Source organism: Hippopotamus amphibius, chromosome 2, assembly GCF_030028045.1.
Source record: "Hippopotamus amphibius kiboko isolate mHipAmp2 chromosome 2, mHipAmp2.hap2, whole genome shotgun sequence".
In the NCBI taxonomy this organism is placed as follows: domain Eukaryota; kingdom Metazoa; phylum Chordata; class Mammalia; order Artiodactyla; family Hippopotamidae; genus Hippopotamus; species Hippopotamus amphibius.
Genome location: NC_080187.1, coordinates 176,521,999 through 176,594,087, shown reverse-complemented (window position 1 = coordinate 176,594,087; position 72,089 = coordinate 176,521,999). Strand labels below are relative to the sequence as shown.

At 36.5% G+C, this 72,089-nt stretch overlaps 5 protein-coding genes across 5 annotated transcripts in view; all 5 read left to right on the top strand.

Moving 5' to 3' along the window:
• Positions 1–6,064: 6,064 nt before the first annotated feature.
• Positions 6,065–7,003, top strand: LOC130845805 (olfactory receptor 4F15-like). The gene has a single exon (XM_057723557.1). The coding sequence runs from the start codon at positions 6,065–6,067 to the stop codon at positions 7,001–7,003; it is 939 nt and encodes a 312-aa protein (XP_057579540.1).
• A 20,596-nt stretch (positions 7,004–27,599) lies between these two features.
• LOC130845831 (olfactory receptor 4F3/4F16/4F29-like) lies at positions 27,600–28,547 on the top strand. Its single transcript, XM_057723609.1, has one exon. It carries the CDS (start codon positions 27,612–27,614, stop codon positions 28,545–28,547), a length of 936 nt encoding a protein of 311 aa, XP_057579592.1. The 5' UTR covers positions 27,600–27,611.
• Positions 28,548–34,395: 5,848 nt separating this feature from the next.
• LOC130846543 (ATP synthase subunit ATP5MJ, mitochondrial-like) lies at positions 34,396–34,637 on the top strand. The gene has a single exon (XM_057724838.1). It carries the CDS (start codon positions 34,403–34,405, stop codon positions 34,583–34,585), a length of 183 nt encoding a protein of 60 aa, XP_057580821.1. The 5' UTR covers positions 34,396–34,402; the 3' UTR covers positions 34,586–34,637.
• Positions 34,638–52,160: 17,523 nt separating this feature from the next.
• On the top strand, positions 52,161–53,099 carry LOC130845856 (olfactory receptor 4F3/4F16/4F29-like). Its single transcript, XM_057723645.1, has one exon. It carries the CDS (start codon positions 52,161–52,163, stop codon positions 53,097–53,099), a length of 939 nt encoding a protein of 312 aa, XP_057579628.1.
• Positions 53,100–71,865: 18,766 nt separating this feature from the next.
• The window catches only part of LOC130845870 (olfactory receptor 4F3/4F16/4F29-like), a 945-nt gene continuing 721 nt past the window's right edge, over positions 71,866–72,089 (top strand). Inside the window, exon 1 of the mRNA XM_057723676.1 lies at positions 71,866–72,089. This exon is cut by the window's right edge and continues 721 nt beyond it. Coding sequence (XP_057579659.1) covers positions 71,875–72,089 — 215 coding nt within the window. The 5' untranslated portion in view covers positions 71,866–71,874.

The window sequence follows — 72,089 nt, the reverse complement described above, 5'->3', positions numbered from 1 at the left end:
ATGGCGGTGGCACAAGCAGAAGCTCAGTTACCAAGGTACCCTAGTTCTCTGAAGATGCTGTGGTTTGGGAACAGGTAGGTAGAAAAATGGAAAGTCCAGAAAACAAAAGGAAAAAATTGAAATTGATTTATCAAATTCAGTTTCATAAAAATAGTCTTAGTGGCAGAATCTTTATTTGCAGATATCATATTTATGAACTTTTGGTTGTGGTTAGATGGGTTATAATGTAGGAAAGAAGGAACAGATCTCGTTAGGGAATATATAAGGGGCTATAGATTGTGGAGAAAGGTGAATAACTGACTTTGACTTTTATCTGGTGCTTAGAAAGGTGTCTTAGGCTTACAGAGTGAAACTAAACCCATGAAGGACAGTCAGGATCAGCGCAACGCAATGTCATTAGCATTTGCAACACACTTGGGGTTCAAGTGATGAGTTAGAAAAGATTTTATTTATTTTTTATCCCATTAACCTTTTTGATAGGTGTGAAGGAAATTAATAACCACAGAAGTCATAAGTCAAGAGTATTTATTCTGTTCTGTTTTTGTATTTCAGAAAAGTTAAAAAAGGAAGCAATCCTCTAGAGACTAGTGCTCCATGGTATTTCTTGGGACTAAAACCAAATGATGCACACAGAATCGGGAGAAGGAGAGACTGGTAAATAGTCTTTCTGAGAACAAAACTGACCCTATCTGCATGTCTCATTACTAACATATTATCATTTCAACTGTGATGTAGAAAAACTGCTATAATGATATTTAAGGAGAATTAATCCTTCTGCTATGATCTATGCTTGTTGGGCCTTTAATTGTTATTTTTTTCCCTTTCTAATTTTGGCCACCACAATGTCAAATATATAAGGTTAAGAAAAAATAACACATTTAGGAATCCAGGGGTATGGACATTGATTTTTAGCAGAAAGGTGAAAGGAAGGGACAATTTAATTTTGTTGTTTAATTCAAGGACAGTAAGGATTTATTTAAAAGGGTTCTTGACAACATCTGTATCTTATTTTCATAGAGCAACAGATAAGTGGACATAGACTTAAAGAACTAGAAAGTTCATTTGAAAGCAGAGAAGTTTTGGACTGTCAAATTTATAAAGCATAGGGACAGTCTAATTAGACAGTGAATTCTCAAATTGTGTCTTTGATGATTTAAATATGCCACTGATGTATTATTTGTGCTGGACCAGAAATTTACTTTATATACTTACTGGTTTATCTCTATGGATTTAATAGTAGGATACTTGTTCTCTCTAGTTTCTTTAACTATAAACTTGAATGGATGAGAATCTCTTCTAGGAGATCAAATCCATGTAAATCTTCAAAACAAATGATGGTGTTTAGAGAGCATATGTTAAAGGGTTTTTGTAACTTTAATGACCTTTAATTGAGAAGAGCATAGCGGTAGATGAAGATCCTGCAGAACAAAAGATTCAAAGTGTTTTTTTACAACAAGCTCAATTTAACTCAGAGCAAAAAAAAATGGCTCAGTATCGCTCTTTCAGGGGCAGTTGGATGCCTTCTTCTAGGTTTGTGTATTCAACCATGAGCAACTCTTGTCTTTGAAACAAGAGTTTCAAAGATACAAGCCATATCCATGTTAATGTCTTCTGGTGTTTGGTTCTTTGCTTCCTTTCCTTTTTAGAACATCAGACCTATTTCCAGACTCCCCATATTTCCTCTTTACTTATCCAATTCTTCCTTCTGATATATCTCATTTAGACTCATTATATAGACAGTACCTGATGTTCTAAATTTATTTGGCTTTTTATACTATCAAAACTCCGAATTGTTTAAATACCTAAAGAGTTAGCTGCTGCTCCCAAAAAGTGATCAGAGAAATAATTTACAAGACAATGTGAAAGACTTGTCATTTCTTATTATCTAACCCTTGGAGACATAAGTATATTATTCCCCAGATTTATTGCTTGAGTACCTAGGAAACTTCTATTAAAGTAGGGATTATATTAGGAATATGGCCAAGTTTTTTCTGTAGAGATCATGAGTTCTACAAAATTTACATTTTTATGGAGTGTGGTCCATTGTTGGCTCCTAATCTTTATGAAAACAACTTGTTAGCTATTGTTTAGAGATCCTTTTTCATTTGCTTCTGTTCCACAGTCTGTCTGTCCATTTATTCATCATCCTTCCCTCTCTACATCCACCTGTCCATCCATCCATCCACCCATATACCCATCCATTTACTCATTCATACCTCCAACAGACACTAATTAGAGTCACACCATGTGATGGTAATGGCGCTAGGGAACTAGGGGAATAGAATAATGTAAAAGACAGACCTTTCCCTTAAAAATGTGTCATTTATGCAGGGTGTCTCAACCTTGGCGCATTTGGGGCTGGGTAATTCTTTGTTGTGGGGGCTATACTGTTAACCTGTGCATTGTAGCATGTTTACCAGTGCCCTTGGCTTCTACCCACCAGATACCAGTAACAACCTTGCTCTCTCTCCCCACCTCAACCTGCTCCAGTTGTGACAACCAAAAATGTTTTCAGGCGTTGCTAAATGTCCCGTTGGGAAGTTTTTAATCATCCTTGGTGAGCGCATTGTTTTAAGGAGAGAGATTTAAGAGGGCATAATTTTCCTGCCTTTGACAAGTCCTACAATAAAGGCTCACACATTGCAGATGTATTTTGGATATATTCTGTCTTTGCTCCTACCTATGATGATTACTGATATTCTTCTGCAGCGTAGTTCTTACTTCAACCCCAAAAGGAGATCTTATGTTTCAGGAAACTATTCACCATAACTCATGGTTGACTTCTTTTGCTCTACAGTGACTTTTGTCATTTCATATGACAGATCTTCAGCCATGAATTATTCAGCCATACAGATAATTAGACTCTACTGTTGTTTTTTTGATCATGCATTTTCTGTTGAAATGATTGCAGAGATATTTAACAGAAATGCCCTTGAAAAAAGTAGTTATTAAATGTTAAACTATTAAAAATGAGCTAGTGTATATGTCAGGATGGGAAGAACTGGAATTTGTAATCATTCAGCAAAATAGATTTTTGAGGGGCCTATGTTTCTTTTTTTAAACAAAAAATTTTGATTCCTTTTAATTGAGGTTATTATTACTTCTATATTAGTAATTTTTCAGGGACAGACTTTCAGTGGTTTATGTCGCAAACAAAGGCTGGCAATAGTTAAAATAATGATAAATCTAATTGGGTATGAGACGTTTGTACTGATTTGCTCATGTAGCAGATAATACAGGTCCCTTATTGTTATATTTCCTCTGCTTACATCATTTTATTTATTGACACTCCAGTGCTGCTTTCTCTTATATTTTACACTGAAGCATATCTTCCTTCAGCTTTTGTAGAGTTATGATGAAATCTCATGGTTCTTTATATATTTTTATTTCTAACATTCAAGGAATCATTTGAATACTGCTTCAACTACTTCGCCCTCCTCACTTGATCTTATAAAACTGCGTATGTATAGGAATTCTTTGACCATTGGCCATAGGCGGAAATGAGAATTTGCAATTTTAGTTTTCTTGAGATTTCTGATAATTAGCAGTGTTCAATAACAGCAGAGTTGTTCTAGTATAGTGTTAACAATTATTAGTTCTTCACTTTCAGAGCTAAGTATTTCTCACTGTTTAATTCACCCTGGCTATGTACCTACAAAGAGAGGCTAGGGAGAAGGATCATCTCTGCTTAACCTCTTAGAGATGCAGAGTAAATGTAAATAGAGGTACAACTGACACTTGACTGTAATAGTCCAATGTTCACCTCTGGGGTCTTCAGTTAAGTACACAAACTTCTACCACAGCTCTGGATGTCTTGGCAGGATAAATGCACATAACACAGAAAGAGAATGACTTTCTTGTATCATTTGCCACTTATTGTAGTATAAGTGGCTAATATATTCTTTATGATATATACATACACAATGTAAAAATTCCTACTGGTTTACGACAACATTCTCAGCCTGTATCACTATTGGGACTATTGAGTTCCATAGTTTTCTACTTGTTGTGTAAAAGATCATTTTATTTCCCTCAGACTCTGTTCTTAAAGCTTCAAATGTCTCTTTATTGTAGAGTCCTTTTTAAACTTGGTGACTAAATGTAAACTTACTTTATCAGCAACTTTCATAATTTTGTAGATTTGGGTCTTTTTTATTTTCACATGAAAACTCTGCAATGAGGTACACTGTTTCCAGTCTCCAAATGGTCAGCGTTATTTACAGTGCTGGACATTTCACTATACATCATCTCAATACATCCAGACTGTAACCAGCTCTCACTACCCCTACCTTTATCACCCTGATCTAAGTCACCATCATTTCTTGCTTGGATTGTTGCAATAGCTTCTAATAATCTTCCTGATTTTATCTTTGGAACCCTGAAGTGTGTTCACAATGCAGCAGCTAGAGTGATCCTCTGACAATGTAAGCCAGATGCCAGATTTGTTGTTCCACTGTTCAAAACCCAGTTGCTTCTCTCACTCAGAATAACAACCGAGGTCCTTACAATGGTTTATAAGCTCCCTCACCTGCTCGCCCCCCCCCACCGCTCCCCCCGCCCCCACATACTCAGGTTCAGCCGCTCTGGCCTCCTTGTAGTTTTCTGAACATGCCCAACAAGCTCATACCTCAGTCTTCTTGCTGTTATCTCTGCCTGGAATATTCTTTTCTCAACTACTGTCATGGTGTGCTCATTCACCTTCTTTACTTTTCCGGTCAGTTAACTTATCAGCAAGACATTTCCTATCAATCCTATTTTACAATAGCACTCCTCCTACTTCCCTATTCCACTTTCTTGCTTTTTTTCCTTCACAGTGACGTCGTCATCTGACCCCCTATGTATTTTCTTTAGAACTTTTAATAAGATAAAATTAACATACAATAAATTGCATACATTTAAAGTGTACAATTTGATATAGATAATTTTCATATTAGTAATGTATATATGGCCATCCTAATCTCCCAATTCACCTCCCCCCCCCCCCCCACCACTTTCCTCACTTGGTGTCCATATGTTTGTTTTCTACATCTGTGTCTCTATTTCTGCCTTGCAAAACGGTTGATCTGTACCATTTTTCTATATTCTGCATATATGCGTTAATATGCAATATTTGTTTTTCTCTTTCTAACTTACTTCACTCTGTATGACAGTCTCTAGGCCCTACATAGTTTTGTGTATTTATTTTTAATTGTCTTTCTTTCTCTGCCAACATGTAAATCCATGAGGATAAGGACTTTTGTCTGTTTTGTTCTTGGCTGTATTCCTAGTGCTCAGACTACTTCCTGGCACATCGTAGGTGCTTGATAAATATTTGTTGAAGGGAATGAGTTAATAGGTAGGAAATAACTTAGTATAATCATTCATTCATTCCAAATTCTTTTTTTCACCACATATGTTTGCAGAATATTGTATGTGGATAAAAATATAAAGGCATGATGATTTATAACCTTGATCTGTTTACTAATCATATGGAGGAAATAGACATGTGACCAACTGTAACTAGAATAAGTAAATATGGATGTATAGGTGGGTCATGAAGAAGGTTAGACAGATGAGGGATCATTTGATTTGGGTATTAAAGAATTAAAAATATTTGGGTAAGTATAAAATAGGGAAGGATGATTTCTGGCTTGAGCAACGAAATTAGAGTCACAGAATCTTACAAATCTTTTTGTCATAGAGTAGTCTTCTTTGCCTACCTAGTATATGTGATTGGTTATTACACATAATAACCAGGGAGAGCACAGTTAACATTGATCACACTGATGAAGCAATTTAACATCAGAGGCCCTTTGTGGTTTCATCAGGCGCATCCCTGGGTACCTGTCCATAGATCACTCACCATTCCTTGTGTTAACAAGGCCACCTGGCACTCAGTTACTGTCATGTGCAACTACAGCAATAGTGGCTAAAAGGATGCTCTCTGATTTTTGTGAAATGATCAGATAATTTTTGACTTCCAAAACGTACACACTTTTCCATAGATGGCATTAATGGAGTATTAATTTTAATCATCTCATTTTCTTCCTTTAGGTAACAGGAGCATAAACAACTAAATGAACCAATGAATGGAGTCAACCACTCTGTGGTGTCTGAGTTTGTTTTGCTGGGACTTTCTGATTCCTGGGAGATCCAGCTTCTACTTTTTTGCTTTTCATGTATTTTCTATGTGTCTAGTATGATAGGAAACCTCCTCATAGTGCTCACTGTGACCTCTGACCCTTACTTACACTCGCCCATGTATTTTCTGTTAGCTAATCTCTCTGTCATTGACCTGATATTTTGCTCTATTGCAGCACCCAAGATGATATATGATCTTTTCAGAAAGAAAAAAGTCATCTCCTTTGGGGGCTGTATAGCTCAGATATTCTTTAGCCACGCTGTTGGGGGCACTGAGATGGCGCTGCTCATCGCCATGGCCTTTGACAGATACGTCGCCATATGCAAGCCTCTCCATTACCTGACCCTCATGAGCCCACGAATGTGCATTCTGATTTTAGTGGTTGCCTGGACCATTGGTCTCATTCACTCATTGGCCCAACTGGCTTTTGTGGTAAACTTATCCTTCTGTGGCCCTAATGTCTTAGACAGCTTTTACTGTGACCTCCCTCGGCTCATCAAACTTGCTTGCACAGACACCGATGAACTGGAGTTCATGGTCACTGCTAATAGTGGGCTCATTTCTTTGGGTGCTGTCTTCTTGCTCATCCTCTCTTACATCTTCATCCTGGCCACTCCTCAGAAACACTCCTCAGGTGCTTCATCCAAGGCTCTTTCCACTCTGTCAGCTCATATTATTGTGGTGGTTTTATTCTTTGGTGCACTGATTTTTTTCTATTTGTGGCCCTCTCCTTCAATACATCTGGATAAATTTCTAGCCATATTTCATGCAGTTTTAACTCCTTTTCTCAATCCAGTCATCTACACACTCAGGAACAGAGAGGTGAAGATGGCAATGAGGAGAGTGTTCTGTCAGCTTATGAATTTTAGAAAAAATTACTAAATGGCTTTATTGAAACACAAAATTAACAAGTGACTATTGATAGACTTTCTGTCCCTAATAGCCAGTTCTCATGAAGAAGGGACCACCTTTCTGAGGTTTTATCTTTTTCTTTCTTTTGGAAGATATTCCTCTATTTCTTCATTTATGCTACTCTCTGTTTTGGTTTCTAGGCATTAGATAAAACAGCTACCTCTCCCAGTCTTGACAGACTGGCCTTGTGTAAGTGATGAAGCTTATGGTTCAACCCTGCTGTAGCAGTTGGTTATCTCTCAAACATCTGTGAGTGTCCAAGCAGCCTGTTTTCTTTTTAACAGCCCCAGGAGGTGGGGATGTGCCAAGACCTGTCAGTGGCAGCTTTTAAAGGATGGAAACAGATACAGTCCTGAGGGGCCTTAGCATAAGCCCCCCCTGTCCACGAGAGCTGGGTGATCTAGAGGTGTCCCCTGGGTGGCACTGTCAAAAACTGGGGCTCCAGAGGCGAGGATAAGGTCCTGTCTGGGAGATACTGGTGAGCTGTATGGAGGCACAGGGAGAGCAGAAAGATGACCTGCACTGGCCCGTGTTCCCTGGAGGCAAGTCCATCACAGGCCCCTACCTGGGCCACACCTGAAGCCGCCCCTCAGGCTGAAGCTCCAGGACAAGAGAATCACCGAAAGACTGGGGTGTGTCAGTCTGTTGTCGGCCTGGTGCCCCGGGGCTGGTAGCCTGCCAAGAACTGTCTCTCCAATTGTTACAGTCCCAGGGGACCCAGGAACCCAAGGCTGCAGCCACCAGAGCCAGGCGATCAGGGGCATGCCCTGGACAGAGGCACAGACCAGGGCACCAGCCGCGTGTGAAAGATCCCGCGGGAGATCCCGGTGTTGGGGGCGCGACCAGAGCGTGAAGATGGTGGTGAAGATGGCGCCGCCAGGCTCTGTCCAGGAGGGCGCCCCACAGGCCTGCAGATGCCTGTCAGACCAGCTGCCTGCCCCTCAGGCCCCCGTCCAGGACAAGCAGGAAGCAAACGAGCTTCTCCCACACCTTCTGGGCGGCCCTGGATCTGCTGCTTCCGAGCTGGGCCCTGGGCAGGTGAGTCCGAGCACGAGCCCTTTAAGAGCCGATTCTCAGAGGTTCTGTGGCAATGAGCCCCGCTGGTTTGCAAAACTAGACGTTTTAGAAGCTGGTCATTCAGGTGCGCGTCTTAAAACCTGGTGGTGCCTGGTGTGGGGTTCAAACCCTTTGCTCCACAGGGAGAAGCTGCGGGTTTTGCGGTCCCTCCTGACTGTGCGTCGCTGCGCCCGGGGTGGGGGAGGGGCGTTGGGGCGGGCTTGCGTCCCCGCCTCTCCTACCTGCTGCCTTGTGGGCTCTCTCTCCTTGGCCTGACGTGTAGGGGTTGCTCAGTCAGTTTGTAGGCTTTTTTCAGAGGAAGTTGTTCCACATGTAGCTGTAGACTCGGTGTGTCCAGGGGAGGGAGGGGAGTCCAGGACCCGCAAGGTCGCCATCTTGAACCAGAACAGGGTCCGTCTTTCTTTTCCTTCTCTCTCTCTCTCTCTCTCTCTCTCTCATTTATTGGCTGTGTTGGGTCTTCGTTGCAGCACGCTGGCTTTCTCTATCTGCGGCAAGCTGGGGCTGCTCTGTGTGATGTGCCGGCTCTTCATTGCTGTGGCTTCTCTTGTTTCAGAGCATGGGCTCTAGGCAGTGGGCTTCAGTAATTGCGGCACATGGGCTCAATAGTTGTAGCTCACGGCCTCTAGACCGCAGGCTCAGTAGTTGTGGCACACGGGTTTAATTGCTTCACGGCATGTGGGATGTTCCTGGACCAGGGCTCGAACCCGTGTCCCCTGCACTGGCAGACGGATTCTTAACCGCTGTGCAACCAGTCCCCATTTTGATATTTAAATGCATTCTTTTCTTTAATGGTTAAAGCAGATGTACGATGCATGTTTAATAGGCTGGTTTGGTTCACCTGAAGTTCCAGTTAAATCACGCATAAGGCGGAATGACTTCCCATACCTCAATATGTGAAAATTTCTTCCATCACTACTATACATGACAAAGTGTTCACAGACCTTCTCACCCAGATGGTGGGTCTGTTTTGTTCTTACTGAAGAATGCGTTACATTCTTCTCTGAAAAGAGAAGGTGTAGAAATCAAAGGTGTAGAAATCAAAGTTTATATTAACCCTTACTTTTCAGTTCCCACATCATGATGCCAATAATACATTTTACACTTATTAAATAATGATGTAAATACGTTCTTCTTTTCCTCAGGATGAGCATATTACTGTTTTCAAGTAGTCTGCCCTATAATTGGTACTTTGTTAACATCAGGCTTCATTATCTGTTTGTATCCCTTATTTCCCTTTTCACTTGTTTATTTCAGTCTTTTGGTGATGGGTAAAAAGTAGAAAACAGCTTTCAGATCTGTAGTTACTTACACATTCTAATTCACAAATCGTGTTTTCATGCTTTGTTCCATATGTTGAAGAATGTCCTTGACTTTATGTTCAGCCCAGTAGATCAGGTGTTGGCAAACTTTTTCTGTAAAGATCCGGATTGTAAATAGTTTTGGATTTGTGTGCTATATGATCTCTGTTGCAACTGCTCAGTTCTGTTGTGGTAGCCTCCAAGTAGCCGTAGATAATACATAAATGAACAGGCATTGCTGAGTTCCAGTAAAACTGTATTTATAACAACAGGATGCAGGCCATTTTGGGGGTACCCACCGTATAGATTTCGCTGTTCCCCCAACTATCAGTCTTTGTCTTAAAACGAGTCTAAAATGAAAGGCAATATAGCATTGCACAAAATATTCAGTTAAAACTTAGAGATTCTGGTCCCAGCAGCACCAACCCACTTGCTGTATCTTTCCTAAGTCTCTTAACCACTTAACCTTTCTGAATTTCAGTTTCTTCAAAGGCTCCAACAGAACTTCTAGGTTTATGGTTGTGACTGAGTGAAATGATATTTGAAAGGGCTTTATCAATTAAAAATTAGCCTGGGTTCCTTTCCTGGACTGTAATCATTTGCTTGGAGTCTATCAGCTTAAAACAAAATTTGTTTTATCTTGTAATGCAAATTAAACTTATCTTCTCATTGTTCTTTCTCTGTCTCTCTCTCTCCTCTCTCTGTCTCTCTCTCTCTTTCTCTCTCTCTCTCTCTCATACACATGTACACACACACACACACACACATACACACATCTTGTGGTATATCTCCATTATCTTGTCTTTTCATAGTACTGTGGTATGTACTTTCATTGCTTCATATCACCTGCCAAAGTAAAGATTTAATAGTTTACCTCCTTCTTCAGTTCATCGGGAGAATAATAATGGGAAATATTTACAGAGTACATGCTATGTGTCAGGCACTGCTCTTAGCTTTACCTGTATTAACTCATTTAATCCTCATAGAAATCCTCAGGATAGATACTATTATCATCCCCATTTACAGAGTGGGAGATGAAGGCACAGAGAGATTAATAACTTGTATAATGTTGATAAATGGTAGATTTAAGTTTAAATGCAGACAATGTACTTCCAGAAGCTGGCTTTTAAGTCGTCGTTATTTTTCTTATAAAATTGGTTTAATATTGATCCCTGAAGAGTCCTAGTTTACCTTTCTTCATTTAGGGTCAATTTGTCTGTATTATTTTTCCTCTATATTTGTGCAGTTCCTTGTTTATGGTAAAATAATTCTAAAATAAATCATGTTCTGAACACAGTGGAATTATGTTATATACATACAGCTCAGCTATTATATAATGAATACTTAATAACATGGAAAATTGCTCAAGATAGATTAATAATTGAAAAACGTGGTAACAAAACAGGATTTAAAACTTGCTTGATTTTTAAAATATTGTATCTATATAAGCCAAAATGTTAGTAGTGATATTTCTTCCTGGGGGTGGGATTTAGATTGTTTTTATTATCCTCTTATCTGTAATTTGAACATTTTTTATAACAAAAATGTAATAATTAAAGAAGCTACTAAAATAGTCAAATATATTAAAAAAATCTCTTAAACTGTTATTTTTCACAGATCTTTGATGTTGAACCTTGACAAAGGTATTTTGCTAGCCTATGTAAATCATAATCAGTGGTAATTTATTTGTAACTGACCTCAAGAAGAATTCTAACAGTCATAATTTTTAGTCTCAAAAATTGCATTGCCTTTCTCCTAGTATGTCTTTGGTGAACCTGGAAATCATTATACATTTTATCATCTTTTCTGATAAGGAAGTATATCTAAGCGGTCCGCAGATCCTTCATTCATTGAATGAGCTTGAGTCGACCCCTGAGTTTGGTACTACTGGGGATAGTAGGATGCTTTCACATACAATTGCTGTACCCTATAAAAGTGGAGGTTACAATAGCAATCCCTAATTCTCTGCACAATTCTTGAGAAAATACACTTTGGACTGATTGACTACAGTTTTAACTTTGGGTATTTTTTGAAAATAAGAGAGAGACCAATTGGAGTTGCACCAAGAATGTCCTGCAGGAGAGCTTAGAGGCAAACACTGAAAGGCAGTCACGCAAAAGAAAGTTAAACTCAGTATTTTTAAAATGTAGTCAAATATGGTAATATTTACATGGGAAACTATGGCAGATTTAGTGTATTTGGTCTGTGTGCCTCCTAATGATAACTGATTGTCTACTGTATTCACAGTGTTCCAAGAGTTATGTATAGATGGTGTGTAAATGTTACAAACTGCCCTTCACTTTGGAAATTTACACTCCAAGGTCGAATTAGCTCTTTTCAGAAGGAAAGATAGCCTATATTCATTGCAAGTTAGTGGAAGGGAGATAAAGAATGAAATGAGAGAAAGTCTTCCTTCATGTGGATTTTGCATAGTTGAAGTAAAGAGTAAGTTGACCTTATGGTCTTTGATCAGTCTACATGTTGCTGATTGATTCGATTAACATGCTTCCAAAATAAGAGATATAGCTAAGGGGAAGAACACATTAATGAGGAGAATTCACAGAAGAAAGTTGTGAAAACCCCTAGGTCTGGATATAGCCTAGGCACCTATATTCTCATCTCTTAGTAGTCATTTAATTAAAATTACCATGTGCAACCTGGAAGTATGAGTTTCTGATTAGAGCATAATATTATTATGCCTTAAACTGGTACATTAGTTTCTGACATCAAAGAAAGAGTATTAGAATTGATATGGATGTAAATTTATGGATGTAAATTCCATGAAGATAATCTATCTGGCATTCCCAGGCTACCCATCCTATAGTCCCAAATGATCTCAAGTAGAATCTTGTTTTTAGTATGTGAGCTCATCCACAATCGTAAGGACAAATTTGCTACCATTCTAAATCAAAACTGCCAGGGAAATTTTAGAAAAATCACTTAGAATCCCGTAATACTTGCCGAAATAACCCTGGCAAAACTCTAGAGATTGGGTGCATGTGGAGCCACAGTCTCCTCAAATTGTGGGAGCCCATTTGAATACTACCAAATTGATGTCCTACTATTAATTCTTGCAGTGTGATACAAATATATATATAAATATATATTTATATATATAGTATATATATTTGGATACAAATATATATAAACACATAAAATATATATAAATATAAATATACAAATACTTATAAATATATATATTTTATATAAATATATAAATATAAATGTATATAAACAAAAATATATATATTTTATATGTTTGTTTTCAGATCTATGGCTCTGACACTGGCAAAAATTTCTTCAGTTTTATGTTTCCCACTTGGGGAATCACAGGGCTCTCATTAAAGAGTTCTGCAAGGCATTATCACTTACACAAAAACTCCACTATCCATACCATCTCTCATCTTCCGGCCCAGTAGAAAAGACAAATGAAATTCTCAAGTTAAAAGTAGTCAAACTTTACGAAATACTTGAACTTCCCTGGCCCATAGTCTCTCTCCTTGTGGGTTAGTAACAGGCCAATCTGTGCATCTAAGAATGTCATCAGATCATAGATTTCACTCTGTTGCAAGCAGGTCTGTCCAAATACTACAAGGAACTCATGTAATACCCTCAGTCTTGTCTTCAACAGGTATGAACATCTTTTCCTCATCTTCCCAAGGAAATCTGGCATGACCTAAAACTTGGAGTATTTCCCAGAGGAGTCACTGATTTCCTTTTTCTGGTACTATCCAAGCGGAGATTCCTAGAGGGGGATTATTAATTGGAAAATGTGGTCACAAATTTGTAATTAATATTAGCCAAAGTTACAAATGACAGCTCTCGAGGTGCATAGGCAAGTCTAAACATTTTAGCCTACGTGATAAGGGACAACTAAATAGCTTTAGACTTTCTATTAGCTAGTCAAGTAAATAATGCCTGTGCTACTGCCAACACTTCCTGTTGCACTAGGATAAGTGTATGAGCCAGATGGAACAATTAACTTCTAAACTGAAGAATATGGTTTACCAAGGTAGACAAAATATTTTCAGGGATATATCACTTTAGCCTAAGTTTGGTAATTTTAAATTATGTCTCTGAAGCACTCTGCGATGTTTAATCATTATTCTGCTCTTGAGTTTCTGTGCATTGCAACTGCAAGTAATTTCCATATGGCCACTGTCATATCACATGATCCAAGAACTCATCCTTTGATGAAAGGAGCATGGAGCTCAGTCCCTGTTTGGACTCCAGACTGTTGTTTTTGGTGACAATGATGCCATCTAGAGATCCTGACAATGATATAGATCAGGAGTGAGGCTACTTTTTTTTTTTTTAAATTTCCTGACGCTCTGTTTTGGCCAGAGCCATCGGTTTTGCAAGCCTGGGAACTGGAACAGCTATCTTCATCAATTGTGTAACTACAACCAGGGAATATCTTGTGATTCACACAACACTTCCTTCTTCACCCAAATCCTTGCCTTGCATGTATCAACTCTTGCCTTAAAGACATCAACTGATCCAAAGATTTGCCCTGTTTCTAACAGTCTGCTTAATAACTTATGAAGTCAACTCATAGGCCATAAAAACCATGCTCTCACTTCCCCTAACTAAGTATTGTTTTGGAATTGCTGCATAAGTCAATAAAATTATTTACTAATATCATAGATTTCTTTATTTGAGGAGATTACCATATAAAAATCCTTAAATTTAGTAATGAATACTTTAAATCATTTTATTTAGGAAATTCCTAAACTGAGACTACCAAAAATTATATCATGCTTTTTTGTCTTATAAACAAAAATACTTAGTAAAAAAGTCCCAAAATATGAAAACTTTTAACACTTGTAATGTGAATTTTTAAATCTGTCTTTACTTTAGATAATAGTAAGAGGGTGGGTATCTATTTATTTCATTCTCTCAGATCAGAAATTATAGTGCCAGCAGCCTTCAACCAAGATGCAAAGGAGACTAAACAGTCTCTCCTACTGTGTGTCTACACTTTAGTCTTTGTCTCTTATCTTTATTTGATCTCTAATCCTAAAGAATCAACTTGGGTCTATTTTTGAGATAAAAGTGTCCTTCTATCTTTATTGAAATTAGTTACCACTCAGTAAATTTTTAGGTTTCTTTTTTAATACAACAAACTTGAAACCTTCGTTAATTTATTTTAATGAATAACTCAATTTGTGATAACAGAATTCAGTTGGGTCTTAAGACCTTTAAAATCCAGTGTACTCAATTTCAGGTATTTATCCTAGAATGCAAAAGGCATCCAGCTTTCTTTAAAAAAAAAAAACAAATTAACAAACCTTCTCACCAATTCATAAAAACATTCTGTCTAGCTTCATTGCTTTCATATAATTATCTCTCAAAGTAAAGTTAATCTTTTTCTCTTAAGATGTGGTCCCCATCTAAAAAGGAAAAAATATAACCAAATAGCATTTTTCAGCTGCATTCTTACCACTTCTGATGCCGTAATAACGGCTACCCTGTGCACCGAGGCCAAATAGAAACACGGAGACAGAGATTGTGGAGGAAGAGAGAGATGGCGTTATTTTTCTGCCAGGTAGAAAGGAAGACACAGCAGGCTAGCACCTTAAGAACTGTGCCCCCCACTCCTTAGGAATCGGGGAAGATTTTATATGTGAGGCTTACAGTGCGGGTAAATGATAAGAGTCCAGGTGGTAAGGATCTTGCATTCTTTTCTTCTGAAAATTCATGACCAAAGCTGGCATCAGGCAGTGCAGCAACCGGGTCTGATGTCCCTGAAGTTATCCGCCCATGACCTTCTTTCTGAAATGAAGAGTGCTACAAAGGAGTGTGTGTGTGTGGCAGGGCGGGTTGGAAGGGAAGAACTGTCAGGTGCGAGGTGTAATTCCTATGGAGTCAGAGAGTAATCAGCTTTGTGAAGGACAAATCTAGCTACAAGTGTTTGCTAGTAGTAACAGCTAAAGAATAACCAAGATTGTTTAACTCTTTCAGGTCAGGTTATCTTTCTCCTCTAGCCTGTTTGAAGTTCTCTTTGTTTTCCTGCTCTCAAGAGGAAAAAGAACAATCACTTCTATTTGCATTGCAACACTTCCCATCAATAGCCTTGGCATTTATCCAATTTTCTTTGTCAGAAGAGGATTTTTGTTGATTTTAAAGCTAAAATGAGAAAGATTTTATCAGTTAGTTTATGTTGTCAGTCAGTCTTATTTGGTTGGAGGCCAAAGAACGATGTATTTGGTAATTTAGATTTACCCTTTTTGTTATCTCTCTTGTCAGTTATCACTTTCCATATTTTCATTATATTTAAATTCAGATCTATCTATATTATCTGGATTTTTAGCTTATTTCTGTGTTTTATCTTTATAAGTCCTATATAGTGGCTGCACCTCTACTGGGTCTTAATTTTCTATGGGTCACTAGTTATGAATAGGAAGAAATAACCCTCAAGTAAGATATTCATTACCTGTGATATGCCAGGCTCACGGGAAAGGAAAAGAGGAGAAAATTGTGTTTATAAACAATTATTCCTATAGCTGCATCAAGCTCCAAAGATGGGGAATTCAGTCATTTCTTCTAGCAAGAGAAAGAGTAAGAGAGGAAAAAATAAACTTTTCTCTTCCAACATTACATTTTTATAATTTGTTCTCCAGTTTTTTTGATAAATCCTTCTACTCTCTGTATATACACTATTTCTTTATGATTTTTAATGTGATTTTTTTTCTTGATAATATGGCAATTTTATGTAAATGCATTGTTTTATGGATAATTATATCCATGTCTGGAATAAGATAATTCTGCTTCTCAAGATCTTGTGCCTTTGCAAATTCTTTATAGGGCTGACTCTTCCTGGACCACCTCCCCCCTTCCCCAACTTCCCTTCAAAATCAAATTCTGCTTATACAGAGTGTTTGAGGTGAAGGCACTGTAAAACTCCTTGACAATGTTTCTGTTTATCTGTGTTATATCAGGATCAAGTAAAGAATCAGGTTCATGCTGGGTCAGCCTCAGGACTCAACTGAGTATTCATAACTTTATTTCATGAAGAACACACTAAACCAAATCTCCTTGGGATATCATTTTCCGTATTTTTGCAGACTTGTTTCTCCGCAGTGAGACAGTTAGATTTGGCCAGTGGCTGCCCCAGAGGAGAATTTTCCTCTCCTTTGAACATCATTTGATTGCATTGGAGGAAAGACTGGCTTTTTTTTTTTTTTTTTTTTTTGCCTCAGACTAGTCAGGTCTTGCTCTGGGTAACAGGGAAATACTTTCAGTTAGGAAAAATTGAGAATGACTTGGAAATGGGGGAAGAGATTATTGGGTACCCTTTCAATGGAATATGGGTATTGTCTAGTGGATTCTCTATAAGAATACGGGCCTTTGTCTTTGACTAGGGTATGTTATAATCCTGTAGAAATAGAATTTAACTTGTGGAAAACTGATGGTAATGCACGTGTCCTGTTTAAGCAATGGCAGTGATTTCTGTTCATGGCAATGCAAATGCATTTTTTTCTAGTAAAGAATATAAGTCCCTATAAGTCAAATTCCCATTTGAACTGGTTTTAATATCTTACTAGTTCCCTCATTAATTAATAACTTTATATGAGTGTCATTATTTTAGCCTTTTGAAAATTATCCTTTTACCTATGTATTCTGGGCAACTAGCTCTGCAGACACCTGTGCAGACCTAAATGAGTGACATGACCTAGACTCTGGCACCTTACCTGCAGTAGACCACTAAGAGTTAGCCCAAAGGGTTAGTGCTTACCTAACCCATCTCCCTGGATACTGCCAACCAGTCAGCAAGATTCGGAGACTGTTTGCCCAATATAGGACAGAGTCAGATCATGGACTTTCAACCTAACAGAATTACTTTTAAAAAATTTTTATTTTATATTGTAGTATAGTTGATTAACAATGATGTGTTTTAGTTACAGGTATATAACAAAGTGATTCACTTATACCCATACAAGTATCTCTTCTTTTTAAAATCTTTTCCTGTTTAGGTTTTTACAAAATATTGAGCAGAGTTCCCTGCTATACAGTAGGTCCTTGTTGGTAATATATTTTAAATATAGCAGTGTGTACATGTAACAGACTTACTTTTTTTTTTCTCCACTTTTCCTCAGAACTAATAGTCTTTGATTTTTCAGTCTGTTGCTGGATTGAATTTAATGCAATGTTTCCAATCAACTCTTTTTTTTTTTCCTCTCTCTTAATTTTTACTTTACCACACCAATGAAATGGACATTGAGGCTAGTTAGATGTGAAAGCAAGTGCTTTATTTAAGACTCCAACACTAATGACTCCCTCAACAAATTTTAGTTGGGTTTTATTTTATCGAGGCATGGCTTATACAACATTTGTTAATTTAGACTAGTATGATGGTACAGCTTGTGCATTTTCAACATTCCTGTGCTTTTTTTTTTTATGATTGGTCACTTATGGTTCAGGCTGGTCATTGCTTGTGATTTGGTTTTGCCCCTAGGAATTTATTACTTTTCATAATTTATTTCTCCTATTTTCTTTTCTCAATTCCTGAAACTGCTTTTAGATTCAGAGAGTCTCATAAAAGTTCATGAGTAGAAAGGTACTTTTCACAGCATTGTATGACCTTGGATCTTTACCCAGTAATTCCTTGAATTTCCTTTTCCTTATCTCATTAATGCTTCCAGCAAATTTATAGGAAAAAAACCCAGAACAAAACAAAACAAACTGGCTCTATCCCAAATTAGAGATTGGCTGCAGAGGCAGGCAGCTCTCACTGAAGCCATAGAAAGGGTTCTAGCTGCAAGTTTTTGGTGCACATGTGATTTAGTGCTTAAACTAATCTGCTCTGTTACTTTCTTTTGGAAATTGCAATATGAGTTGCAGACAGGCTTTTTGGTGTTTGAATTGACTTTGCTTTGTAGAACTGCAAAGAGAATAGTGGACTCAGGGGCTGAAGTTTTCTGGCTAGCGAGAAAATCTACAAAAATTAATGGTTATGGGTTTACTTATCAAAGGAGTAGTAAGTAGTTTTATAGTTTTAGTGAACACATTTTACTTCTAATTACAAACATATTTTATTATTACTTAAGTGAACACTTACAATTCTTTGTGACAAATTGTTTCCAAGTTTAACTGTTTAAATGATTACATTTATGTCTTGCTTCTTTTCAACAACCATCAGTAAAGACAGATAATCTTAAAATTAAGGAAATAGATTTTATATACATATTTTCAGCTTTATTGATATATTATTGATACATATGTAAATTTAATGTATACAATGTGATGATTGGTAATCACATAAATCAATAAATGTAATATACCACATTAATATTGACAGAATGAAAGATAAAAATATAATCAACTCAATAGATACAGAAAAAGCATTTGTCAAAGTTTAACATCCTTTCATGATAGAAACTCTCAACAAATTGGTTATAGAAAGAATATACCTAAAGATAATAAAGGCCAAAAATAATTAACATAAAGAACATATAATGATGAAAGGTTGAAAGCTTTTCCTCTAAGATCAGGAATAAGACAAGAGTGCCCATTCTTGCCGTTCCTGTTTAACATAACATTGGAAGTTCTAGGCACAGCAGCTGGACAAGAAAATGATATAAAAGACATCCATATCAGAAAGAAAGAAGTACATTTTCTCTGTTTGCAGATGATATCATCTTACATATAGGAAATCCCAAAGATTCCACCAAAAACTGTTAGAACTGATAAACAAATTCAGTAATGTTGCAGGATACAAAATCAACAAACAAAACATGTTTCTATACACTAACAATGAACTATCTGAAAAATAAAGAAAGAAAACAATCTCATTTACAATAGCATCGAAAAGAATAAAATACTTAGAAATAAATTTAACTAAGGAGATGAAAGATCTGTATACTGAAAATTACAAGATTTTGATGAAAGAAATTGAAGAAGAGACAAATAAATGGAAAGATATTCTCTGTTCATGGATTGGAAAAATGAATATTTTAAAATGTCCATCTATATATTGAATCTATCTATAGACTCAGTATAATCTCTATCAAAATTCTGATGGCATTTTGTTCACAAAAATAGAAAAAATAATCCTAAAAATTCATGTGGAAACAGAAGAGACCCTAAATAGTCAAAGCAATCCTGAGAAAGAAAACAAAACTGGTGACATCGCACTTTCTGATTTCAAATTTTATTACAAAACTATAGTAATCAAATTGTATGGTCCTGGCATAAAAACAGGCACAGAGACTGATGGAACAGAATCAAGAGCCCATGCATATATGGTTAACTAATATCTGACAGTTGAGCCAGGAATACTTCATGGAGAAAGATAGTATCTTTAATAAATGGTGTTGGGAAAACTGAATATTCACATGCAAAGAATGAAATTGGACTCCTATATTACACCATCATGAAAATTAAATCACAATTGATTAAAAAATTAAAGTCCCAAAACTATATCAGAAATATTGGTAAAAATCTTCTTAATATTGATCTTGACAACAATATTTTGATATGGCACCAAATCTACAACAACCAAAGCAAAAATAAACAAGTGGGACTACATCAAACTGAAAAAAACTTTTGCACAGCAAAAGAAAAAAATCAACAAAAGTGAAAAGACATAACTTAACAAAATGGGAGAAAATATTTGTAAAACATCTATCTGATAAAGGCTTAATATCCAAAATATATAAGGAACTCATACAACTCAATAGCAAAACAAACAACACAATCAAAAAGTGGACAATTAATTCAAATAGATATTTCTCCAGAGAAAACATACAAATGGCCAAGAAATACATGAAAAGATGCCAACATCATTAATCATCAGGGAAAAGCAAATCAAACCCACAATCAGACATAAGCTCACACCTGTTAGAATGGCTATTATCAAAAAGGCAGCAGATAACACGTGTTGACAAGGATGTGGGATAAAGGGAACCCTTGTGCACTGTTGGTGAAAATGTAAGTTGGTGCAGCCACAATGGAAAACAGTCTAGAAGTTCCTCAAAGAATTAAAAATAGAACTACCATATGATCCAACAGTCCCACTGTGGGCATATCCCTGAAGGAAATGAGATTATTATGTTGAAAAGATATCTCCACCCCTATGTTCACTGCAGCATTATTCCCAATAGCCAAGACATGGAAATAACTTTATGTCCATCAATGGATCAATGGATAAAGAAGTTGTGAGATTATCAATCAATCAATCTATCTATCTACCATCTATCATCTATTTAATGGAATATTATTTGGGCATAAAAAGAAGAAAATTCTGCCTTTTGCAACAATATGGATGGATCTTGAGGGCATTATGCTAAGTGAAATACGTCAGACAGAGAATAAGAAACACCATACGTTTTCCTTTATATATGGAATCTGGAAAAGCCAAACTCGCAAAGAAGGGGGAATAGTTGTTGCCAGGGTCTTGAGGAGTGGGAAAGTGGGGGGATATTGTTCAAAGGACACAAACATCTAGCTAGAAGATGAATAAATCCTGGGTATCTAATGTACAGCGTGGTAACATTAGCCACTAATACTGTATTATATACAGCAAATTGTTAACAAAGTAAATCTTAAGTGTTATCATCACATACTAAAAATGGTAATTATTGAAGTGATGAAGGTGTTTAACTCTATTGTGGTAATGATTTCACAATGTATATGTGTATCAAGTCATCACGTTGTATACTTTAACTTGCACAATATTGTTTGTCAATAATATTTCAGTAAAGCTGGGGAAAAAAGGTATGGTATTTGTAGGCACTTTTTCAAAGAAATTTTAGCATGGCTGCTATATTAGATATGAAACTGGTTAATGTTCAGCAGATCATCAGGATATTGGGTTATCTGTTACACTGGACAGAAATTGTGTGCATCTCTACTGAGCAAAAAGCTGTGAGTCAAAAAGAGACATTTACTGAGTCTATACCCTTTAATAAATACTTAATAGTGAGATGAATTAAGTACAGTCTCCTAGATAATCCTTGGGTGGCCTTTGCCCTCATACAATGTTGAAAGGATGTCCTTGCAACATTTATCCACAAGGTGTGTACTTTATATACATTTATTGACCTGTTTAATTTCTCTCTTTATAAATTGTCAATTCATTCTATTTTTTGCTTTCTACTGGTTCTACTATATTTTAATTACTAGAGCAGAAAAAGGCATATGTTTGTAATTATTTATACTGTATTATTTAAAATGTATTTTATTTTAATGTTTCTCATATTTAATATATTTTAAATCCAATAAAATTGTATTTGGGCCTTATTTTGAATTAAATAATCTTAATGCACTTAATTGTGTCCTTGTATTAACAGATTTTTGTGAATTATCCTGTATTTTTCAAATTTGCTGTACTCTAACAATTCTTTTTGTTGGTTTCCAATTGGTTTTCTAGAATGTAAGTGGTATATGCACACATCTCTCCGTCAACATCTCTGTTTCCACCCTGTCTCACTTCTACTCTGTTTCTACTCCCGGCATTCCCATCCTTTTCTATCACTCATGCTTGCTGCTCCTAATTGTTGTTGGACCTTTGAACACACACAGAGACTTAGTTGACAAAGTGTGCCAGGATCTCTAAGTTCTGCAACTGTTTTTGCAGGAAAGTATTAGACTTTTTTCCAGTTAAAAATTAGAAAATACATTTTTTTCCCTTTCATTTGAGAGTCTCCTGGGTCATATAATAAAATAAGGCTAAAAAACATGTAAAAATCAAAATGGTGAATCTTTATTTTTTATAAGAAAATTATATACTCCTTTCCTCCCTTCCTCGGAATCCTATGGGACAATGCCCTTGGCATGAAAACCTCAATCTGAGCATCCCAGAACTCTAATGCATCACTTGGTCACCACCTTCTACTAAAGCTAATTGGTCAATTCTCTCAAAAGAGCAGTGTGTTATATAGCTTCTGGTCCTGGGGAGGGGGGGTGGAAGGATGTGGGTAATGCTCATGCACAAGAGGAAGTTTACTCTGTGGAACGTCTCTGACTCCCTGACCATGCTGCCATCTGAGATCTTTTGGTAGATTAGGTAGGTGGGGTGGAGGGGTTGGTGGACTGTACTCCACACGAGAAGCATCTCCTTCTCAGGTTCCCAGGCTTCCGGAGAGGGAGGCCTCAGAATGAGCAGGAGCAGAAATTGGTAAAATTGTATAGAGAAAGACACGTGAAAGAAAATGAGGCTGATTTTTTTCTAATGTTATTGGAAAATAATTAACATACACCACTGTATAAGTTTAAGGTGTAAAACATGATGGTTTGATTTATATATATTGTGAAGTCATTACTGCAATAGGTTTATTTAACATCCACCATCTCATAAAGGTAAAATAAAAAGAGAAAAAAACCTCTCCTTGTGATGAGAACTCTTAGGATCTACTCTCTTAACAACTTCCCTATATATCCTACAGCAGTGTTAATGATACTTATCATGTTATAGTGAAGTTGATTTTTAATGAGAATTCAGATTTGAGAATCAAGATAGGGAAGAAAGAGAGTTACTATAAGCTTACAATTGCTACAACTCTGTCCCTGCTTTTACAATTTCTGATCTGTATTCTGTTTTCTCCATATGTCAGGTCATCTTTGGCTTCACTTGCTATTGCCCATAGTGTAGTTTGGTTAAACAATTTCAATGTGGCCTCTAACCCCCAAGGATCTCTGTCTCATTTGATACTCTATTCTGTTTATTATACCAAACAAATGTGCTGCTCGAAAATTCTAAGTATTAAGTCCCTGAGTATTTCTTAATGGTGCCTCAAAAATATTCCACCCAGCTTTTGTCCAAGTTCATGATTCCCATCTTCAACAAGATTCTCACAGTTGCTTGGAAGTTTTATTTATCTTTTAACTGTTTATAGATTTCTGCCTTCTACAAATTTTGTGCACATAGCATATTGCCTGATTTTCCACATTTACCTCCCAAAACCTTTTATTCTATATAATTAAAATTTTGTCATTTCTGATTTTCCTTTCTCTACTTGGTCACTATTGTTTTCTCCCTAAAATCTTGATTTTCTCTTTACTGTTTGATTTCACCTGATCACTTTAATGGCACCAAAGATATCTCAGCCATAAATCCATGCCTTTTTCTTAGTCTCTTTCTTTTCAATCTCTGTATAACATGTGAAAGTGACAGCCATTACTTACTTCTTTCACATTCCTTTCGCCCTTGCTTTTTGTTGCTGTGCACAGAAACAGGGCTTTTTAAAGGCAGATAATATATAACTATAGTAGTAATAGTAATATAATAATGATGGTGACAAATACAAGCTATTTGTTCTTTTAGGGCCATGTGTGATTTCTCTGTTAACTTTCTTTTATCTCTTCATATGTTATTCTTTAAAAAAATTTTTTTTCCTATAACTGCAAATATTAGAAGACTTCCAGATTCTTGCCTCCAGCTGGGATCTTCCTTGCCTATCAATTATTATGGCTATTTATGAATAAGTGGCCCCCTGACTTTGGTGAATCTTTTACTGAGCCCAAAACCTTGGTGTATTTTGGTTCTTTCCCATTGTAATCAGCAATCACCTTTCTCTCTTCCCCTTAACCTGTAGCAATAACGTGTGATTTTAAGTCCAGACTTTGCCACTGGTAGCTATGAGATTTTAGGTAAGTTAATTTATGTCTGTGTTAAATGTTTAACGTGTGTAGGATAGAAAATTCTTCTGAGCAAATTGGGATTCTTTTTTTTTTTTTTCCAGCTTTACTGAGATATAATTGACATATAACATTGTGTTAGTTTCAGATATACATTTTTTCCTGGATTCTTGTTTAAAATTCATAATAGGTGTAATTTTGTTTTAGATCACGAACAAATAACCATATTTGCATGATGTCAAAAAGCAGTGGATTTGGAATTAGAAGGCTTGATTGTTTTGTTTTTTCGATAAGTTTCTAATTTCCCTGAACTTGCAGTTCCTCATCTATAAATGAAAATAGTCCTACTATCAGAAATATCCACCAATAAGTCATTATAAGGATCAAATGTGTGACAGTACTTAGTAAGTATGTGCCATATAATTAATGTATGTATGTTTTTCCAACTGTAAAGTTCCATAATTAAATATTTCAGAAACTTTTAAATATGGTGAAAAAATCTATATATATATTTTTTTCTTCTGACTTTAAGAATGGCGTGGAAGGTGACTAATTATATCATGAAGCTTGGAAGATAGAAACTGTAAGTTTCTTGCTATGCTGGCTGCTGTGGGAACTATTGCTTCTCTCTCTGTCTCTCTCTCTTTCCTTTTACATGCTTGTTGTTTTCTAAAACTTCAGAAGTTAAACCATAGACAGCTTAAGATGAGGCTTCTCTATTAGCCAAAAGGAAATTTATAGAAAGAATATCAAATATTTTCTTGGGAGTGGTTGAGAAATGTGTTACTGCTCAGTTTTGATTTTGGAAACTTCCTTTATACCTGCTGGACTTAATGGGAAAAGATGGTATACTAGAAAAACAGGAACTGTGGAAAACTGTGGTTCTGAAAATATGGCTTCATTTCAGAGAAGTTTCATTGACTAAATAATCAAGAAATCTTTGCTACTTATTTCATTCTCTATTTTAGGAAACAAAAGAACCAGAAGAAATGGTCTTTATCCTCATCAAACTTACAATGCATTTGGGGAAAGAGAATCTATAAGCTAGAAACCATGGAAGAATTATGATGATTAGCAAAGGATTTGCTCCCTAAATAAGAGATCAGTTATTTCTTCTCCAAATGCCTTCTCTTCTCCTTTCAGCTTATTAAACTCCTAATTTTTTGAAACTCACATCAAGTCCTTTCTCCTTTGTAAACCTGTCTCTGAATTTCGCAGTGGCCTCTTGTGTGTCCTTCCTGGCCACCATAAAAACACCTGGAGTTTCTCCTATGATGCTATATATCATGGTTTATTTTTGTGTGGGGAATTATTGTTTTTCAATTAAAATTTAAGTTTCGTGACTTCTAGAAATAAGAGAGGGAAGAGATTAATATAAAATGGCATTACAAGGGAAATTTTCGTGGAGGAAATGGGATTTTGATTTACCTTTAAAGGATGAGTGGTGATGAGAAATATTCTGTATTGCACTAACCAATATATAATCTTAGGTATTCCTGAAATCTGGCTAGTGCAACTAAAGAAACAGATTTTTTTTTTTTTTTGGCCGCGCTGCATGGCATGCGGAACTTCCCCAACCAGGGATCAAAACCACGCCCCCTGCAGAAGCACAGAATCTTAACCACTGGACAATCAGGGAAGTTCAAGAGAGAGATATTTAATTTCATTTAATAATGAACTAGTAATTAGTGGCTACTGTTAGCTACATGTGACTAGTGGCTGCTGTTTTGAATTAAGTAGATCTAGGTTTGGCTTATCTTTTCTTTATTATTTTTCTGGTATGCAGAATCTAAAGACATATGGGGACTAGAAAACTTAGATTCCTAGACTAGATGGTCACTAATGAGGTTTGTGGAATAATAGCTTTATGACCTATTTCACTAATCATGCACAACTGAGGTGTGGGTATGTGTGCATATATAAACACATCTTAAAAGGCAGAGCTTTGGGATCCAGTTTTTTCTCTTGCTGGGTTGCTTTTGCTGAAAGTTCGAGGTCTGAGGCTTTCTGTGCATTCATGTACCTTTACTTTACCAGCTCTTTATGTTTATGCTGAAACCTCCCTTTCTCAACTCATTTCATCTTTTAGAAGCCTACCTGAATAGCAAGGAAGCAGAAGGGCTTGAGACACAGAAGTGTTTGACCCACAAGAAAGAGAATACATTTTCCATACCATAAATGCAAAACCGGATAAGAACTAGAGAGATTCATGTAATAGCCCATATTTGGGGTCAGGAAAGAGTCAGATTTGGCACCAGATCCCAGACTATTGGTAGGTTTGAAGCTGAGAGATGAGATAAGGAGGAAAAAAGGGCCTAAGGGAGGGGGAGGGACAGGAGAGGTCAGTGGTTCTAGGACAACCATGAGATAGGTGTGCATTTCTTCCTCTCCAACAAATTCTTAAAGCTTAGGGCTTCAACAGCTGTAAACAAGTTTCACAAACCTCAGAGATTGTGAAGAGTCTCGTCAGATAGATCAAATTGACTTCCTTACATTCCTTGACCTCTCATAACAACCTCCCCACCCCCCAACCTTGCACATCTTGGCCAAGTGCTGGCTGCTAATCACGCTACTAGTTATTTTCACTTATACATCTTCATGCCCATGCATATACCCTGTATCATGAATATTCATTCTGCCGTTTCCTCAGACCTGTCATACTCTAGAGCCATCTCTGTGCCCCATACCTGGTTCTTTTACGCTCACTTCTACTCTCTGGCCTTTGTGTGAATTGCAAATGTGATTGTAGTTAGTGGTATAAGATAGACTACAAAAGACATTTTGTGCCTGAGATGAGGTTAGGTTAAGAAATGAGACTACTTGGGGACTTCCTAGGTGGCACAGTAGGTAAGAATCCCCCTGCCAATGCAGGGGACACAGGTTTGAGCCCTGCCCCAGGAAGATACCACATGCCGCAGAGCAACTAAGCCCATGTGCCACAACTGTTGAGCCTGTGCTCTAGAGCCCGTGAGCCACAACTATTGAGCCCATATGCCGCAACTACTGAAGCCCACACGCCTAGAGCGCGTGCTCTGCAGTAAAGAAAGGCCACCGCAATGAGAAGCCTATGCATCATAACGAAGAGTAGCCCCCCTTGCCACAACTAGAGAAAGCCCGTATGCAGCAACGAAGACCCAACACAGCCAAATAAATAGATAAATTTATAAAAAGAAAAAAAAAAAGAAAGAAATGAGACTACTTGAGTGGCTGAAGAACTGTTCTATGAACAATTTAAAAATAGAACAAGTGTGTTCTGGCAAATGCCATTTCCACCTCTTCTTTTTTTTTCTCCTTGTGTTGCACTGTACCACCTTTCCCTGCCCCTCCAGTCCCTGCCATGCACATCTACTATGTTATCATTTTTGTTTCATTCTCTTGTTTATAGATGAATAGTCTTGGAGGCTTTGGTGAAAGGTATATTGCATGTGGAGACTCAGCTGGTTTAGATGACCACTAAAATGGTTATTTAGTGATGATATGACCCTGAGAACGAACTGAAGGGATGCATAATCTTTACAGCATAAAGGTCCTTATATAATCATTACAATATAGAACTTTATTAACATCTATTTTGGTTTCTTTTTCATTTTCTTTATCTGTAAAGCATTCCAGCTGATAAAGCAATGGATGGAGCGAATCACTCTATGGTGTCAGAGTTTGTGTTCCTGGGACTCACCAATTTCTGGGAGAGCCAACTTCTGTTTGTGTTCTCCTTCATTTTTTGTGTGGCAAGCATGATGGGAAACTCCCTCATTATGCTCACTGTGACTTCTGACCCTCAGTTACACTCCCCCATGTACTTTCTGTTGGCCAACCTCTCTTTCATTGACCTGGGAGTTTCTTCTGTCATTTCTCCCAAGATGATTCATGATCTTTTCAGAAAACATAAAGTCATCTCCTTTAGTGGCTGCATCACTCAGATCTTCTTCATCCACGTCATTGCTGGGGTGGAGATGGTGCTTCTCCTAGCCATGGCCTTTGACAGATACGTTGCCATATGTAAGCCTCTCCACTATTTGACTATTATGAGCCGAAAAATGTGTATTTTGCTCCTGGTGGCTGCATGGATAATTGGCTTAATTCACTCTGTGATTCAACTGGTTTTTGTTATAAAATTGCCATTCTGTGGTCCTAATGTATTAGACAGCTTTTACTGTGACTTTCCTTGGTTTCTCAAACTTGCCTGCACAGATACCTACAGGCTAGAATTCATGGTCACAGTCAACAATGGATTTGTATCTCTGGGATCATTCTTCATATTGACTGTCTCCTACATTTTTATCCTGATCACTGTTCGCAAACACTCTTCAGGTGTTTCATTCAAGGCCCTCTCCACTTTGTCAACTCATGTCATGGTGGTGATTTTGTTCTTCGGTCCTTGCATCTTTGTTTATATCTGGCCTCACCCCACATCACACCTAGACAAATTCCTTGCTGTTTTTGATGCAGTTCTCACTCCGTTTTTAAATTCAATCATCTATACATTCAGGAACAAAGAAATGAAAGTGGCAATGAGGAAAGTATGCAGTCAATTTATTATTTATAGAAGGATTTCTTAAATGGCAGAAGTATTATAAAGTTTCCTTACCAACTTGAAGTAATATTACATTTCTATTATTCTAATATCAGGAGTTTCCAAGTACCATATTCACATTTAGGTGTCCCAGGTTAAAATAACATGGTTCTTATAAAAATCTTAACTGAGAAATTGTGTCGCTGCCTATGGTTGCAGGAAGCATGTGGTGTGGTAAAAAGTACCTTCTGGAGAAGGCCAATTGCTGGTCTCACATGAGACATTATTTTGATAAATTTACTATGGTTTATACTTCAAAATTGAGTATCTTCAGTGTCAGAGTGGGTTATATAAGGGAGTGCTGTTTGACACTAGGTAAATTAATACTAGATGGAAATATGTGCATCAAGATGCCCATTTCTTAATTTGCTGTAAAAAAATGAGTCAAGTGGCCTGCACTTCCACATAAGTGTAACTTTTTCTTTCACTGTAGGGAAATTTCTGGGAAGTTAAGCAAAGATATTAATATTAATGATCAGCGTATCAGAGCAAGGAGAGTTAGCTGAATTATTCAAATAGTTAATCATATCAGATTTTGATACTTAATGCCTGTAGCTCCACTCTAGGATGTGCCTGCTATCACAATTGGAAAAATAGAATCCTTAAGCCAGGCCACCCCTCATCTAGACAGTGCCAGCTGCTCATTACAAGACTTACCTTTTGAATCTTGTTTATGCTATGTTCCAGGCTATCTAATCCCTATGCTCTTACAGATGCTTTCTGATTTTCATATGTAACTAGCCAGGTTCTTCTTTTCCCTCTGCTGGCATGATTATTCCTGTTGCATTTGAATGATTTGAGTCATTGCAAGTTAAACTTTAGTTTGGGATGTGTTTTATATGTGGCTGTATTCTATTTTATGAATAGAGGGATTTATATCAACAGATTTAGAAATTTCAGTTCATACTCATTTCAACAAAGAGGAACCAAGGTCCAGTCTCAAAGATGTAGTTTAAATGACTCTAAATCTTACACATCCATACCTCTTAACCAGTTTATCAGTATTCCTGTTGTATTATAAGGTCCTTATGTACCTCTTAAGTTATCTCACTTGATTATTTGTTTGCTTTTTCTTTTGATTTCCATTGCCCTTGTATCATTTATTCATTTTTGAGCCCTTCTTTGAACACTTAGTAACCAATACCCATATATCAGTTTACTAGCTAGCACTATACCTAGTCTCCCTATAATGTTTTGAATTGGTATTTTTGAAATGGAATTTTCACTCGGTTTTCTCTTCCATTGAGTAAATAACGTTCAGTAGATCAAGCAGGAATTCCCAGGTTCCTCACTGTTTCTGTGTGTTGATTTAGAGAAATGCCTGCTCCTCCTAGTCTTTTCTCTTTCTGCCTTTGTGTCAGGTCTATATCGATGAGAAGATAGATTTCCCAACTGCATAGTGAATGAAGAGTTTCTGTATTATCTAATGTAAAACTTTGTTAAGGTCATTCTTTTTTATTCTAAAGTAACAACTGTTTTTAGTAGACAGGTAACTCTGTTTGCCCAAATCAGCAACCTTCTTCTTCTGGTAAATGTATCTTTCTCTTGCAGTAACCATGTGGTATGATTAGAAGATGACATGTATTGTAGACCCTACCTCTCTGACCACTACTGTTTGGTCAAAGGTTGGGCTTCTGAACCGAGTTGAACGATGCAGATATGAGTCTCTGACCATGAAGGGCCAAATCTAAGCTTTTCCCCAGGACGTTAGACTTGAGGATAGAGAGAAAGCAAGCCTCAGTAGCTTTTGGAGCTGTGATGTGTAGAAACTGCTGGCAATCATATTTCCTGCTGTCAGAAATAGCATCTGGGGTAATTTTAAAAAGATATGGTAGAAAGATGTAGTATTACAGACAGAGCCTTGGTGGTATTCAGGTTCTTGGTTCCAGCCGTCTTGGGCATTCAGGTTCATTCTTGCCCTGCACTGAGGATTACTAGCTGAGCTAATAAATGAGCCAGTACACCCTTCCTCTTGTATAAATTTTTTTAAGTTGTGGTTGTGTCATTTGCAATCAAAAAGGTATTGATAAATACAGCTTTAATTCTAAGGATACTATATTTTCAATTACTTCTGATGTGAAATCCCTGTTTTCTTATTTCTTTAAGAAAATATTATTTTTTCTTCAATAAAAAGGAAATATGCTCAGTGTGTAAGATTTATATGGATATTAGAGATTAAAATAGAAATCACCCATAAAAACACCATCTGGATATAATTATGAGTAATATCTTGGTATATTTATTTCTAGTAATTTTCTATGCCTAAATAAATATATATTTACAAAAGTGGGATTTTTTGGTCTCTACATGGTTAATCTGCCTTTTTCAGAATATTCTGAGAATTCTCTCACATTATTAAATTTGTAGTACAAAATAATTTTAAATGCATACATAGTTTTGCATTATGTGACTATATCATAATTACATTTGTTATTCCTCTGTTGGTCAATTAAGATTATGTTAAATTTTTTGCTCTGCCTTGAAAATTCTTTCATATACCTCTGTCTGTATTTCATATTACTCCTTTTATAGATTGATATATTTGGAATTAATAGGGTATAATAATATTTACACTCTATTCATATTATATTTTCTCATAAAAGATTTGTACTGTATATCTATTACAGTACCCTTCCCAAGGCCCTAGATATGATCATTTATTAAAAATTTTTATAAATTTAAAAGAAAAAAGATAAAATATTATTTTAAATTTCTTTGATTTTTATACTTGTACCTTTTCACATGTTATTAATCTGAACTCTTTGAATTACATGTGTCAGAATCCAATGAAAACAAACTTAAAATTACTAAAACAAAAAAGAAATGTAGAGTTTCAGGTTTGCAAGAGGAAAAGATCTAGAGATCTGTTATACAACAATATGAATATACTTAACATACTGAACTGTATACATAAAAATGGTTAAAATGGTAAATTTTATGTTTTTTAAAACACAGTTAAAAATTTTTAAATATTTTAAAAAAGGAACTTATTGACTCAGGCTAGAGGGTTGTCCAGCAGTGGAGCCAGCCTCAAGGACTCCAGGGAGTCGCTTACTTTCACACTTTTGGATTTTGCTCTCTCATTCACTCCGATCTCTTTGCTCTTTTCTCTCTTTCTCTCATCCTTCTCTATTGACTGTTTATCTCTGTACATTGGTCTTATTTTCTTCTTCTGCACATGGGTCTATTTTATGCATGGTGTGGGGAGTGAGGAGAGGCTGCAAATAACTCAAAGTTCAAGTCATTCCATGAGAGCAACCTCATAGAAAAGGGAAAGGTTTTCTTTCCTAGCATCAGTATTAAAACACAACTAGAAGGACGAAGCGAGAGAGTAGCACAGACATATATATACTACCAACTGTAAAATAGTCAGTGGGAAGTTATTGTATAACAAAGGGAGTCCAACTCGAGGATGGAAGATGCCTTAGAGGACTGGGGCGGGGAGGGTAGGGGGGACTCGAGGCGGGGGAGTCAAGGAAGGGAGGGAATACGGGGATATGTGTATAAAAACAGATGATTGAAACTGGTGTACCCCCAAAAAATAAAAAATTAAAAAAAAATAAAAAAAAGAAAAAAAAAGAAAAAAACAAAACAAAACAAACAAAAAAAAACACAAACAAAACAAACAAAAAAAAAACACAACGAGAAGATCTTGTCATTGTTTTAGCTCCATACCAGGTCTCTCACAGGCCAAGTCAGGACACATGCCCACCCTCGTTGCAGGGGCCAAGGTTATCTGGTTTACAGCCTCCAGAGAACTACATGAATTTGAGGAGGAGCATTTCCCAAATGGGAGAGGTAGGATACAGCCATCAGTGGAAGGAGAAAAGTGATTCAGGGCTGGCAAAAATTTGTCACATATGTTTTTTCTTATTTGAAATACAAATTAATAACCATTGCTGTGGTGTTCTTCCTCCCCATCATCATAGGTAGAATATTAGTTCTGTCATATTGATGTACCAGTCCCACATATATGTTAAAGACATTAACTCTGTCTTTATCATATTTGTGTTCAATATGCTTCCCCCAATTTGTTTTCTGTTTAATTTTACTTATTATATTCTGAAACATTAAAATTGTACTTTTTGTGATTCCAACTCTATGGAGGTTTAAATTGTGACTTCATGGTTTTATTCTCAGGAAGTCCTTTTCCATTCCAATACCTAATGAATATTCACAAACATGTATTTCTGAAATACTTTATCCATCTGAAGTTTTTTTCTGATGCAAATAATAGGAGAGGATCTAATTTTTTGAAATTTTCTTATTAATTTTCTTAGCACCATTTAGTGAATAATCATTTCCCTTCTTCTTTGTAACAATTTATACTACATTATTATGTAAATAGTGCTTGTCTCTTCTGAGATTCAGACCCATATTTAATGTCTTTGGACATTTCCTCTTAGATGCTTCATATGTCCTTTGAATAGATTCAAAACAGTACTCATTATCATAACTGAAAACTGTGTCCTCCTCCACTATCATCTGTTCTGTCATGAAAATGAGAAACCCAAGAGTGATTCTTTCTCTCTCTCCCTCTTTCTCTCCCCCTTCCATTCTCTCTCAATTTGTCACTCATGCAGCAAATATCTAGTGCCTACTAAGTGCCAGGCATTATTGTAGGCTATGGGGATGAATCAGTAAATAAGATAAAATAACAATTTGTTCCATTATGAAGCTTGTATTCTAGTGGAGCTATTCAGATAACAAGTAATAAGCAAAACAAACAAGCAAGTTTTATAGTAAGTTAAAAAAATAAAGAAATAAAGTGCAATAGTCTTAATACTGTTAATACTTAGTACTAATAATACTCATATTATCATAGAGTAGGTTAAGGTGGATCTGAAACACCAGACTTAGAGGAGGGTGTTGCATTTCTTAGAAGGGTAGATAGGGTAGGTATCATCGGGAAGTGTCATTGAGCAAAGGCTTGATATAGATGAGTGAGTTAGCAATGCAGATATCAGGGGGGAAGGGGCCTCCCAGTCAGAGTATAGCCAGTACAAAGGCTGGTGTTTTTAAGAAAGATCAAGGTGTCCAGTGTGACTTTGTCAGCATAAAAAAAAAAATAATGGGAGAATAGTGGGAGAATATTCAAGGGGGTAAAGGGAGGCCAAATTATGTGGGATTCTGTAGACCATTGTAAAGAATTTGGCTTTTACTGTGAGGAAGGGGAAATCTCTGGAGGGTTCTGAGGAGACAGGTGATATGATATCACTTATATTTAAAATTATTTTTATATCTGGTTGTTCTGCTGAGAAAAGCCTAGGGAATGGTGATGCAGTGGTCTCTGTGGTGATGTTAGGAGTCTACTGCAGAAATTAAGAGAAGAGAGTGGCTCGGGTAGCAGTGCAGATGCTGAGATGTCAGTGGTGAGATTTTGAAGGGTTAACAAATAGGATTTTCCGGTAGAAGAAATATTGGATGGAGAGAAATATTTCCAAGTTTTTTGACTTAAGCAACTACAAGGATAGAGGAGTAGGTAAGAGCAGGAGCTCAGTTTAGTACACATTACATCTAATATGTTTACAGGATGTAGAAGTGAAAATGTAAATTAGGCATTTGAATAAACAGGTCTGACTTACCTGGTTGAAATCTAAGCAAGAGATTGACACGTAGATGTTATTTAAAGGTGTGGTACTAGGTGAGATAACCTAGCTTATTAATATAGATAGAAAAGACATGAAGTTAAAGACATGAAGTTAAAGACCTGAGCCCTGGTATCCTCAAACATTAGGAGTCCAGAGAGAATGTGAATAATAATTAATGAAGACTAAGAAAGACCTTTCTAAGTCGTCGGTTGTGAGTTGGGGCTACCTGAGCTGTTGGTCCTGTGCTGAGATGCTTCAAAGCCTTATTAAGAATGTTTGGATCCCCATGAAGCCCTACTATACACAAGTTTATCAGGATACTTGGGTAGGAATGGGGATGATGGCCTTCATCGTTTATAAAATCAGGAGTGCTGATAAAAGAAGTAAAGCCTTGAAAGCTTCCAGTCCTGCGCCTGCTCATGGTCATCAGTAACCAGCTCTTCCTGGATGGGATGTTGGTCTGGCTGTGTTGTGGGAACATGGGACATCGTGCTGATGTGTAGCAGTGCTGCTGCCCTCGGACATGAAAAACGTACCTGTGAGACCCACCCCCACCCCCAAAAAACAAGAAAGAAAAAAACAACTAAGAATGAGCTATCAGAGACACAGAAGAAAAACCAAGATAGCATAGTGCCTGGGAAGCCAAGTGAAGAAAATATGTATGAAGGTTGGAGTAAATATCTGGGTTTAAAGATGGGGATTAAGAATAGATCATTAGATTTAGATATGGAGATCACGAGATAGCTGAAAAACAAGTGTTAATGAAAGTTTTAGGGGAAACTTTTTTTTTTTTTTTTTTTATTTTATTTTATTTTTTTTGGGGGTACACCAGGTTCAATCAACTGTTTTTATACACATATCCCCATATTCCCTCCCTTCCTTGACGCCCCCCCCTCGATTCCCCCCCACCCTCCCTGCCCCAGTCCTCTAAGGCATCTTCCATCCTCGAGTTGGACTCCCTTTGTTATACAACAACTTCCCACTGACTATTTTACAGTTGGTAGTATATATATGTCTGTACTACTCTCCCGCTTCTTCTCAGTTTCCCCTTCACCCCCCGCCCCCTCCCATACCTCGAGTTCTCCAGTCCATTCTCTGTATCTGCTTCCCTGTTCTTGTCACTGAGTTCATCAGTACCATTTTTAGATTCCGTATATGTGAGTTAGCATACAATATTTGTCTTTCTCTTTCTGACTTACTTCACTCTGTATGACAGATTGTAGTTCTATCCACCTCATTACATATAGCTCCATCTCATCCCTTTTTATAGCTGAGTAATATTCCATTGTATATATATGCCACATCTTCTGTATCCATTCATTTGTTGATGGGCATTTAGGTTGCTTCCATGTCCTGGCTATTGTAAAGAGTGCTGCAATAAACATTATGGTACAAGTTTCTTTTGGGATTATGGTTTTCTTTGGGTATATGCCCAGGAGTGGGATTACTGGATCATATGGTAGTTCTATTTGTAGTTTTTTAAGGAACCTCCAAATTGTTTTCCATAGTGGCTGTACCAACTTACAGTCCCACCAACAGTGCAGGAGAGTTCCCTTTTCTCCACACCCTCTCCAACATTTGTTGTTTCCAGACTTTGTGATGATGGCCATTCTGATTGGTGTGAGGTGATACCTCATTGTGGCTTTGACTTGCATTTCTCTGATGATGAGTGATGTTGAGCGTCTTTTCATGTGTGTGTTGGCCATCTGTATGTCTTCTTTGGAGAAATGTCTATTTAGGTCTTCTGCCCATTTGTGGATTGGGTTATTTGCTTTTTTGGTATTAAGCTGCATGAGCTGCTTGTATATTTTGGAGGTTAATCCTTTGTCTGTTGTTTCATAGGCAATTATTTTTTCCCATTCTGAGGGTTGCCTTTTAGTCTTGTTTATGGTTTCTTTTGCTGTGCAAAAGCTTTTAAGTTTCATGAGGTCCCATTCGTTTATTCTTGATTTTATTTCCATGATTCTAGGAGGTGGGTCAAAAAGGATGTTGCTTTGATGTATGTCAAAGAGTGTTCTGCCTATGTTTTCCTCTAGGAGTTTGATAGTGTCTGGCCTTACATGTAGGTCTTTAATCCATTTGGAGTTTATTTTTGTGTATGGTGTTAGGAAGTGTTCTAATTTCATTCTTTTACATGTTGCTGTCCAATTTTCCCAGCACCACTTATTGAAGAGGCTGTCTTTTTTCCATTGTATACTCGTTCCTCCTTTGTCAAAGATAAGGTGCCCATATGTGTTTGGGCTTACTTCTGAGTTCTCTATTCTGTTCCATTGATCTTCCTTTCTATTTTTGTGCCAGTACCATACTGTCTTGATCACTATGGCCTTGTAGTATAGTTTGAAGTCAGGAAGCCTGATTCCACCAACTCCATTTTTCCTTCTCAAGATTGCTTTGGCTATTCGGGGTCTTTTGCGTTTCCATACAAATCGTAAGATTTCTTGCTCTAGTTCTGTGAAAAATGCCATTGGTAATCTGATCGGGATTGCATTAAATCTGTAAATTGCTTTGGGTAGTACAGTCATTTTCACGATGTTGATTCTTCCAATCCAGGAACATGGTATATCCCTCCATCTGTTTATGTCATCTTTGATTTCTTTCATCAATGTCTTAAAGTTTTCTGCATACAGATCTTTTGCCTCCTTAGGCAGGTTTATTCCTAGGTATTTGATTCTTTTTGTTGCAATGGTGAATGGGAGAGTTTCCTTAATTTCTCTTTCTGCTCTTCCGTTGTTAGTGTATAGGAATGCAAGAGATTTCTGTGCATTAATTTTGTATCCTGCTACTTTACTAAACTCATCAATGAGTGCTAGCAGTTTTCTGGTAGAGTCTTTAGGGTTTTCTATATATAGTATCATGTCATCTGCAAAGAGTGATAATTTTACTTCTTCTTTTCCAATTTGGATTCCTTTAATTTCTTTTTCTTCTCTGATTGCTGTGGCTAACACTTCCAAAACTATGTTGAATAACAGTGGTGAGAGTGGACACCCTTGTCTTGTTCCTGTTCTTAGAGGGAATTCTTCCAGTTTTTCTCCATTGAGAACAATGTTGGCTTTTGGTTTGTCATATAAGGCTTTTATGATGTTGAGGTAATTTCCTTCTATGCCCATTTTCTGGAGAGCTTTTATCATAAATGGATGTTGAACTTTGTCAAAAGCTTTTTCTGCATCTATTGAAATGATCATATGGTTTTTATCCTTCAATTTGTTGATATGATGTATCACGTTGATTGATTTGCGTATATTGAAGAATCCTTGCATCCCAGGGATAAACCCCACTTGATCGTGGTGTATGATTTTTTTAATGTGCTGTTGCAGTCTGTTAGCTAGTATTTTGTTGAGGATTTTTTCATCTATATTCATCAGTGATATTGGTCTGTAGTTTTCTTTTTTTGTGACATCTTTGCCTGGTTTTGGTATCAGGGTGATGGTAGCCTCATAGAATGAGTTTGGGAGTGCTCCGCCTTCTGCAATATTTTGGAAGAGTTTGAGAAGGATAGGTGTTAACTCTTCTCGAAATGTTTGATAGAATTCGCCTGTGAATCCATCTGGTCCTGGGCTTTTGTGTGTTGGGAGATTTTTAATCACTGCCTCAATTTCTGTACTTGTGATTGGTCTGTTCATGGTTTCTATTTCTTCCTGGTTCAGTCTTGGAAGATTGTATTTTTCTAAGAATGTATCCATTTCTTCCAGGTTATCCAATTGATTGGCATATAGTTGCTTGTAGTAGTCTCTCATGATGTTTTGTATTTCTGAGGTGTCCGTTGTGACTTCTCCTTTTTCACTTCTAATTCTGTTGATTTGCATCTTCTCCCTTTTTTTCTTGATGAGTCTGGCTAATGGTTTATCAATTTTGTTAATCTTCTCAAAGAACCAGCTTTTAGTTTTATTTATTTTTCTTATGGTTTCTTTCCTTTCTTTTTCATTTATTTCTGCTCTGATCTTTACGATTTCTTTCCTTCTGCTCATTTTGGGGTTTCTTTGTTCTTCTTTCTCTAGTTGTTTGAGGTGTAAGGTTAGGTTGTTTATTCGATCATTTTCTTGTTTCTTAAGGTAGGACTGTATTGCTATAAACTTCCCTCTTAGAACTGCTTTTGCTGCGTCCCATAGGTTTTGGGTTGTTGTGTTTTCGTTGTCATTTGTTTCTAGATACTTTTTGATTTCCTCTTTGATTTCTGTAGTGATTCCTTGGTTGTTTAATAGTGAATTGTTTAGCCTCCATGTGTTTGTATTTTTTGCAGTTTTTTTCCTGTAATTGATATCTAGTCTCATGGCGTTGTGGTCTGAGAAGATGCTTGATATGATTTCAATTTTCTTGAATTTGCTGAGGTTTGATTTGTGACCCAAGATGTGATCTATCCTGGAAAATGTTCCGTGTGCACTTGAGAAGAAAGTGTAGTCTGTCGTTTTTGGATGGAATGTCCTATAAATATCAATGAAGTCGAGATGGTCTAATGTGTCATTTCAAGCTTGTGTGTCTTTATTTATTTTCTGTTTGGATGATCTGTCCATTGATGTAAGTGGGGTGTTCAAGTCTCCCACTATAATTGTGTTACTGTCGATGTCCCCTTTTATAGCTGTTAGCATTTGCCTTATGTATTGAGGTGCTCCTATATTGGGGGCATAGATATTTACCATTGTGATATGTTCTTCTTGGATGGATCCCTTGATCATTATGTAGTGCCCTTCCTTGTCTCTTTTAATAGTCTTTACTTTCAAGTCTAATTTGTCTGATATGAGTATTGCTACTCCAGCTTTCTTTTGACTTCCATTTGCATGGAATATCTTTTTCCATCCCTTCGCTTTCAGTCTATATGTATCCCTTGGTCTGAAGTGGGTTTCTTGTAGGCAGCATATAGAAGGGTCTTGTTTTTGTATCCATTCAGCCAGTCTGTGTCTTTTGGTTGGAGCATTTAATCCATTTACATTTAAAGTGATTATTGACATGTGTGTTCCAATGACCATTTTCTTAATTGTTTTGGGTTTGTATTTGTAGGTGTTTTCCTTTTCTTGTGTTTCCTACTTAGAGAAGTTCCTTTAGCACTTGTTGTAAAGCTGGTTTGGAGGTGCTGAATTCTCTTAACTTTTGCTTGTCTGGAAAGCTTTTGATTTCTCCCTCAAATCTGAATGAGATTCTTGCTGGGTAGAGTATTCTTGGCTGTAGGTTTCTCTCTTTCAGGACTTTCAGTATATCCTGCCATTCCCTTCTGGCCTGCAGAGTTTCTGTAGAAAGGTCAGCTGTTATCCTGATGGGTTTTCCCTTATATGTTGTTTGTTGCTTTTCTCTTGCTGCTTTTAGTATTTTTTCTTTGTGTTGAATTGTCGTTAGTTTGATTAATATGTGTCTTGGTGTATTTCTCCTTGGGTTTATTCTGTATGGGACTCTCTGTGCTTCTTGGACTTGGTTCATTATTTCCTTTCCCATGTTGGGGAAGTTTCCCACTAGAACCTCTTCAAATATTTTCTCAGACCCTTTCTTGTTTTCTTCTTCTTCTGGGATGCCTATAATTCGAATGTTGGTACGTTTAAGGTTATCACTGAGGTCTCTGAGGCTGTCTTCTAGTCTTTTTATTTTTTTATCTTTTTCCTGCTCTGTGGCGTTTATTTCTTCCATTCTATCTTCCAACTCACTTATTCGTTCTTCTGCCTCAGTCATTCTGCTGGTTAGAGCATCTACAGTATTTTTAATTTCAGTTATTTTGTTATCCATTGCTGTTTGTTTTTCTGAGTTCTTATGAACTGTTTCTTGTACTTTCTCTAATTTGTTATCGAGATTTTGTATCATTTTTACTATCATTACTCTAAATTCTTTTTCAGGCATTTTTCCTATTTCCTCCTCATTTATTTGGTCTTGTGGGTTTTTTTCCTGCTCCTTTGCCTGCATGGTGTTTCTTTGTTTCCTCATGGTTGTCCAAGCTTTTGGGGTTGCTTGTCCTGGTGATAGAGGTGTTTATAGAAGACTGTCCAAGCCTCAGACTAATGTCCAAGTATTGGATTAGACGAATATTCAGTCTAGGAAACACATACATGTATAAGACACACAATTATTGAATCCGTTAGGACATAAGGCTCTAGAAAGACCTGACAGAACCCCAGTGTGCTATCAGATATTCAGAGAGAAACCCAGCAGAAATTGACAACTGAAAGAGAACAAATCAGAGACAAAAGCAAAAGCAAACAAACAACAAATAACACCCTACACATACAAACATCAATCCAGGGAGATTTTGTAAGCTAGGATCAAATATAGAAATGAGCTGGAGTACCACCAGAGAGAATGGAGATTCTCAGAATGTAATTAGACAACTGTACTAAGAACTAAGATAAAGACAAAAGCCTAATATTAATACCAAGGCAGTGCATCATCTGGAGAATAGAGCAAGGAGTCTGAGCAGACCGATAGTGTTGCTTATAAGTATGTTAAGATAAAATACACTTAAAATGGCTGGAAGAAAGGGGAACAGAAGAGCGTAATGTGGTTGGAAATATGCAAAGAAAAAGAAAGGAATAGAAGTGTATAAAAGAAAGGGATGAAAGGAAAGTATGAAAGATATTTTGTCCGTACTACCAAAAACTTAGCTAGATATAGAAGTATTTTAAAAGGCAAAAAAAAAAAAAAAAAAAAGAGTAAAAAATATCCTTATAAAATTATGTTGTAAAACTTGTAGATCCCTTAGGGCTAAGATCGTATTTAATAAATCAAAAAAAAAAAAAAAAAAAAAAAGAGAGAAAGGAAAAAAAAAAAAAAATCCAGAACTGATCCCCGAATGGACCAGTTCAATAGGTATTGATACTACTATTTCTGTTTCCTTAGAGTCTCAGCTGTAAGTGTCCTTTTCCTTGCCTTGGGTTTTTTTTTTTTTGCGTTATTCTGTGACCAGCAGAGGTTCCTTTATTGTTCGTCTGTAAGCCTCGGTGTGTGGGGAGAGAGAGGGTGCAATAGTGGCTCCTTCTCCTGGGAGGGAGTGAGCAGTGGCGCACTGTTGCTTCAGTCAGGCTTGGAGGTGCCTGTTGCAGAGAGCGCTGGTGGCTCAGGCGTACACAGAAAGTCTTAGAGTTGGGCCTCTCTCGGGGTTTTTTCTTTTTGATGCTGGTTTTTTTTTTTTTTTTTCTCTCGGCAGCCTCCCTGCTGCTGGCGTTGCAAGGAGTTTTAATCTAGCCCCGCCCGAGCGCCTGAGGGTGCTTGTTATCCCTGAGCGCCTTATGTGGCCCCGCAGGGCGTCTCTCTGCTGCCTGTTGCAGAGGCACCGAAAGAGAGGGAGAGGCTATTTGCGCGGCTCCTCCCCCCCGCCCGGGAGCCTGCAGCCTCCAGCCGCCATCATGGCCGGGCAGCTCTCAGGGATCGGCACTCCTCTCCGCGGACCTCCTCCCTCCTGTCCTCTCGGTCCGTCACCCTACCGGCAACAATGTTTCTCCCCTGAACCAGCTCTCCGGTTCCCACGCTCCCGCTCCTGGACCCTCCGTTCAGCCGCGGATCGATGTCTGGGTCCGGGAACGCTGAGCTGCGCTGCGGACCCTCCGTATGTTTCTCACTCCCTCCCGTCTGCCACAGCTCCGCCGCTTCACCCTCTTTGAGCCCTCGTAGATGCCTCCCTACCGGCTATGTCAGGTTCTCCGCAGCCCTTTCCGGTGTCCAAGGCCGTCTGCTGGTGTTCAGCTGGTTCTCTGTGGGAATGACTGCGTCCTTCCGTGCATTCCCAATGCATCTGTGGAGAGGGATGCACTCCACGTCTCTCTACTTCGCCGCCATCTTTTTTTCCAGGGGAAACTTTTGATTGAAGTGGATTTGAGAGAAAACAAATGGAAAAGAATTAGAGAACAGAGACAACTCTTGAGGAATTTTACTACAGAGGATTTTAGAGAAATGGAAGCAGCTAAAGGAAATTCAGATCAAAAGATTTTGGTATAATAGGAGCTGTAGCACATGGTGAAAGCTGTGGGGGATGATACAGTAAAGAGGGAAACATGGATAACATAGAAGAGAGAGGGAAAAGCTGGAGTAATTCTTGCATGCGCAAGAGGGAAGGGGTAATGGGGAAATGAATGAGGAAGGGTTTTGGTTAGATCCTAATTCCGTTGGTTTAGAAAGAAAAGAAGAAACTTCTTTTTTGCCATCTTAAGCTAGAATTCTGTATCTATTTTCAAAAGTGATGTGGCAGAAAATTATCTTTGTTGTAGTTGTTTCTCTTCCCTGATATTTTGATTTTGCCTTATAAAATAAATGGCAACATTATACCTTTATTCTGGTCAAAGAGGTATGCTATAGAGAAGAATAAGAAAGAATTTTTTAGTTCTGGGTTCAAAGATGAAACAGCTTTATTATCTGTATAATTTGGTTTAATACATAGATTGAAATTATACTATGAATATAATATTTTCTCTGCAGTTCTGTTCTGAGGACTCAATAAAATAATATGAAGAATGACTGATTTCCAAAATCACTTTATTTTCATATTTTAAAATATTATTTTTTTAAAAGAAGTCTCAAAAATTCTGTCCTCAAGGCTTTAAAAATACTTTTCTGTATTTTTCACATTCTTAAGATGAGTATGTACTGCTGAAATTATCATAAAATGATTAAAAATGGGAAAGATCACTTTCAGTTTCGCTGTGAAATGCATATTCAGTCACCATAAAATAAAGATTCAAAATAGTTCTAGAATATGGCAGAAATTTTCTTTGTCATAAGAAAAATTACAAACCTCTTATTTCTTCTCATTAACAGCTTCTTTGCTTGGCTACACTGGGAAAACCATCATAGGTGATAATTCCCCAGGCCAAGTGATTTCAGTCTCAGCAGCGTCACTTGGTCGCAGTCCTCTGGGGCTGTAATAGGCTTCCACTTTTACTGTGACATCCTTTTACACACAGAAGTATTTGTGTGTGTCTGTAATGATCCTGAATAGGAGCTGGTTGATTTGGGCTGGGGGGGACCATATCTGAATCTTCAGCAGATCTCTTATTTCCCTTGGCAAAACAGGTAGGTGAGGGGGATGAAAATAGTAAGAAAATCAGAGAGCAAAGTTTTATATGTTCTATAAAGTATAGAGATGATTTTGGTGATGTGATTAAAATTTTCTCAAGTCAGATCTAGTCTATTACAGCAGTCTCTTAATTGGGCTTCTCTTTTTTTCCCTCCTTCCAATTTATCTGTCACACTGACAAATCAATACATTTTCCTTGAGCTCTGGTCTCATCATTAATTCCTTGCTCCTAAGTCTTTGCTCGCCTTTATTTATTAACTATACTCAACCATCTTAAGTTAGAGCCTGAGGTCAGGTAAAACTAGTCTCAACTTTCTTATTTTCCAATGTTCTCTTAATTTCCATTCTCCAGGCAACCTGCATTCTTTATTTACCGTTATCCCAGAGCACTTTGAACTTACTTGTCATTTCTCATATTGTAGTATCTGCTTGAAATGATTCTTCAAACTCTGTCTTTGTGTATCATAATATTCCCTATCTATAAGAGCTTATTTCAGTGCTACATTTTCCACTTTGTCTTCTCTGATCACCACAGCTGCTGTTTTCTCCTTTCACTTTACTCAGGTATTACTAAGTCTGTAAAATTCATCTTACTGTGCCTGTTAGATTTATATAAAAGGCTAGATGAGCATTGTCTTTCTAGGCAATTGACACAGAATAGTCAGTAAATAAATACAATAATTAAATAAGAAGGCATGGTAGACTAGGAATAAGCAGATCTAGAACTACATCGGCCTTAGTTGCCACTGCTTCCGTAACATTGTTTGACATGCATAAACTGCCTTTGTATTTTCCACTTGTACAGGGTTGCCAACAGCTATGGCTGAAGAATGTTAAGTGGATCTTGAAAAAAAGTGGTAGTTTGGGAGGAAAATTCTCATTTTCTGAGAGGCAGGTATTTGTGGGTTTGCTTCCTCTTCCTAAGCAAGTTTATGTGAATTTTTATCTGATTGAGCACAACCTTTGGAAATTCTATGAAGCACCCCTCCTCCATGCAGATGCAAATGACCAGTGTTATCTGAGGTGGTCAAAAACGGCTTCAAAATAGTTTTTATGACAATTTATCAATGGTTTTGGCTGTAGGGAGAGGAGAGTTGGGGAAATGGCACAGCCTGCCATTTATTTGTCAAAGCACAAAATTCTTGCAAAACAAGACCTGTGTCTCCACTTAGGAGTAAAATTGTTCTTGGAAAATATTCCTAAGGAAGCCTTTCAAGCTATTAGACACCAGCAGAGACATGAAAACCTAACTTAACAGTACCTCCACTTAATTATATTAGACTAATAGGTTCAGAATTAAAGATTTCTTTGATAATTGGAACTTAGACATATAGCTAGCTGGTCCTCGTTGTATATTAGGTTCCACTTATTGTGCCTCCACTTATTATGGTAGGTACTGCATCAGGTATATGTTGCATATATCATGCCACCTAGTTCCCACCATGTCCTGCAAGGGAGATACTGTTATTTCCTTTTACCTATGAGGAAACTGAAGGTCAGGAGCTAAAGTAACTTTTCCATGCTCACATAGCAAGTCAGTAGTGTAGTCTGGGTTCCAAAACAATCCTGATAGACTTCAAAACCCAAGCTCCTCATAACTCTATTGTAGGCATCTCAGGATAGCAGTTACAATTTACGTTCGTGTTGCATTGTAAACCACGATCTTGTCCTCCATCGTATTTTGATATTCACAGAAATTGTGTGAGCCTGGCTAGGCAAGTACTGAAGGACTTTGCCTTTTCAAACTGAATCACTTGATTAGAGGTGGGAACTGGATCTGTTTACGTCTATCTGAACTCTTCTGAACATTCCCCCTCTGTTCTTTTATGCTCCCCTTTCTCTCTTTCTTTTCCTTTTATTATCATAGTGCATATCTCTTATAATTTCCCCTTTCCTTATGTCTATATCTCTTTTCATATTTTTTGCTATTTTTCTCTTTCCTTTTCCTTTCCATCTCTCAGATTATTGCCAAGCTTCATGAAATTAAGTTGAGTGTCAGCTGTAGAGAAAAGTTTTCTCCTATCCCAAAGCAAGAAATGTTGTAGAGGGTGGGGTGCCTCTGTTGTGGTTGCTGTCAGTTTTGAGATTAGAAACATTCTCTGCATGTGGAATCTATTTGATTAGATGGTGGGGAGAGGAGAGCATTGGAGTCATGGCTTCTGGAGTGTGGAGGGGTTATTTTAACCAACTTCTCATTCTGGAAATATATACTTACTTTCACACCTAGTTATAAACTTTGGGTGATATACAAATGAAAATTTTAAAGCATTACAGTTAAGAGCAGAAGACTCCACAGGTTACAGATCAAGGTGTTTATCAAATATTCATATTTAAAAAGATATCACATTCCATCCTATTCCTGAAATCCTGGGCCTGGCTAGATAATACTGGTCTTTCCTTTGAATTTCTCTTGCTTTTTCTCCCCTCACACATTAAACAAATTATTTTCTCTACTGTCCATATGGCACATATTGTATATTGCCTTAAATTGTAGCTATTATGTGTGCAATTTATGTGTTTCCAATGCATTTATTGAGTTTGTGACTTACAGAAGTTAGAAAAAAAAACACCCCAGACCATTTATGGCCTGGAAATGTCAATAAAAACTTTAAGAAATAATTGAGAACTCATTGACTTTTGAGGAGAATAAAACATAGAGAGGCAGAAATGATGGTGTGATAACAATTGTTCTTTCAAAAATGTTGCTCTTGTTGGGTCCTTCCAAACGAGCAACAAAGTAAGAAGAGTGAGCACACCAAGTAAGGCAGCAATGAATAATCTCACTTCTGTATATAGTTTACTTCTAACATTTAATTGGTTACTTTTTTGGTATTTATTTTATTGTTGTCATGTAAAATAATTTAGTGCATATAATAGGTTGTTTGTGTAAATGCTGGTGTTTGGTGTCAAGTGTGTATAAGTCAGGAAATTACATTTTTAATTTTGATTTTTTACTCTTCTTTGTTAGGTTATCTCCTAGAGGATCTATAATTTCTGGATCTGGAATCCAGAGAACTGGGTTCTAGTCCCCAGTTCTGTACACTGAGCAATTGTGTCTTCATTTTTAAGTCTTAACTTTTTCATCTGAATAATGGTCAGTCTGGACCGAGCCATCTCTTAGATCGAAGTATTGGTGTGAATCCACTGGTGCTTATGCTTCACCACACAGAAGTCTTAATGTTTTTTCATCAGTTGCTGAATATTTCTGGCTCTTTTCCCAGTACTTCGGTCATTCCCCATATATTTTCATTCCACTGGTCCTCTTCATTCCATCTCTTTCCTACAATGAGCAGTATATGTTGTTGCTTGTCCCCTGGCCCAGGCTCACAGATTTCTGATGACTAAAGTGCTTGAGACTATGGAAAGTGTGTATCCTGAGAAGATGGACTGTAGGCCCAGGAAAGTGATAGCAAAGTCATTTGATTTAGTTGACTATGGAGAGACTCAGCTCTGTAGTGGTGAGGCAGAATTGGGGTCAGATCACAGTGAGAGCTTCTGCAGGTTTTGAGGGAGAGGGATGTTTTAGGTTAGATGAGAGGATCAACTTGTGCGTATTTTTAAAAGAAGATTCTTCAAATTTCTGGAGCTGTGTCTGCAAAAAAAGAAGAATGTCATTAAATCTGTTCTGCATCCCAGCATCTTCTATAGGAATAAAACTTCAGGAGCTGTTTTCAGGGTTCACCCTCTACTGGAAATTTGTTATGGTGGGTATTTGGACACAGAGCTATGGACTCTTCTCTGTCCCCTCTGTTTCCTCTCCCCTGAAACACACAAATATACTTAAAGCTTAAAAAGCACTAACTCTTTAGTGTCAGCTTCAGGTGCATGGGATCAAGCCAAGGCGGTAGCTCTGGTGCCCTCTTATAATGTTACTGAAGTTTTGACATTCTTTTCATTTCGAAATGAGCTAAAAACTTAAAAGTACAATTGATCTTGGAGATTCAACACACCTGCATGGATTTCAGATGCAGTAATCTTGATGATGTCAAATATCAGAGCAGGTTACATTAAGGAAGATATTGAATACTTAAAGAGGATGGAGATACCACTGAGCAGAAAAAGGGGGTGGGTAGGTGAAGCTGAAGCACTGATGAAGAAAAATGTAATATTTCAATATTTCCAATTGCTGGCAATAAGCACCTTAATATGTGTGGACACATAGAGGCTGTTTGCAGGTGTATTTCACATAACCTGTGGTGATATAGGCATATGCTTTAGCAGAAGCTAGAGTGAAATCCCAAATATTTGTACATATCTCAGGCCTGAATTAAAGTCTTGCAGCACAAGGTTTAGGCTCCAGAGGAAAGTTTATTGAAGTGTGGCCAATAGAGAGCTCTGTGCTATTTTGGTAGAACTTTTAAAAAATGGGAAGACTCAGTGGATGAACCTTGAGGATATTATGCTAAGTGAAATAAACCAGTCACAAAAAGATAAATACTGTAGGGTTCCTCTTGTGTGAGGTATCTAAAGTCATAAAATTCATAGAAACAGAAAGCAGAACTGTGGTTACCAAGAGGGGCTGGGAAAAGGGGGAAAAGGGAGTTGTTGTTTCATGGGTATACAGTTTCAGATTTGCAAGTTGAAAACGTTCTGAAGATCTGTTTCACAGCAATGTGAGTATGCTTAATGCTACTGAGCTGTTCACTTAAAAATAATGAATATGGTAAATTTTATGTCATTTTTTTTTAACCACAATAAAAAAGATTCAGAAGAGCAGTGAGGCTGATCTGACATGATGAAAAAGAATGAAATTCTGTCTTCACTAAGACTCATTTACTCCCTCTTTTACCACTTTTGCCTGGCTCTGACATTTCATAATCCCTTGTTTAATTTATCTTAACCTCAATCTACATTCTATTCTATGGTTTGGTTGTTCAGAAAACTGTCAATCCTCTGTGATGATCCACTGATGAATCAGTTTCCCAATTAAATAAATTTATTTCCACCTGCTATCTCTTTTCCCTTTGTGAGTAAATATACTTTCCTGCTTATATATTGTATTTCTTTCTGCAGACACCTGTGAAACTTTTCTTCTTGCCTAATTCTACTAATTTTAGGCTGTGAGAGATTTTGCTGATAGTTCCAGTCATGTATAATTTTTTTTTCCTTTTATGTTTTTGTTGAAGTATAGTTGACATACGTATTATATTAGTTTCAGGTATAAAACATAGTGATTTGATATTTGTATACGTTATGAATAGATCACCATGCTAAGTCTAGTAACCATCTGTCAACGTACAAAGTTATTATAATATTATTGACTATATTCTCTATGTTGTACACTGTATCCCTGTGACATATTTGTAACTGGAAGTTTCTACCTTTTAATGCCTTCACCTATTTCATCCAACCCCCCACCTCTTTCCCTCCTGGCAACCACTAGTTTGTTCTCTGTGTCTATGGGTCTGTTTTGTTTTATTTGTTTTTGTTTTGTTTTATAGATTCCACATATAAATGAAATCATATGATATTTGTATTTGTTGACTTATTTCACCTAGCATCCATCTTATTGTAAATGACAATATTTCATTCTTTTTTATGATTAATATTGCAATGTATATTATACCACATCTTTTTTATCCATTCATCTGTTGATGGACACTTAGGTTGCTTCCATATCTTGGCTATTGTAAATAACGCTGCACTGAACATGCAGGTGCAGATATCTTTTTGAATTAGTATCTTCATTTTTTTTGATAAGTATTCAGAAGTGGAATTTCTGTATCACATGGTAGATCTATTTTTAATTTTTTGAGGAACTTCCATACTGTTTTCCATAATGGATGTACCAATTTACATTCCCACCAATAATGAATGAGGGTTCCTTTTCCTCCACATCCTCATGAATACTTGCTATGTGTTGTCTTCCTGATAATCATCATTCTGACAGGTGTGAGGTGGTATCTTGTGGTTTATTTTGTATTTCTCTGATGATGAGTAATGCTGAGCATCTTTTCATGTGTCTGTTGGCCATCTGTATATTCAGATATAAAATATATCTGTATATTTTCTTCAGAAAAATATCTATTCAAGTCCTCTGTCCATTTTTTAATCGGATTTGTTGAATTGTATGTGTTCCTTGTATATTTTCAATATAGACTCTTTGTTGGATGTATCATTTGCAAATATCTTCTCAAATTCAGTAGGCAGCCTTTTTGTTTTGTTGATAGTTTCCTTCACTGTACAAAACCTTTTTAGTTTGATGTTGTTCCAATTGTTTATTTTGCTTTTGTTTTCCTTGCTTAAGGAGACAGATCCCTCCCCCCACACCCCAACCCCAAAATATTGCTGAGACCAATGTCAAAGAGTATACTGCCTGTTTTCTTCTGGGAGTTTTTGTGGTTTCAGATCTTGAATTTAAGTCTTTAATCCATTTGAGGTTATTTTTGTATATACTGTTAGAAAGTGGTCCAGTTTTTGTCTTTGCATGTAGCTGTCTAGTTTTCCCAGCACCATGTGATGAAGAGATTGTCTTTTCCCCACTACATATTCTTGGCTCCTTTGTCATAAATTAGTTGACCATATAAGTGTAGTTTTTTTTTCTTCTGGACTCTCTATTCTGTTTCAGTGATCTATGTGTATGTTTTTGTGCCACTATCATATGTTTTTAATTTTGGTAGCTTTGTAGTATAGTTTGAAATCAGCGAGTGTGATACTTTCAGCTTCTTTCTCAAGATTTTTTTGGCTGTTTTGGGTTCTTTTGTGTTTCCATATAAATTTTAGAATTATTTGTTCTAGTTCTCTGAATAATGCTGTTGATATTTTGATAGGGATTGTATTGAATCTGTAGATTGCTTTCGATAATATGCACATTTTAACAATATGTCCAATCTATGAGCATGGAATATATTTTCATTTATTTGCGTCTTCTTCAATTTCTTTTATCAGTGTCATGTAGTTTTTAATAAAAAGGTTTTTCACTTCCTTGATTAAGTTTATTCCTAGGTATTTTGTTCTTTTTGATGCAATTATAAATGGGATTGTTTTCTTAATTTCTCTTTTGGATAGTTTGCTATTCCTGTATAGAAATGCAACAGATTTCTGTATGTTGATTTTGTATCCTACAAATTTACTGAATTCATTTATTAGTTCTAATATTTTTTGGTGGAATCTATAGGATTTTCTGTATATAGTATCATGCTACCTGCAAATAGTGGCAGTTTCACGCCTTCCCTTCCAATTTGGATGCCTTTTATTATTATTTTTAATCTTGTCTGATTGCAATGGCTAGGATTTCCAATACTATGCTGAATAAATGTGACATTAGTGGGCATCCTCATTTTCTTCCTGATCTTAGAGGAAAAGCTTTCAGTTTTTCACCACCGAGTATTATGTTAGTGGTGGGTTTGTTGTATATGGCCTTTATTATGTTGAGGTATATTCCCTCTGTACCAACTTTGTTGAGAGTTTTAATCATAAGTGAATGTGAGATGCTATGATCTCTTGAGTTTTGCTTATGTCTTTATCATCATCATCATCACCATCATCATCATCATCATCATCATTATTTAGCAAGTGTGAAGAATTGTATTACCAGGTATTTCTCATATGTAATGTGAACATTGTGGCATTAATACAGGCACACCTCATTTTATTGTGCTTCACTTTATTGTGCTTCACAGATACTATGTGTTTCACCAATTGAATGCTTGTGGAAACACTGCATCAAGGAAGCCTATTGGTGCCATTTTCCCAACAGCGTTTGCTAGTTAGTGTCTCTGTGTCACATTTTGGTAATTCTCACAACATTTCAAACTTTTTCATAATTATATTTGTTGTGGTGATCTATAATCAGTGATTTTTAATGTTTTTATTTATTTTTATTGGAATATGGTTGCTTTATAATATTATGTTAGTTTATAGTGTACAGCAAAGTGCATCAGCTACAGTTATACATATATCCCCTCTGTTTTGCATTTCCTTCTCATTTAGGTCACCACAGAGCAATGAATAGAGTTCTCTGAGCTATACAGTAGGTTCTCATTAGTTATCTATTTTACACATAGTATCAATAGTGTATATATGTCAATCCCAATTGCCCAATTCATCGCTCCCCACTTCCCCCTTGGTATCCATACGTTTGTTCTCTATGTCTGTGTCTCTATTTCTGCTCTGTGAATAAGATCATCGATACCAATTTTTTCAGATTCCACATATATGCATTAATATACAATATTTGTTTTCATCTTTATGGCTTTCTTCACTCTGTATGACAGTGTCTAGGTCCCTCCATGTCTCTACAAATGACTCAATTTTGTTCCTTTTTATGGCTGCGTAATATTCCATTGTATATGTGTACCACATCTTCTTTATCCATTCCTCTGTTGAAGGACATTTAGGTTGCTTCCATATCCTGGCTATTGTAAATAGTGTTGCAGTGAACATTGGGGTACATGTGTCTTTTTTAATTATGTTTTTCTCAGGGTATATGCCCAGTAGTGCGATTTCTGGTTCATATAATAATTCTATTTTTAGTTTTTTAAGGAATCTCCATACTGTTCTGCATAGTGGCTGTATCAATTTACATTCCCACCAACAGTGCAGGAGGGTTCCCTTTTCTCCACACCCTCTCCAGAATTTATTGTTTATAAATTTTTTGATGATGGCCATTCGGACTGGTGTGAGGTGATACCTCATTGTAGTTTTGATTTGCATTTCTCTAATAATTAGTGATGTTGAGCATCTTTGATGTTACTACTATGACTCACTGAAGGCTCAGATGCTGGCTAGCATTTTTTAGCAAAATGTATTTTAAAATTAAGGCTTGTACATTTTTTTTAGATAAACTGCTATTACACACTTAATAGACTTCAATATATTGTACACAAAGCGTTCATATGCACTGGAAAACAAAAAAAATTCATGTGACTTGCTTTTCTGCAATATTCACTTTATTGCAGTGGTCTGCAACTGAACCCACAATATCTCTGATGCCTGTAATTAATACCACTATTATCCCTAATAATAAAAATTTCTTTCTCATTTTCTTAGTTCTCATCATTTCAGCACCAGCCCTGTTGGCTGGATCATGGATGGAAGAAATCATTCATTTGTGTCTGAGTTTGTGTTTCTGGGACTCGCTCATTCATGGGAGATCCAGCTTCTCCTCCTGCTGTTCTCCTCTGTGCTCTATGTAGCAAGCATGACTGGAAACACCCTCATTGTGTTTTCTGTGACCACTGATCCTCACTTACACTCCCCCATGTACTTCCTACTGGCCAATCTCTCCTTCATTGACTTGGGAGCCTGCTCTGTCACTTCTCCCAAGATGATGTATGACCTTTCCAGAGAGCGTAAAGTCATCTCCTTTGGAGGCTGCATTGCTCAGATCTTCTTCATCCACGCCATTGGTGGTGTGGAGATGGTGCTGCTCATAGCCATGGCCTTTGACAGATATGCTGCCATATGTAAGCCTCTCCACTATCAGACTATCATGAGCCCCCGAACGTGCATTCTGTTTCTGGCTGCTGCCTGGGCCCTGGGCGTCAGTCACTCACTGTTCCAACTAGCATTTATTGTTAATTTACCGTTCTGTGATCCTAACGTATTGGACAGCTTTTACTGTGACCTTCCCCGGCTCCTCAGACTGGCCTGTACAGATACATACAGATTGCAGTTCATGGTCACTGGCAACAGTGGGTTTATCTGTGTTGGTTCCTTCTTTATACTCCTCATCTCCTACATTTTCATCCTGTTTACTGTTTGGAAACACTCCTCAGGTGGTTCATCCAAGGCCCTCTCCACCTTGTCAGCTCACATCACTGTGGTGATTTTGTTCTTTGGTCCAACCATGTTTGTCTACACATGGCCACACCTCAATTCCCAAATGGACAAGTTTCTTGCTCTCTCTGATGCTGTTCTCACTCCTTTTTTAAATCCAGTCATCTACACATTCAGGAATAAAGAGATGAAGGCAGCAATGAAGAGAGCATTCAGACCATTAGTGGCTTTTAGAAAGATTTTATAAATAATGTTAAAAAGACTTTATTCTAATCATCATGTCACCTCTATCTGGAATTTTAGAATTAAATTTATTTAGTTAATTAGTGATTAATTTGAGTGTTTCCACACTCTAAGAATGCTCCTCTTCCCTAAAAAGAATGAAGATTTAGACAAAAAAACCGTAATTCAAAACTTCTGTAGATTTATATGGGGTTGCACATTTATTTACTAATTATAGTAATTTCTTTCCAGCTAGATTTTTGCTTCTTTTTTCACTCAAGATTATAAATTTGTTATTGTTTCAATTTATCCATATATTTACTTATAATCTGCCTCTTGAGATAACCAAGATGCTAATTATTCACTTGCCATGGATAACCTCCACACATAGTAATAACGGGTCTTTTTCTCAATTTTTTGGTGAGTTGGAAAATGCTCATATCTCATCCAACAAGTTCTTCAGGCTTATTAATTGACACATATGCACTACTATATACAAAATGGATAACTAATGAGAACCTAATGTATAGCACAGGGAACTCTACTCAATGCTCTGTGGTGACCTAAATGAGAAGGGAATCTAAAAAAGAGTGGAGATTTTATATATATATATATATATATATATATATATATATATATATATATAACTGAATCACTTTGCTCTGCAGCAGAAACTAACACAACATTGTAAAGCAACTATACACCAATAAAAATTAATTTAAAAAAAACCAAAAAAAGAAAAAAAACCCCCCAAAACCCACAATTGTCTCTTTATAATTTTGAGGACATAGGTATCTTCTTCAGCAGGAAAATTTTCTGTTCATATTCTTCCTCAGATAGTTAAAAACAATCTGATTCCAGACTAGAGGAATTCTAATACTGCTTCATTGTGTTCTGACTTCCTGCCTCTTTGCTCGCTACTCTTCCTGTTAGATAATTACCCCATGATCACTCAATATTTTTTTGTTGCTGATGTAGACCCTGCTGGGAAGAATTTTGAACGCTTAAACTAATGACACCTACTGGTTTCCTATTATTCACATATATATGCATAATTATGAACCAGTAATTCATTCTTTTGTTTATCTCTCCCCTAAAATTATCTTTTTACTTTCTCTTTATATATGGCATTGTATGTACTCTATATCTGAAATTGTATCTAGGAATACATTGAAGCACCCAAAATGTATGGCCTAGGGGAGTTATAATTTGAGAGAGATATGAATCAAATATATGCAAAACAAACTTATGAAACTTTTTGTAGTGCATTATAAAATCTAATGTGAATTTCCAGTGCTTGCCAAATGTCATAAAACCAGTATAACCTATTTTTTGCATTATCTGCATCTCAATAATCTTGGAAAAAAAATACAAAAAAGTATCTGAGGCAAGAGAAACAAAACTAATGAAAGGTTGGAATATCACAGAGAGGAATCAAAACTTTTAAAGAAGCAGCCCAGAAGCAGGTGAGTTTTGGGGGACCAATTTTTTCTTTTTTCTTATGATTTTTACCTGACAACAGACCCCTAATGCAAAGCTATGGTTGCATGATACAAGCAGAAAAAACTTTAAGAGAAAACCAAGGCTTCTGGCCATAGTACTGGAAAAGTGGTCCCCTGCAAGCTGGAGAGTACAGGAGAAATATATGTTTTCCCTTCTCTCTTTGGCCTATTCTAGGGCAGTCATTGATGTAGAGCTATGGCAGTGAACCAGGCAGGTAAAACTGTGAATGGAACATTATTCTTTTGAACAAAGAAATAGAGGGCCCCTCTGGTTGAAGAGTGTGAAATAAATTCCCATAATTTTTTCTCCCTCTTTTTTCTTGCCATATTACCTCAAGGACAGTTATGGAGCTTCAGCTCAAAAGAATTGAGGCAGCTAAATTTTTAAGTGAAACCTCGGATTTCCAGCCAGATGATGATGGAAAATGGCCCTGCAAGCGAAGAAGGTGTGAAGACTCTTAAAGATGAGAGAACTGGAGAAAGAGATTCCCTAATTCACTGTATCCAGGGAAGGTTTGCATGTATTGAAAAGACGCAAAGCAGCATAACAGAACCTTTGGAAAGAGCAATGAAAAATCCTCAGGAGGATTTTAGCTACCCAGAATTCCACAAAATAGTATTCAAAATATCTGAGATATAAATTTAAAATTGATTGACACAGAAGAATCAGGAAAATGGATCAATTCCCAAGGGAAAATATAATCAACAGATGTCAACCCTAAGATTACTGAGATGCTGGAACTGGCAGACAAATACTTTAAAGAAACTATTAATACTGTGATTTATGAGGTAGGGTAAAAATGCTCTAAATGACTAGAAATATGGAAGTTCTCAGCAAAGATATAAAAACTATAAAAAAGAATGGTATGAAAAAAGAATGATATGAATTCTTAGAACTTCAAAATACAATATTTGAAGTGAAAATTTATAGAATGGGATCAATAGCAGATGAAAATGACAAAAGAAAGTGTTGAAGATAAAGCAATTGAAGTGATCCACCCTCGAAGAACATAGATTAAATATATCCACTCTGAAGAACAGACGTTAAACAGATTTAAAAGGAAATAAACAGAATCTGAGAGACCTGAGGGCAATATGAAAATGTCTAACATTCCTTTCATGGATTCCTAGAGGAAGAAAAGACAGAGATTATCATAGAGAAAAAATGTTTGAAATAATAATGTTTAAAAACTTCCTCAGTACATTGAAAGACAAATTTAAAGACTTAAAAAACTCAGCAAAACCAAGCAGGATATATTAAAAATGAAATAAACCAAGCAACATCAACAAAAAACCTATGCCTACAATCATTATAATAAAACTTCACAAAAATTCAGACCAAAAATATTCTTGAAAGCAGCCTGAGAAAAAAGACACAATACATAGAAGGGTAATGATGCAAATGTTAACAGGTTACTCAGAGAAAAAGCATAGAGCTCAAAAGAGAGTAGAACTTTAGGAAGGACAGGAATAGTAAATCTCTAGGTAAATATAAAAAGATTATTTTTCTCCTCCTAAGTACTCTAAAATATCTTTAAATGTTAACAGTAAAATTTTAACATTAAATCATAGGATTTTCAGATGTGGAATATTCAGATTATGGAATCTGTATATGTACTAACTATGACAACCATAACATAAAATGGAGAGGGTGTAGAGAACTATATGGTTTTTTATATTTTTCTTGAACTGGTAAAATATTAAATCTAAATGGACTATGAAAAATTGTATATGTGTATTATAATCTCTAGAGGCCCACTAAACAGCAATAGCAACAGCAACAACAACAAAGAGATGTAACCAAAATATCAATACAAAAATTTAAAGCAAATCATAAAAAATATTCAAATAATCCGAAAAGGAGTCAGGAAAGGATGAAGAACAGAACAGAAGCCGAGGAAACAAACGGATAGTAAATGATAAAATGGTAGACCTAAATGACCATTTTATTAATTTCATTAATTATAGAGATCTACATACTGATTAAAGACAAGTATTATCAGATTATGGAAAAAACCCTAAGTATATGCTGTCTACAAGAAACTCTCTTTAAATATGACATATATGTTAAGTGTAAAAGGATGGCAAATGTACCATATAAATGCTAATGAAAAGAAAATGGGAGTAGTTATATTAATAAATAACAAAGACTTTAGGATAAAATAAGTTACTAGGGATAAAGATGGACATTACCTAATTATAAAATGGCTGACTCACCAAGAAGTCATAAAAATCATGAGTATGCATTCTGCTAATTACAGAGCTGCAAAATACATGAAATAAAATCTGATAGAATTGAAAAGAGAAATAGGCAAACCCACACTTATACTTTGAAAAGGTATCAGAAATATCAGTTAGAACACAGAACACTTATATAATGCTATCAACCAATTTGAACAAGTAATCATTTGTAGAACAAGCTACCCAACAAGAGCAGAATGTATACTCTTTTCCCAAGTGTATATGAAATATTCTTGAAGATAGATCATGTTCTGGACAATAAGGCAAACTTACTAAAGTTAAAAGAATTGCAATCATACCAAAGAATTCTCTGACAATAACATAAACTAAAAATAAATAGAGTGATATCTGAAAAATCACCAAGTATTTGGAAATGAAACAACACACTTCAAATAATATATATGTCAAAAATGAAGTTGTAGGGGAAATTAGAAAATATTTGAGTTGAATGAAGATGAAAATACAATATCAAAATTGGTGGAATTCAGCTAGAGCAGTGTTTTAAAAAGTTTATACTATTATGTGCTAATATTAAAAAATAAGTTATTAAACCAATACTCTAATATTTCACTTTATTTTAGGATAAGAAGAGAAATTGAAATACAGTTAAGGAGAATAAAAGAAACAATAATGATAATAGAAAAAAACTTCTTGAAAATATAAGAATTTACAAAGCAGTAACATTGAAACCAAAAGGAAGTTTTTGAAAAATTTCAATAAAATTGAAAGAGACTAGCTGAGAAGACTAAATTGTTGTTATCAGGACAGGAAGATGTGACCTCATTATACTCTAGACACATCAAGAGAATAATAATGAGATATTATAAGTGACTTATCCTCATAATTTTAACTTTAATGAAATGTTTTAATTTTTTTCAATTTCATAGCATGACTATATATATTTATACGCATGTATACACAAACACAATAGCTGATGAAGACATCTGCCATATGCCCTGCACTGTACTAAGCTCATTGTATGTACTTTCTCATGTAGTTCTTTTTTAAAATTAATTTCTGTTGGGGTATAGTGACTTTACAATATTGTGTTAGTTTCTACTGTACAGTAAAATGAGTCAGCTATACATATATCCCCTCTTTTGTGGATTTCCTTCCCATTTAGGTCACCACAGTGCATTAAGTAGAGTTCCCTGTGCTATACAGCATGTTCTCATTAGTTATCTATTTTATATGTAGTATCAATAGTGTACATGTGTCAATCCCAATATCCCAATTCCTGTCACCCCCTCTTTCTCCCTTGGTATCCATATATTTGTTCTCTACATCTTTGTTTCTATTTCTGCCTTGCAAATAAGTTATCTATACCAGTTTTCTAGATTCCACATATATGTGTTAATATTCAATATTTATTTTTCTCTTTCTGACTTACTTCACTCTGTATGACACTCTGTAGGCCCATCCATGTCTCTACAAATGACCCAATTTCGTTCCGTTTTATGGCTGAGTAATATTCCATTGTATGCATGTACCACATCTTCTTTATCCATTCATCTGTTGAAGGACATTTAGGTTGTTTTCATGTCCTGGCTATTGTAAATAGTGCTGTAATGAACATTATGGTACATGTTTCTTTTTGAATTATAGCTTTCTCAGGGTATATGCTCAGTAGGGGGATTGCTGGGTCATATGGCAGTTCTATATTTCAGTTTTTTAAGTAACCTCCATAGTGTTCTCCATAGTGGCTTTATCAATTTCCATTCCCACCAACAGTGCAAGAGGGTTCCCTTTTCTCCACACCCTCTCCAGCACTTATTGTTTCTAGATTTTTTTGATGATGGCCATTCTGACTGGTGTGAGGTGATACCTCATTGTGGTTTTGATTTGCATTTCTCTAATAATTAGTTATGTTGAGCGGCTTTTCATGTGTTTGTTGGCTATCTATCCATCTTCTTTGGACAAATGTATATTTAGGTCTTGCACCCATTTTTGGATTGGGTTGTTTGTTTTTCTGATATTGAGCTGCATGAGCTGCTTGTATATTTTGGAGATTAATCCTTTGTCAGTTACTTCGTTTGCAAATATTTTCTCCCATTCTGAGGGTTGTCTTTTTGTCTTGTTTGTGGTTTCCTTTGCTGTGAAGCTTTTAAGTTTCATTAGGTCCCACTTATTTATTTTTGTTTTTATTTCCATTATTCTGGGAGGTGGGTCAAGAAGGATCTTGCTATGATTTATGTCAGAGAGTGTTCTGCCTATATTTTCCTCTAAGAGTTTTATAGTGTCTGGCCTTCCATTTAGGTCTTTAATCCATTTTGACTTTATTTTTGTGTATGGTGTTAGGGAGTGTTCTAATTTCATTCTTTTACATGTACTTGTCTAGTTTTCCCATAGCTACTTATTGAATAGGCTGTCTTTTCTCTGTTGTGTATTTTTGCCTCCTTTGTCATAGATTAGGTAACCATAGGTGTGTGGGTTTATCTCTGGGCTTTCTATCCTGTTCCTTTGATCTATATTTCTGTTTTTGTACCTGTACCATACTGTCTTGATTACTGTAGTTTTGTAGTATAGTCTGAAGTCAGGGAGCCTGATTCTTCCAGCTCCATTTTTCCTTTTCAAGATTGCTTTAGCTATTTGGCTTCTTTTGTGTTTCTATACAACTTATAGAACTTTTTGTCTAATTCTGTGAAAAATTCCATTAGTAATTTGATAGGGATTGCATTGACTCTGTAGATTACTTTGGGTAGTATAATCATTTTCACAATATAGATTCTTCCAATCCATCTGTTTGTGTCATCTTTGATTTCTTTCATTAGTATCTTATAGTTTTCTGTGTACAGGTCTTTTGCCTCCTTAGGTAAGTTTCTTCATAGGTATTTTATTCTTTTTGTTTCAATGGTAAGTGGGATTGTTTCCTTAATTTCTCTTTTTGATATTTTATTGTTAGGGTATGCGAATGCAAGAGATTTCTGTGTATTAATTTTGCATCCTGTGACTTTACTAAATTCATGGATTAGCTCCAGTAGTTTTCTGGTGGAATCTTTAGGATTTTCTATGTATAGTATCATGTCATCTGGAAATAGTGACAGTTTAAATTCTTCTTTTCCAATTTGGATTCCTTTCATTTCTTTTTCTTCTCTGATTGCTGTGGCTAAAAATTCCAAAACTATGTTTAATAATAATGGTGAGAGTGGACACCCTTGTCTTGTTCCTGTTCTTAGAGGGAATGCTTTCAGTTTTTCATCATTTAGAATGATATTGGCTTTTGGTTTCTCATATATGTCTTTTATTATTATTTTTCTGCATCTATTGAGATGATTATATGGTTTTTATCATTCAATTTGTTGATATGATGTATCACATTGATTGATTTGTGTATACTGAAGAATCCTTGAATCCCAGGGATAAACCCCACTTGATCATGGTGTATGATTTTTTTAATGTGCTGTTGGATTCTGTTAGCTAGTATTTTGTTGAGGATTTTTGCATCTATATTCATCAGTGATATTGGCCTGTAATGTTCTTTTTTTGTGACGTTTTGCCTGGTTTTGGTATGAGGGTGATGGTGGCCTTGTAGAATGAGTTTGGGAGTGTTCCTCCTTCTGCTATATTTTGGAAGAGTTTGAGAAGGATAGGTGTTAGCTCCTCTCTAAGTGTTTTATAGAATTCGCCTGTGAAGCCATCTGGCCCTGGGCTTTTGTTTATTGGGAGATTTTTAATCACAGTCTCAATTTCTGTACTTGTGATTGGTCTGTTCATAGTTTCTATTTCTTCCTGGTTCAGTCTTGGAAGGTTGTATTTTTCTAAGAATTTATCCATTTCTTCCAGGTTATCCAATTTATTGGCATGTAGTTGCTTGTAGTAGTCTCTCATGATCTTTCGTATTTCTGTGGCATCAGTTGTTACTTCTCCTTTTTCATTTCTAATTCTGTTGATTTGCATCTTCTCCCTTTCTTTCTTGATGAGTCTGGCTAATGGTTTATCAATTTTGTTAATCTTCTCAAAGAACCAGCTTTTAGTTTCATTGACCTTTGCTGTTGTTTCCTTCCTTTCTTTTTCATTTATTTCTGCTCTGATCTTTATGATTTCTTTCCTTCTGCTCACTTTGGGGTTTCTTTATTCTTCTTTCTCTAATTGTTTTAGGTGTAAGGTTAGGTTGTTTATTTGATATTTTTCTTGTTTCTTAAGGTAGGACTGTACTGCTATAAACTTCCCTCCTAGAACTGCTTTTGCTGTATCCCATAGGTTTTGGGTTGTTGTGTTTTCATTGTCATTTATTTCTAGATATTTTTTGATTTCCTCTTTGATTTCTTTAGTGATTTCTTGGTTGTTTAATAGCGTATTGTTTAGCCTCCATGTGTTTGTATTTTTTGCAGTTTTTTTCCTGTAATTGATATCTAGTCTCATGGTGCTATGGTCCGAGAAGATGCTTGATGTGATTTCAGTTTTCTTGAATTTACCGAGTCTTGATTTGTGACCCAGGATGTGATCTATCCTGGAGAATGTTCTGTGTGCATTTGAGAAGAAAGTGTATTCTGTTGTCTTTGGATGGAATGTCCTATAAATATCAATTAAGTCAAGATGGTCTAATGTGTCATTTAAAGCTTGTGTGTCCTTATTTATTTTCTGTTTGGATGATCTGTCCATTGATGTAAGTGGGGTGTTAAAGTCTCCTACTATTATTGTGTTACTGTCAATGTCCCCTTTTATGGCTGTTAGCATTTGCCTTATGTATTGAGGTGCTCCTATGTTGGGGGCATAGATATTTACCATTGTGATATGTTCTTCTTGAATGGATCCCTTGATCATTATGTAGTGTCCTTCCTTGTCTCTTTTAATAGTCTTTGCTTTAAAGTCTAATGTGTCTGACATGAGTATTGCTACTCCAGCTTTCTTTTGACTTCCATTTACATGGAATATCTTTTTCCTTCCCTTTACTTTCAGTCTATATGTATCCATTGGTCTGAAGTGGGTTTCTTGTAAGCAGCATATAGAAGGGTCTTGTTTTTGTATCCATTCAGCCAATCTGTGTCTTTTGGTTGGAGCATTTAATCCATTTACATTTAAGGGATTATTGACATATGTGTTCCAATTACCATTTTCTTAATTGTTTTGGGTTTGTATTTGTAGGTCTTTTCCTTCTTTTGTGTTTCCTGCTTAGAAAAGTTCCTTTAGCAATTGTTGTAAGGCTGGTTTGGTGGTGCTGAATTCTCTTAACTTTTGCTTATCTGTAAAGTTTTTGATTTCGCTGTCGAATCTGAATGAGATTCTTGCTGGGTAGAGTATTCTTGGCTGTAGGTTTTTCTCTTTATGAACTTTCAGTATATCCTGCCATTCCCTTCTGGCCTGCAGAGTTTCTGCAGAAACATCAGCTGCTATCCTTATGGGTTTTCCCTCATATGTTATTTGTTGCTTTTCTCTTGCTGCTTTTAATATTTTTTCTTTGTTGTTAATTTTTGTTAGTTTGATTAACATGTGCCTCAGTGTATTTCTCTTTGGGTTTATTCTGTATGGGACTCTCTGTACTTCTTGGACTTGATTAATTATTTCCTTTCCCATGCTGGGGAAGTTTTCCACTGTAAGCTCTTCAAATATTTTCTCAGACCCTTTCTTTTTTTCTTCTTCTTCTGGGATGCCGATGATTCAAATGTTGGTGTGCTAAATGTTGTCACCAAGGTCTCTGAGACTGCCTTCCATTCTTTTTAATTCATTTTTCTCTTTCCTGCTCTGTGGCAGTTATTTCCCCTATTCTATCTTCCAACTCACTTATCCGTTCTTCTGCCTCAGTTATTCTGCTGTTTATACCATCTAGAGTATTTTTAATTTCAGTTATTTTGCTGTCCATTACTGTTTGTTTGCTCTTTAGTTCTTCTGAGTCCTTATTAACTGTTTCTTGTATTTTCTGTATTTTGTTATCAAGATTTTGTATCATCTTTACTATCATTGCTCTGAATTCTTTTTCAGGCAGTGTACTTATTTCCTCTTCATTTATTTGGTCTTGTGGGTTTTTTTCCTGTTCCTTTGCTTGCATGGTGTTTCTTTGTTTTCTCATAGTAGTCCAAACTTCAGAGGTTGCTTGTCCTGGCAATAAAGGAGTTTAAAGAAGACTCTCCAAGCCCCAGACTAATGGCAGAGTGTTGAGTCAAACAAATACTAAGTCAAGGAAACACATACTTGTATAAGACACACAAATACTGAATCCAATAGAACATAAGGCACTAGAAAGACCTGACAGAAGAACCCCAATATGCTATCAGACAATCAAAGAGAAAACCAACAGAAATTCAAAACCAAAACAGAACAGGAACAAAAACTAAAACAAACAAACAAACAAAAAAACCACCACACAAACACAAATCCAGGAAGATTTTGAAAGCTAGGATCAAATGTAATAAAGAGAAAGTATCACCAGACAGACTGAATATTCTCAGAATGAAATCAGACAGTCATACGTAGAACTAAGATAAAGACAAAACCTAATAATAAATACCAAACTAGTGTGTCATCTGGAGAATAATGCAAGAAAATAGAGCAGACTGATAACATTGCTTATAAGCATATTAAGATAAAATAAACTAAAAAAGAATAGAAGACAGGGCAACAGAAGAGTGTAGTGTGACTGGAAATATGAAAAGAAAAAGAAATAGAAATGTGTAAAAGATAGAGATGAAAAGAAGGTAGGAGAGATACAGTCAGCACTACAAAAAACTTAGCTAGAAATAGAAACATATAAAAAGGCTAAAAATAAAAACAGAATAAAAAATAGAATAAAAAAATGTTATAAAACACGTAGATCCCTTAGGACTAAGATTGTAATCAATAAAAACAAAACAAAACAAAAACAAAACTAGAACTGACCCCAGAATGGACCATATCAATAGAATTAATACTAATATTTCTGTTTCCTTGGGGTCTCACCTGTAAGTGTCCTTCTACCCGCCTTGGGCTTTTTGTAGTATTTTGTGACCAGCAGAGCTTCCTTTATTGTTCGTCTGTAAGCGCTGGTGTGTGGGGAGCGAGAGGGTACAATAGTGGCTCCTTCCCCTGGAAGTGAGTGAGCAGTGGCACCCTGCCTGGATCATGGCGGCTCGGGCGACTCAGGCCAGGAGAGCGACTCCAACTGCGGCTCTTCCCCCCTGCTAGGACTCCGCCAGAGTGTCCTGCCTGGGTCATGGAGGCTCAGTCAGCCGTGGCAGTGCCTGTTGCAGAGGGAGGCCAGCGGCTCAGGTGTAAATAGAATGTCTCCAGAGTTGGGCCACTCTGCGGGCTTTTGGCTCTCAGCTGCAGGCACTCTAGGCCAACCCCTCCCGGGGCCTTTGTTATCCCTGAGTGCTTCAGCCAGGCCCACAGAGGTCCTTCCTTTGTCCGTTACAGGCGCTGAGAGAGAGGCTACACCCACAGCTCCTGCCCCCTGCTTGTGAGTTAGCACTATCCAGCTGACACTCTGGCCGTGCAGCTTTCTGCGGTAGGTGCTCTCCGCTGTGGATTTCTTCCCTCCTGTCCTCTCAGTCCGTCTCCCCACTCCCAACAATGTTTCTCACCCTGAACCCGTTCTCCAGTTCCCGTGTTCCAGCATCCAGACCCCCTGTTCAGCTGTGAATCGATGTCTCAGTCTGGACATGCTGAGCCGTGGTGCGGACCCTCTGTGTGTTTCTCCCTCTTTCCTGTCTGCCACAGCTTAGCTGTGTCACCCTCTCTGAACAGTCCTAAATGCATCCCTTCTGACCCAGGGAAATTCCTTATTGGAGAAGGGGTTTCCCCATCAGATAAAGGACGTTTCCCTGAATTCGGCAATCTCCCCACTGTTTCAGATACCCCCACCCTAGGGTGTGGGACCCATCCCTTTCCTTTCTTCTCCTCCTCTTTCTCCTTTTTTTCCCCACTCTGTCCTACTCAGTTATGTCAGGATCTTTGCAGTCCTTTCTGGTGTCCAAGGTTGTTTGCTGGTGTTCAGCTGGTTCTCTGTGGGAATTACTGTGTCTTTTGGTGTATTCCTGATGCATCTGTGGAGAGGGATGCATTCATTATCCTTCTACTTTGCCACCATCTTTCTTCCCCTGTGTGATTGTTTAATTAATATCTGCCTCCCTATCTTGTATATAAAACCCCAAGATGGGGGAATTATGTATCAGTTGCACTCAGCACACTCTGGGCACCCTCTGCTTAATAAATCTTAGTAGGATACGTGAATGAATTAATTTTATGCTTCCTTTTGAATATTTTTATCATATTAAGACCTCTCTATATGATGCTTTATTTCCTTTGTGTGTGTGTTTTCTTTAAACAATTTTGTAGGTTCATACATTGTTTTAGTTATTCACTGTATATTTCATAGTTAATACCATAATTTTGTATTACCCGAAAGACAGTATCCATTGACTCATCATTATGAAATACAAAGAAATTAGTATAGTTCTTTTTAGTCTTTCACCCCTTTCTAATTGCCCCTTCATCATTCAATTTTATTTGGTTTCATTATTCCTAGTTCTTCTAATCATTACCTTTATAGTTTAAATTAATACTTAGTTAATCCCATTTAAAATAATGTTGATTCTCTTCTACTGTGAAAGATTAGGAAACCAGAAGATTTCAGTAGAAATACTTTTACTTTCTCTTTTCATTACTAATATAATTAGTCTTTTTAAAAAATATTTTTCAGTTTTATTGAAATATAACTGACATATAACTAATTATTCTTTATAATGTCATTGTTTATAGTATTTGTGTTCTGTTCTTTAACTACTGTCCCCAGAATTGTTTATCATTAGACTTCATAATTCCCTGTTACTGTGTTATCTCTGTTCACTTTTTGATTAGTGGAGTTTATTCTCTAATTGTTTTTTTTCAGTAAGTCCTCATGAGAGCTCTAAGTTTTTGTTTTTTGTTTTGTTTGTTGAGGTTGTTTATTTTCTGCATATAGAGTCTGGTAACGTCAGTTGGATCTGCCTGGATGTGGCCCATGCTATAACATTTCCCCCCCGGGTCATAATAAGCCCTTTAGTGTATAGATTCAATGCTTCTTTCATTCCACAGAAGTTTTCTTTTGTTTTATCTTGTATTTTTCTTCACTAAATATTAAGAACTCTTCTTAAGGAACACTAATTTTTATTTGTTGGATGTTATGTACTCTATATTTTCTCTCATTCTTTTAAACTTTTTCTCTATTTAGAATAATTTCCATGTTTTCTACTGTTAGTGATCTTCATTTTTATCATATTTTAGTTTTTTTAATTACTTCTTGAAATTTCCAGTTTATTTTTTATCACTTCATATTTTCTGTCATTTATTTAACTCATATCTTCTAAATGTCATTTTAGAAAGAGGATATATTTAAAAATTCATTGAAAATTTGCTCATAATTTTCACTACTTCATAATCTTCTATTATGTGTATGCTACATACCTTAATTCATTTTCCCTTTTCTTTCGTATTGAAGTATATTCACATAGGTCATCATCTACTTGTTTTATAATAAAGTCATTATAATCTAATATATAATCATATCATTATTTGTATTCTAATATACTAGATATTTAAAAGGATATTGTGAAGGTGGAGGTAGGGATGTCTGTGATATGTGATAGAAGGCAGCTGAGTTTTGGGATGTTGTCTTCTAAATACGTCTCAGCTGTTAATATGACTCTCCTGGGCTGCTGGGATAACTGCTGATTCAGAGCAGAGTCATAGTTGTTAATTTTTATCATGTCTTGTGATTTATCCTTTTCTTCTCATTATATACTGGGAATTGTTAGCGGTCTGGTTGCTTTTCCCCTCCTGTTGTCTTGATTTTTCTTCCATTACATGCACATGTGGCCTAATTATTTCAGAGGTGCTGTATCTGTATCTTTCTCTTTAAATTCCATTCCCCCATCATTTTCTAAAGTGAGGGTTCACACACTCTGATATTGCTGTTCAAAGTAAGGATCACTGGTTTTATTCTCAGTGTGTCCACCTCTTTTTGAGACTGCTGAGTTCCCTGACTAGCTCAGGATCCTTAGAGGCACACATTTTCTTTGGTGATCATTCTTGTCATGTTTCAAATTTTATGGCATGTAAGTTTTTCTTCACATGTTGTGCCTTGGAATTGTAGATATATTTCCTACTCTTTCTAAGAATGGAGCTCACATTAATGTTTCTTCTCCTGATTTAAAGAGAGAGGAAGAAGCATCTCAAGTTTGGAATCTTAGACTGGAAGTCTGAAATTATTTACATAATCGAGGTGCACCTACAGTTTTATTTTTTCTATTGTATATGCCTAAAATTTGGATTGAAGATCAAAGGTGCTTCATGAATATGTTGAGTTATATTGACTTTTCTGTAATTTAAGGAAGAAAGAGAATAAAAATTTGAGAAAGTCCTAAATTTATATATAGCCCAAGCTTATAATACCTGGGTAATTTAGATAATTTTTGAGACTATATGGTGATGACTACATCTACTTCACAATGTGGTTGTGGGTATTCAATAGAATATGTATGAAAGTGTTATTTTTGAAGTCAATTTAAATCTCATATGTTCTCTCCACCTTTTTGTCATGGAATATTGTATGGTTTTATCTCCATGTATTATTTTTTAAAAAACTTTAATTGAGATATAATTGAGATACAATAAACTGCATATATTTAAAGTGTACAATTTGATTTTTTTTCTTGTTAGTAATGTATATATGGCAATCTCAATCTCCTAATTCATCCCACCCCAACCCCCTCCATGTATTAGTCTTTATACTTTTTAATATATTCTGTGTTTATTATTGTGGTGGTCAACAGAGAAATGATTAAATGATTAACCACTTTAAAGGACAATCTTATAATGTTGTTCTGGGATTTATCTTTTTTCATCATAAAATAAATATTTAAAGTAGCTCTAAAACATGGTTAGTATCTGTTTGTTGTAAAAAAACTGAATCTCACATTTCTCCCCATTAACAGCTTCTCTGCTTGGCTACAGTGGGAAAACCACCATAGGGGATAATTCCCCAGGCCAAGTGATTTCAGTTTAGCAATCCCAGATCTCTGCAGCATCACTTGGTCACCACCCCCTAGGGCTGTAATTAGCTGCTGTTGTGACTGTTTTATGGAACTGTTTGTGTGTGTCCCTATGATCTTGCATAGGATCTGGCCGATTTTGTGAGAACTATATCTATCTGAATCTTTAATGATGCTGTACTCTTAGTTCGCTTGACAAAACAGGTAGGTGGGAAGGACAAAAATAAAATCTGTAGTGAGTAAATTACTGAGGCAAGTTTTCTATGTTCCAGGAACCAAAAATTGAGTTTTCCTAGCTTGCTGTGGTGTTAGCCTTCTCTGTGGCAGATTTCTGCTGGCACTAGAGAAGGAGGATGGAGCAGGAATCAGGCCCATGAAGAAGAATCACTTGTATGTGCAGTTGAGGATGTCACTAAGGGGAAGTAGACACCAAGCCTTCAAAGAATGAGAATAAAGCTGTAGACAAATATCAGGGAAGACTGAGAGTTTATTATATGACTACTCATCTTCTTTTCCAAGTTTCACACTTGGGAAACTTGTTTGGCCTTATTTTACAATTTTTATTTTTTTGTCTCATGTGCTTTTCTTTCTGGCCTGTGATTTATGGTCAGTCTGGCTACCTGATTGGTCTATCCAGTGCCCAGAAACCTTTCAACCCTTTATAACCTTCTGCTTCATCTGCCATTTCACTTCTCAGTCCTTGTCATTCTAATGGTTAGAGTTCTTTTTTGTAGATTTCAAGCTGCTGTGCATTGTGGTGTATGTTACAGCAGAGTGACATGTAGGTTCTCTGAAACTTTGTCACCCAGCCCCTAATGGGGACCTTTCATTCATTTATTCTTTGACAACTCTATCGTATTTATTACATGATTCATTCCTTAATGAACCCATTTGATGTTTATAATGTGTGCCTACGATACACCTGCCCCAAACCACCCATTTCCAAAGTCGAAAATGTATGTCAGTGGATATCTCAATTTTCTTCTATTTCTTCTATCTTATTAACCCACTTTCTTCCCTGTCAGAACATTTCTCTACTCCCTCCCTTATTGTCTGTTTTCATCCTTCATTCTTGATTTTCTCTTCTCTTTTGGCTTCTCTGGCCCATGGCTCGTTGTCCTTCTGTCTCTGTGATTGCTCCCCCTAACTCACTGGCTCCTCTGCTGTCAGTGTGACATTCTACATGGTTGGATCCTTGTTTTTTCCTTTTTTTTCCTCTATACTCTTTCCCTCAGAGAATGTATTCACTCTTATACATTCATTTATTGCTCTTATATGGATTACTATAGAATTATATCTTGACTCTATACTTCTTTCCATATGCCTTGTCCCACATTTCAACCTGGACATCTCACGAATACCGAAAACTCCAATGTCTTAATGTAGAGGTGATAATGTATTTTCTTCACCCTCATGATTTCCATGTCCAACTACCCTTCTTTTTAAGAATGAATCCACCATTGTCCTATTCATGCACAAATATTGGTGTCATCTTTGACTTTGCTCTCTTTCATGTTCACACCAACTTTAATCAGTTACCAATTCCCTTTGATTTTTACTTCTCAATATTTCTATCTTCTGTATCTATACTCTTACAGAAAAAAACTGTGTAGTCCTTGTGTATCTGCGTGACTTCCTCAATCTGCTTTATTTCATCATTCTCTGAAGAGGATTCCCTACCTCCACTGCTTCTTTCCTCCAATTGACCTAACACAGTTATAGATAGAATTGCTTGCTTAATAACTGGCCTCATCTTCAATTCCTTGCACCCACTCCTTCATTGACTTCCTACATTTATTTGATAATTCTTGAATATCTTAGATTACTTCTCAGTGTCAGGCATAAACTAATCTGTACCAATCTCTCTTCTCTTCTCCAAAAGAATATCTATAAGACAATGTGCATGCTTCACCATTAATCCAGTGAACACCAGCCTTATCTATTTTTAATATTTTACCATTGGCTTGAAATGACATTTTTGAACCTATGTCTGTATATTATAATATTTACCATCTCTTAAAGCTATGCACACATCACATTTGCTATGCTGCCTTTTCTCATTACTATACTTACCTTTTCCCAGTCTTTGCATATATTAGAGGGTCTAATCCACTTCTGTGATCTGCCTCACACAATGCTTGATGTATATTTATATATGTGTTAGATAAGGACTAAATTTGTACAATATTGGCCTCTCATGCGGTCTGGCATATAGAAAGCAAATCCATGTTAAATTAACAAAATGAGTAAGATAAGAATTGGAATAGAACATAATTAAGACTTTGGTCTTGAATAACCATCTGACTTTATAATATGCCTAAACTGCCTCTTTTTTCTGCTTGTACAGTTAAAGTGGAAGTCAGTGAAAGGGGCACAGCTTGATCAGAGCACAAAGCTTCTTCCTGCATCCCTCAGGCAGTCTTTGATTAATATCTCCCTTGAGGAGTAAGATTATTTGGGAAATATACTTAAGTGATTGGGTGCAAGTGTAGACATAAAAAATTTACCTAAAACAAGGTATAGTTTCAGTTCTTTAGAAAAATGAAGGATTCAGAATGTCAGGAATAATTTTCTATACTTGAAAGCCACTTATGTAAATAGTCCTTACTATATACAGTAGATGCTATTTATTGTGCCATACTATGTGCTAGGTACTGAGATAGGCATGTTTACATAGATGTCATTTATTTCTCACAACACCCTGCAAGGGAGGTATTATTATCTCCATGTTACTAATGAGAAAACTGAAGCTCAGAGATGTCAAGTAACTTCGTCATGCTCACACAGCATGCAACTGCCTGAGCCTAAATAAAAGAAAAAAACAAGACTGGTTGATGTCAAAGCCCAAGCTATTAACCAATCTACTATAATACATGAAAGGAAATCTCTGAATTTTTGCATTTTTAGGATTGAAGAAGATAGAGATGAAAATTTGGAAATGATTTCTGGACTTTTGAATATGAGCGTACGGCCATGTGATAAATCCACCACGTAGAGGAACCACATCTTTGAAAATAAGTGTTGTGACCCTCAGTAACAGAAGCTGAGGGAAAGAGAATCCTCCTGGGATGGTAGAATACACAGGAAGCACACATGGAGAATTTCATGTGCCTGTTCTCTTTTGTCCTAATATCGATGAACATAAAAGGTGACACCAAAGGGAGGCTGAGACATTTATGAATTAAAACTTAATATTTCAACTATTGCAACTGCTGACCTCAATACCTTCACATGTTTAGACAGAAGAAAAATGTTTTCAGAGATATTTTACATTATCAGTGGCTACTTTAGGCAAGTGCCTTAGCAGAAACTGGAGAAATTCCACAAATACACATTTATTAGGCCTTGAGAAAGACTTTCACGAGTAGGTGCTGTAGGCTCCATATGAAAGCCTTACTGAGTGTCCAGTCTAGTTTAGGAATTTGTAGTTACGAAAAACTGTGTGGAAACTAGAGGTGCCCAGAATAGTGGTGAACATGATGAAAAATGATAGAAAAGAGTGGTTGTTCTATTTCTTCTTAGAGTCCACATATTCCCCTGTTCTACTATACCTGCGGGCCCTCCAATTTCACATACACCAGTCTCTTTATTTAGTCTCAATCTACAAGCCTATCCTAATTCAGAATAAATTCATGTCTCATGTTCCTCTCACTCCGGGTGACAATCCATCAGTCAATCATGATTTCTCTCTTCGCTACTTTGTCAGTGAAATGTGAGAGAAGTGGATTATGAGACTATACACAAAAGCAAGATGGACTATTTTGGAAATGAGGAATAGTCAGTATCAGAAGTGATTTAAACAGCTGATGAATGTCATGGACACTCATGAATCTTTTGTTCTTGCCCGATCTGTTAATTTGAAAGCAGACCATTGAAGTGACAGTGTTGGTGACAGGTTTGAAGTATGTTGCAGCTCATGTATTGTGATGATATCATGTTGATTATTGTGTTTTGTTTGTGTATTTGAGGAACTGGACAATTATATACTTTTCATTCATAATGAGAACATTGAAAAATCAGCAATTCTATGACATATTACCATCTCCACAATCACAATTTCCTCCTTATTTTCATAGTTATCATAATTTCAGTGGCAGCCCTGTTGGCTGGATTGATGGATGGAGGGAATCACTCAGTGGTGTCTGAGTTTGTGTTTCTGGGACTCACTCATTCATGGGAGATCCAGCTTCTCCTCCTGGTGGTCTCCTCTGTGCTCTACATGGCAAGCATGACTGGAAACACCCTCATTGTGTTTTCTGTGACCACTGATCCTCACTTACACTCCCCCATGTACTTCCTACTGGCCAATCTCTCCTTCATTGACTTGGG

Coding starts and splice junctions, on each gene's coding strand:
- LOC130845805 (XM_057723557.1), top strand. CDS start 6,065: ATGAATGGAGTCAACCACTCTGTGGTGTCTGAGTTTGTTTTGCTGGGA.
- LOC130845831 (XM_057723609.1), top strand. CDS start 27,612: ATGGATGGAGCGAATCACTCTATGGTGTCAGAGTTTGTGTTCCTGGGA.
- LOC130845856 (XM_057723645.1), top strand. CDS start 52,161: ATGGATGGAAGAAATCATTCATTTGTGTCTGAGTTTGTGTTTCTGGGA.
- LOC130846543 (XM_057724838.1), top strand. CDS start 34,403: ATGCTTCAAAGCCTTATTAAGAATGTTTGGATCCCCATGAAGCCCTAC.